Source organism: Phoxinus phoxinus (genome assembly GCF_949152265.1).
Source record: "Phoxinus phoxinus genome assembly, chromosome: 15".
Lineage (NCBI taxonomy): Eukaryota > Metazoa > Chordata > Actinopteri > Cypriniformes > Leuciscidae > Phoxinus > Phoxinus phoxinus.
This window is the reverse complement of record NC_136890.1, coordinates 32,094,758-32,155,705: the sequence shown is the minus strand read 5'-3', so window position 1 is coordinate 32,155,705 and position 60,948 is coordinate 32,094,758. Positions and strand designations below refer to the sequence as shown.

Below are 60,948 nucleotides of genomic sequence, written 5' to 3'. Positions count from 1 at the left end.
TCAGAATTTATCAAACTGGGTGTTTGCGAGGAAGTTCATGAAAAGTAAAATTAATAATGTAATTCAATTATAATAAAAAATATTTTAATTGTTTGCCTGCCTATGTGACCAATAGCCAACATCAGAGACTGTGAATGTGTTGTTACATTATTAAAATATTAACTTTATTAACAATCTCAGGGGGACTTCAAGTAAACATTTTAGGTGAAGGGGGTTTGGCGGACAGAAAAGTCTGTGCTGTGAGTGACAGTGTGAACAGTCGGATCAGTGAATTGAGTCCAGGAGTCGGTGAAGTTGGAATTCCACTTTGTTTAATTCTTACAGAAATCTGCAACAGTGTATTTCTGATGATTACCAATGTGCAAAATATAAACCCATGGAATTGACTCTTTCTGGAAAAAAAAAAAAATTCACATTCATGGATTGGCGTTAATGCAAAAGCTGTCGCGCCGGTGACACTGAAAGCGCTCTTGCGCAGAGGTCATCAGCTTTAGGAATTAACGCCCATCATCACGGCCCTAAACTCTTCATTATAGCATCAGCTGGCGAGTGTCAAGGGTATAGCTCACCGCAAACAATTCAAATTGTCATTATTTCCTCACTTGCTGTTGTAGTTTTACTTTTTCATTGAACTCTTTTCCATATAATAGTGATCACATCCATCAAGCTCCAAAAAAAGACAAAAGCAATACAATAAAACTTGCAGTCGCTATGAACTGTCATTATATGGAAAAGAGTTGCATGAAGATTCTCTGAATTCTGAGGGTGAGTAAATGTATTATCAGGTGAACTCTGGCTGAGAAGATCGGCTGATTGAGGGAATTAACAGAATTAACCTCCAAAAAAGTGGATAAAAAAATTGGGAAGGCAAGCTAAAGAGATTTTGATTGTGTTTTGTGCGTCATTTCTCAAATGTGTGTGTGTGGAAGGGGGATCTTCAGTGCAAAGGCAGCTCACACCCATCAACACTGATTACCCGGTATCCTGTGGTGTATCAATTGTCAGGATTGGACATACAATTCAAACAAAAACTTGATAATAAATAAGTGTTGAGAGCGCAAAAACGAAACAAAAAACAACAACATCTGGGGCCCGAATGCAGCATATCACATCTCTCTCCACATACAACTGTTCAGCATCACTAGGAGGACAAAAATAAGAAATACATTAGAAAGAAACCCCCCAAATGGCTACAACTGGGGAAAACAACACAACTTATATTTGGTGACTAATTTAGTGAGCCACTATTCAAGAATTCTATACAATTTCTCATCTTAAATGCTATACGTCTCATTCTTATATCATTCTAATATATTATCTCATTTGTCTCGCATGTATGTTACAAAAAAAAAAAAAAAAAAAAAAAAAAAGCATTAGTGAGAAGGTCTCAGAAGCAGACCGTGTCTAAACCAGCCGGCGTCCACACAGCAGATCAGAAAGACAAGAGCGCCCTCTAGTGGCCCGTGCTGACATCACTTCCTGTCACTATACAGTCAACATTAGAGAGGAGGTGAATGATTTCTATTTGAGAGAGTACTTTGGAGTAACTAACCAAGAATCTGGAAATTTGGTGCATTCAAACCCTAGAAAGTTTGAATGATGTGTGGCACCCAGAATCACTTGTGCAACCTCAAAAAAGAAAGGAAAAAAGCAGATTGTTGAAAGACAGAGATGAGAACTCAAAAACAAAGCGACTCGTCCCAGAAGCACCTTTCACCCTGCGGCGTTCCCAGGAACACCACTGATGATCTGATCCGTGTGAGATGACGAGGGAGGAACCCCTCCTCTCGCACGCCGGCCGCTGGTTGGTGAAAACCTTCCCTCTATGCAGCAGGTACAGGACAAGTGTCATCGCAAATGAAGACGAGCTCTCAATCGTAACCCGCCTCCGCAAAAAGTCTCTTCTGCAAACGCCAACTGAAAGTGCTAAGCCTCCTCTCCTCCCTGGACGACTCTCTGTGCGTTCCACATCGTTCCATATATACATGATTCCCTTTCGGGTGGGAAAGAAGCGACCTCACCCACACAGCAGTCTCTGGAGCTTCTGCGTCTCGTCCTGTGGGTCCTCAGCAGTCGTCCGTGTGCAGGTCTGGGATCAGTTGGAGCTGGCCGTGATGGGTTTGTCCAGCTCCATCTCCAGAGCCGATGGGGGAACCTGCAGGTTGCTGAAACACGACCTACACACACGACTGGGCTCGAACAACTGCTGGCTTGGCACCGGGATCTTCTGATCGCAACAGCTGGCACAGAACACATTCCCACAATTCCTGCAGGGGGCGGTAGAGGTCGGGACAGAGAGAGAGAGAGAGAGTTTCGAAAGAAAAAAGATTAGAATAGAATTAGTACCTTTATAAATCACTTTTAGAATTTAAGATAGTATTGCCTAGAATATATAAGACGTGTTTTTTATTTTCTTTAAGAGAGGATTTGAATGCACTACATTTTTAAAAGAAAAAAAAGCACTATAATTTAAATTAATAACAATAATGAGGATATGAATGCATTCAAACTGAATGCACTACATTTTGGAATATTATAAAAATAAGAATTATTCTGATTGATATTATTTAATTGAGAGATCACTAAGAAAGCTTCTCAAATAAATACATAGTGATAGCCCTAATTTAAACACATTGTACTATTAACATTGTACAATATATATTAAAAAGTTCTGGATCACGACAGTGTTAAAGTGTTATGTGGGAAGGGTTTCCTCAGGTCTGGACGAAATGAAGTCCAGACACATGCAGATTTACTGCAAGAAAACATGAATTACGGTAATCACAAAGGAGTGAGAAGAGGTGCATCTTCAGCGCCACACTGTGTGTTATACAGAATCATGCAGCCCTTCAGGTATCACCATCATACTCAAACACACATGCACGACTGCATGGCCAGAGAGAACATGAAAGGAGAGACTTCACATAAAATCAATCACAATTTCCATCCATGAATCTCCATGACTTCCAGTTTACCTGAGCCACTTTCTGGCTCTTTAAAGTAAAGTTTGATGTAGTCTATAGAAATACTGCAGGTATAGTCACAAATCATCATGGTACTGGCACCAGGAACACAAGCACATTAACATATGACCTCGTTTACATGCCAAAGCCTGTGCAGTTACTGTATTAACTCATTTTACATGCAAAGAGACTAAACTAATCATTTTTCAAATATGGAAATATAATCTCAGAGGGCTAAAAAACAGTGAGGGTGGAAAACGGTTATAGAAAAACTGGATTTGGTGCAGGAAAACCTCAACTAACATTAGACAGGGATTTCAAGTGTCCATATTTAACACTTTTACAGCATTTTATTTAAAAGATTAGATTTATTTACACTACTGGTCTGGAAAGAAGTGTCTTCTGCTCACCAAGGCTGCATTTATTTGATCTAAAGCAAAAACAGATAAAGCAAAAACAGTAATTTTGTGAAATATTATTACAATTTAAAAATAACGGTTTCCTGTGTGAATATATTAATAAAGTGTAATTTATTCCTGTGATCAAAGCTGAATTTTCAGCATCATTACTCCAGTCTTCAGTGTCACATGATCCTTCAGAAATCAGTATAATATGATGATTTGATGCTAAAGAACTACAATCCACGACTCTTTGATTAATAGAAAATTAAAAAAGAGCATTTACTTTTTTTTATTATTATAGACGTCTTTGCTGATTCATTTTATGCATTTCTTTAATAAAAAAAAAAAAAAACTACCAACTACACTCTTTTGAACATTAGTGTATGAATAGAAGACATGAAAATGAAAAGGCAAAACCCCTCTGTTCTCTCTTAGACTGGCTCTCTAGATCCTGTGAAATTACTACGGTACAGTTCCTCCCTGCACATTTCCCCCTAAACAATAACAGAGACGGCCCACTTCAACCCTATGAAGAGACGGAGGAGAGGAGGGTTAGGTCACTCTGAAGCGGTGCAGGGTTAACAGGACGTACAAGAGCCTGAGAATGACAGAGAGAGAGGGCAATTCTCACCAAACCTCTTCCATACGCTCCTTGCCTCTGTGGTACAGGAGGAGAAATGAACTTCAAATCCTAGTAGTGTAAAGCCTAGTGAGATGTCTAACTAGAAAGCATTTGTAGGAATCACTGGCCTGACACAAGTAAGGCTGTAAGGCCAAATCTAAGGATACTTTAACAGAATCCCAGAATGCATTGTGGCAAAAATCTTTCAAAATGGCAAAGAAATATAAAAGACTGCAAATAATACTTCATGCATTGCTGAAAATAACTCATAATCCACTCACATTATTGGGTGATAGTCCATTTTAATTAGTTGGAACTCTACTACTATAAATTGAAGTATTTGTATATTTGTTTAATAAGTTTATGATCTTTTGCTCTCTACTCTTTTGCAATCTATCATTCACTTCACTATTTGGTGTGCCTGTTGCAGGATGTTGCTGCCTAGGTATAGCTTTCCAAATCAGTCACTTGCTATGAGCTTCTATTTCAGTCAGAATGCTGCCTATGTAGACAGTAGGCTTTCAGTAGCAGCTTTCTGCTGCTAAAAACCGAAACTATGCTTGATATTTGCACAACTTCATTAGGAAACCATATTGCTGTTTACTCATCGGGCAGTTTGTACTAGTCCTCACAGTTGGGCAGCTTGTTTAATCTGCTGTGTTTACAAGTGCTGCTGTAATGAGTTAGGACTAGGAGTCATGAAACATTTCTGTTTACTGGACGACCAGAGGAATTTTAGAGAGGAAAAAACAAGGTTTTCGAGAGACGACAAGAAGAAAGTGAGTCAACACTAATGCATCTGACCCTAAAAAAGGTACATGTACAAGGTACAAAAGCCAGAGAGAAATAGTAACAGAAAGAAGGCTGTAGAGATGTGTTCTTTGAGTGAGGGGTTTGTGATGTTGTCGAACCTGCAGTGGTGCTTTCTAGTGGCCAGCCAGAATCCTCTCTCACAGCCGTAGCACTGAGCAGCCAGATGGTCCGGGTACCACCGGGTCACCTGCAACAAACACTGAGCTCTAAATAAAGGGACCAACTGCCTAATAAACACCTAAAAAATTGCATAAGACGGCATTCACAATGCATTTAAACAAAGTAATGTGATGTATTTTCAAAATATTTAGATGAAAATCAAAATTTCTTTAGACCAACATGCAATGAGGAATCAGTTTTAATAAGTAAATTGGGACAAATTTAATGTCATATTTTCCTTGAAGTCAGCAGAAATATTATTATCATAAATTATAAACTCTCAAATAATTATTTATATGCACTACTGTTCAAAAGTTTGGAGGCAGTAAGGAATTTTTCATTCAGCAAGGAAGCATTAATTTGATCAAAAGTGACAGTAAAGACAGTATAATGTTACAAGATATTTTTAATTCACATGAATGCTGTTCTTTTTATTCATCAAATAATCCAGAAAATTATATTGATAATAATCAATTTGTCTTGAGCAGCAATTCAGCATATTGAATGAAGGATCATGTGAACACTGGAGTAATGATGCTGAAAATTCAGCTTTGATCACAGGAATAAATTACATTTTTAAACATTGAAATATATGCAGTTATTTTAAACTAATAATATAAACTAATTCATTTTGATAAAAATGAATGAAGCCTTGGTGAGCAGAAAAGACTACTTTCGAAAACATTGAAAAAACTTACCGACCTTATATTCTTTCTCCATACACCGGTGCAACAAATCCAAAGTCTTTCTAGTACAATAACAGTCATATAAACAAAACAAAGATTAAAGGTAGGGTAGGCAATGTTTTTCATAAACACTTTTTGTTATACTGGTTGAAACTCTCTTCACATCCTGATAGCAATCAATAATGGAAGTTGTCTAAATATTAAAACATGTACATATATATTATTTTCTGTGGAAGTCTCAGGACCAAAAAAATGTTAGTCCAATCTTTGTATTCGGTTCTAATGCAATGATACGATGTCCTACCTGCCTGTCAACCTATGTATTTGCATACTTCAGCGCACCTCACACGTCATCAGCGCGGCTATGCAACGAGCTTATGTTAAGTTCACGCCATGTCACTGTAATTACAAGATGGCAACCCGTTACGTTCTACTCTGAGCTGATCACATCTTCAGACTCGGATTTGTGTGTTTCTATGGCAATACTATCAATGGCGAAATTAATCTGCAGCAGTCAGGTGGTGCAAGTCAGAGCTTTGCAAATTGTTTATGTTTATTATTATTATTGTAATGTTATGTGCTTTGAGACATGAGGTAGTTTAACGTGTAACACTTTGCAGACTCTGCTCTGGCTGTGCTCATTCATGTGTTTTGGAGGAGGCGTAGCTTTGGAGCGTACTGAAGGGAGGGTGGGATCTTATGCTTTTAAAGCTAGCTTGCTATTGCTAGCCTCTCTGAAATTGCCTACCCTACCTTTAAAATAAACACAGTCACCCTAGTTTAATTCTGTACCTCAGTGTCCTGCTTGTCCACCTGCTCCCAGCTGGCCTCAGAAAAGAGTTCAGTGCTGCAGCGGGACAGACAGTTGTGCTCCAGGTTGAAGTCAGAGTCTGTGATTGAGGTCTGACAAGAGAGATGGGGGAAAAAACGTCTCTTAAGATAAACCTTCAAACATGGCTGAAAAACACAAACCCAAACCATGTGAGGGGAATTAAACAGCAGTGTGCACAGCTCACCACTTCATCTCCTATGTCTCCGTTGAGTCGCAGCATCCCAGCAGCCTGATGGCTCTCCAGACGGCTCCAGAGCTCCTGTACCTGCCTCTTCAGAGCGTCCACCTCCAGCTGGTGACCCGCTTCGATCTGCCGCAGCCTTTGCTGCACGGCGTCCGTGTGCAGGGTCAACCCGTCATCGTCGAGATGGTTTCGTGCTGAAGGGGGCTCTGGAGGGCTGAGGCTCGGCCGGCCCAGAAACCCTAAGTGCAGGCAGCGATGGTGGGAGCAGGCGCCCCGTGCGTTAAGGGTCAGCGAGCCACAGCTGGCGAGTGACACCTGTCGGCTAAGCGTGGCCCGTTCCCCGTTTGTGCGTGGCATGGGGGGCTCAGGGTCAGGGGAGTCTCCGTTACACACAGAGTGGAGGAGGTCAGTGGAGGGTGGAAAGGCACTGAGAGACGGCCGTTTAGGGGTGTTGTTTAAAGTCCTGGGAGCGCCTTGCGGGTTGGCTGCTGTGCGGAGACCCTGTTTGAGGCACGACGATTCAGCGAGGGCTTTGAGAGGAGGCGGAATAATTAAGGGTGCCAGACTCTCCTGCACAACGCCCAAGTCCTCCGTGAGCGTCTCTGTGGAGCTCTCCAAAAGAGAAAGACGTTGCTCAAGGACTTCTCGTCCTGGTGGTTTCTCGACTCCATGGCCGTTACTCAGAGTCCTGAGGCCATTGGGAGGGAAATTAGTCGTGCTACAAGAAGGGTTGTGTTCTTGTACCATGCATTTCTCGAGGGTTACTTCCTCCGAGTCTTGGCTTCCCGAGGTGTCCTGGCTGAGAGCAGAAGATGCTTCAGAATTACCATCTTCTGAACAATGTCCATTGACATTACCATCTGCAAGGCTTTTAGCTTTGTTCTCCTGAGCATCATCAACAATACCACTGTTACTCTCTTCTGAATGTGCAATATCATCACTCTTGATGATATCATCACTCTTAGTGTGGTCTGTCTTTGCTTCTCTACGGCTATCTGATGCAGACTCGTCTTTTGTAGCTTCCTGGAGAATGTTTTCAATTTGCCCCATAGCCACACCCACTGTCAGCTCCGCCTCATCAACCCCCTCCATCATTGGCAATCTGACATCCCCAGGCCGCTCCCCATTCTCTGTTCCCCCACTGGGCAATGTTCCCATAATCCCCACCACGGTCTGTCCGTTGACCCTCTCGTCTGGATCTGGAGATGCAGCACCTTCAGCCCCTGTCCCAATGTTGATCTCCAGAGATCTGCGATGGTCCTGCCATTTCTCATTCAAACTGGGGTCGCTGGAACGTCGATTGGAGGTAAGAGGGTTTCCAACTTCACAAGCGCTAGGCAAGTTTTCAAACGAGCGGGTCTTAGGACGCCTGTGGGCACAAAACAAAAACAAGCTCATCAAGTCAACGTGAAACACCATTTACATGTACTAAAATGCGTATATCCAACCTTGGACTGCAGATGTAAATTAGCCTGTGGCTAACTCTGCTACAATGCATCAAATGGTAACATTTACGTTGGAAATTGTACATGGTGCTTAATAAAGAAAAGAAAAAACCTTACTATACTATATGTACTATATAGCAGAAAACTGCTTGATTGTTATATCGCCGAAGATTTTTAAATATTATAGCCCAGCAATATATTCAAAGTTGTATATATAGTACATCCTACTTTACCTGCGTACATACAGTATATTCATGTAAAGCAATATGTACTATATAGCAAATCTCGGCTGCATGATTGTTTATATCGTTGCAAAAATGTAAACTGTATTATCGCACGGCTCACTATATATTAAGTTTGGATATATATTATATCCGACTTTATCTGCATAGTACCATACACACTCATATAAGGTGATGTATACTATATAGCAAATCTCAACTGCTTGATTGCTTGTATCATTGCAAAATGTATATTTATATTATCACCCAGCTCTAATCTCCAAAAATGCAACTATAAGGCTTAAACATTAACATCATGATTAGCTGTATAAATAAATTTGACTTGATGTGATTTACATCCCATTTTATTTCTGTAATGCAAAGTATTTCCGAGTGTAAGGCATTTTGCTATCAGTTAACATTAACCAATTACCTGCCCAGGGGCTGGTCCTCAGGGTTGGCACCAGGTGTGGGGTATGGGGCACAGGAGTCATCTGAAGGGGTTGTGGGTGAAGAGCTGGGTAGGTAAACTGCTGTCCATAACAAGAGATTGCGTACGTGACACACAGGATGAAGCACCTAAAAGAAACAGAAGAGATATCATAAAAAGTGATGCTTGATGTTATGATCAAGCTCAGCATTAGTTCTGGCAGGTCGCGTCAGTCATGCTCGCATCAGCTGATCCACATCTACCTATAGGAATACGACGCCTATCACAGCGTCCCTATATATAAAGTCCATTCAGTATTATCAGCAGCTTTATCGCGTTGCTCAGAAGCTAATTACCCTCCTCCCTCCCCAGCTCCTCCTTTTGTCTACAGTCAGACTGTCATTTATCTTGCTTTATGTTGTCACATTAATACATTTGTATTGGTACTGTTGCACTCCCTGCTCTTATCAATGCTAGGCTGCATGGATGGGCAGGGAAATCTTGCCCAGAACGGAACCACACCGCCAATCCAAACTGTATGCTAGTTGTTAATCATCTTTGACGATAGTGGTCCTGACAGAATTTTTAAATGGGAGAATCTCACATAAAAATATCAAGGTCATATTTCACGCCAAAAAAATCAAAAATCAAAAGAAAAGAAAATATTTGTATCTTTATTTGAATTCCAATGAAATTCACCGGATGTTTTTAGTTCAATTGATCCAATCAAAGCAAAAAAAAAAGGAACCCAAGACAGCATTTTTTATCAACTGTAAACCAATATACCACTGAAATTGAAAGTTTGAGGTACAAAAACTAAAATTGTTGTTAAGGCTATTTACATAAAAATTGGTTATCATCATCACATTGACGCACGAACAGTGTTGTTATAGTTAACTAAAACAAAAGCAATTTAAAAAAAAGTACATTAACTGAAATAAAATAATCAGTGACTAAATAAAATTAGAAGTAAACATTTTTTCAGTGTAATTTGAAGTACTTAAATAATTAAAAGTGAAATACTCAACACCACAAGTGGAACCAAAGTACTGTACAGAAAAAAATATAAAATAAAATAAAAACTAAAACATAAAAACAGTGCAAACATATGACATACACACAGCTTACAAAGCATTTTCAAATGCTAAAGAAAACAAATACGTTTTAAGCGCACTCTGAAAAACACCCAATGAAGGAGAAGGTTTTACAGACAGAGGAAGGTCATTCCAGAGCCTAGGAGCTGCAACAGAGAATGGCCGATCACCTTTACATTTTAAACGAGATTGCGGAACCATGAGGTGCAATTGATCACAGAGATCTACTGGATTGACAGCGACTGATTAAATCGGTAACATACTCTGGTGTGCCATGCAGAGCCTTAAAAACATACAACAACGCTTTGTAATGAATTCTGTATCGTATGGGTAACCAATGTAGTTTGATTAACACAGGAGTAATATGCTCGCTCTTCTTAGTACCCGTTAAAAAGCTGGCAGCCGAGTTCTGAACAAGCTGCAAACGAGAGAGAGAGAGCCCTGACTCACACCCTTCTCCATATCTACAAAAGAGAGGATAGACTTCAATTTTGATATTGATCTAAGATGGAAAAAAAAAATCTTAACAACAGCACTGATTTGCCAGTCAAATTTAAGCTCAGAGTCAAAAACGACACCAAGGTTTCTCACGCTAGACAGTTTTTTCCGAGGAAACAACCCCAGGCAGTCATCCTCCACACACCCCTTATTTCCAAATAAAATCATCGTTTAACCTCAGTCAAACATTCATGCAGGGACTGAATGACACATTTATGCCCATGTTTCAGTGGTAAACAAATACATTTGAGAATCATCCGCATACAGATGATACTGAATCCCAAATTTCTCAAAAATAGAGCATATAAAGGGAAAATAAAATTGGTCCCAGTATAGAGCCCTGCGGAACCCCACACTCAAGAGGGGCAACAGTAGAAGAATAATCCCCTAAACTGACAGAAAAAGTCCTATCTTTCAAATAGGAAGATAACCATTTCAGGGCTAAGCCCTGAAAACCAACCTGATCCCTAAGACGATCAATGAGAATATAATGATCAACTGTATCAAATGCCACGGTCAGATCTAACAAAAGTAGAACAACACGGTTTCCAGAATCAACGCCTCTGTAAGATTGTAATTTGGACATAATCCAAGATATTTGAAAGAAACAAAGACATTTGCTTTTCACTCCCTCTTCTCTAAAGGCACAGCGGTGCTGATAGTCATCTAGACCTGTAGGCCAGAGGTTTTGGACAATGGGGGGAGTTGTGATTATCTGATTGGTCAGTTTAAATATCTGGGTGATATTCACATGGTCGGGGAAAATGATAAAAGAAGATTGTAACTGTTGTTCCGTCTCTTTTCGGATGCTGGCCTGCTCTTGAGCCAAAGGCCGTCTCTCTCTCTCTCTCTCTCTCTCTCTCTATTTATCAGCACTCTATCTATGCTGGGTACAATTAATGGTCTAAGTTATTATCATATGCATCTATTTTGTAACCATTTCAAGAGTATAACCTTTACCATATTTTGACTTGCATCTAATTTGTAACTATTTTAAGTGTAAGCATAACTTTATTTTGTCACATTGAACCTTTTTAATTAATTAATGGAGTCAGATTAAAACGAGATGATTGCATATGTGAATGCATCTTATTTAACTAAATTACTTTGCGAAGCTAAAAAGATGGCAACACGTGCGTCCTTCACCGGCTGGCCGGAAATCAGCTGGACCTGGTTTTATTGCTAATAAAATACCAATTAATAAAAAGTAAATGTATTTTTTATTTTATTATCTACTAAAAAAAAAAATCTACTAAAAAGTCAGGACACTGTTTTTGTTGTGGCAGTGTGAACTATTCCTAAGAAACAGGAAATGAAAGGAAACGACAGCTCCGGGTCTCTTGAGTATTGGAGAGGAATGCAAGCATGCGTTCTGAAGCCAGAGTAAACCCTTTCCTTCATGTTTACTCCCTACACAAAGGTCAAAATAAACTATTACAAAACAGATAATAAACTATTAAATAAACTATTACAAAACAGAGGAATTAATTATTAGGTAAAGGCAGCCGAGGGCTGTTAGGAAGAAAAAAAAAAGAAAGAAAAGAAAACCTTGCTATGAATAGAATCAGTGAAGTACAGACATGACTAGCAATTGGCTGACATATGGGCTATGCCAAATAATGGGCAGATTTTTGTTTTCATATTATTGATAATATTTGTACCCACTTTGCTTAACAGAAGTCTGAATTTCAGAGCAAACGTTTCCTTCATTAAATAAAAGTTGTATAAAATAAATGTTTAACATTTCTGCATTTTTTCAACTTTCCTAATTACCGGTATATTATACACTACTGTCCAAAAGATTTACAGACATTTATAATGTTACAAAAGTTTTCTATTTTGTTTACATAAAAATATTAAAATAGAAAAATAAAATGTATAACTGTTTTCAACATTGTAAACAGTAAGCAATCAATTTTGAGCAGCTACATATTAGAATGATTTCTGAAATATCATGTGACTGAAGAGTGGAGTAATGACGCAGAAAATTTAGCTTTGCATCACAGAAATTAATTTTATTTTAAAATATATTAAAATAGAAAACATTTACTTTATACTGTAATATTTTCACAATATTACTGTTTTTACTGTATTTTTGATCAAATAAATACAGCCTTGGTGAGCAGAAGCGACTTATTTAAAAAAAACATTACACGTGACACCAAACTTCTGAAAGTTAGTGTATGTGGGAAGCTGACATGTCCAGTGATGTGACATGCTATACTCCATATGAAACCAATTTAAATTAAACAAATTATTTTATAACTCAATGCAAGATTTGAGCAACTACATGGAAAATTCGCACTTTAAAAATGTACTTATCACACCGCAAGACTATTTCAAACCTTTAAATAATAGTAAAGTCATCAAAATCTATTATATCTGCTCTTTAGATTTTGGCATCAGCTATTGAAAACCTCGTTTCAGTCGACCACTACACAAGAGATGAGTAAATCTTTATAAAAGAGTCATGAGTAAAAGAGAGAAGAAGAGGTGACGTACGGTTTCTGAATGAGAGGAGTACAGCATGTTTCCGAAGGAGCGGTTGGCGGCTCTGAGGAGAGACCACACTGAGCAGGTTCTTTCCTGGATGTGTCGGTCTTCTCTCTCCTTCCCGCTGTTACACAGGAACGTCCCGAACAGACACGAGTACGTGTGCTGCACAAGCTTCACCTGAACACACAAAGCCGAAAATAACAAATAGTTAAATCGAAGTACAAGAAACATAAAGGTTTGCAGCAACTTTGACCCACCAGAAAGGCTTCGTTGAACTCAAAGGAACATGGGAATTGTCTTTGGAGCTGGTGCACACAGTCTAACCACTGCAGGAAGACAGGACATCTCTCGTTTAAGTCTTCCGCGTTCTCTCCGTGACCACAGCGGTCTGCGAACTTGTGACCGAAGTCCAACCACTCGGTCTCAACCAGCACCTGAAAACCCTGAAAATGGACAGGAGAGTTGTTTCTGATTATATGATATCAACAGTTTTCACAATGAAGAGTCCAAATATAAGCACTAATCACATTTGGAATTATGGGACCGAATTCAAAAACATTCTTAAAGGTGGGGTATGTGATTTGCAAAACGGCTGGCAGATTTTGAAAATACACAACTCAAATGGTCCTACCTACTTTCCTTTGACTCCACCCATTCAAAGAACATGGACATGGAGGGGGGAGGGGGGGATGGTACGACCGATTGATTGACGCACTTACTGTCCAATGATTCTAGGTGGTCTTGGAAATGATTGGCTGGAGTTTTTCGAGTCCTGCCCGTTCCACAGATGATTAAATTGCTTAATTTTTATTTCAGTGCTTCTAACTCAGTGGCTGTAAGTGGGTTAGGAATAGGATTTTAAGTGATTTTGAAAAAATGGCCAAAAAAAAGAATTACATACCCCACCTTTAAGAATAAAATTCTTTTTAACTGACGTTTTCTTCTTATTTTCTAAGAGAAAAGATAAGAATATTTTGTATTCCCAAAAACTTTTCTAAAGAAGTATTCATATTCATTCATTCTGTTTAGCTGTGCATTTAATGAATGAGCACTGTGCCACTGTTTGTACTGTATTTAATTTAATTTCTTATTTTAAACTGTTTTAATTATTATTATTTCTTTTGAGTTTCTGGAATGTCTTCTATGTAAAGCACTTTGAATTACCATTGTGTTTGACATGTGCTGTATAAATAAACTTGCCTTGCTATATTCCTGAAAAGAATGTTCTTAAAAAATCTTTGGAAATAACTTCTTAAAGTTAAGATGACCCACAACCTGTCTTTAATATCCAAAGGTAAGATGTTTAATGAATTTATTGGGTTGTTTCAAATAATAAGCATTACATTTACATTTAATCATTTAGCAGATGCTTTTATCCAAAGTGACTTACAAATTAGGAAATCAATAGAAGCAATCGAATTACAACATAACTAGCTACATAATACATATAATACATATTACTAGTAGCAAGAATGTGGACGAGTACTGAAGTGACACGGTAAATCATGGAAAGAGTGATCACTAAAGGATTCACAAAACACTCTTAAGAATAAAACTCTGCCATTTTCTGCTGGAAGGAAAACTGCTATTAACTGCTACACGACAGCCATCGGCACTGATCCTCAACAAACTCGTTTCCACACTGGCGTGATGACTCCGACTTCCAACCAGATGGAACTGGATAATATTCTGAATGTTTTGATCCTATCTGACTTCTTACCTGTAATGCTGCCTGAATCATAATCATACACTGTTCGTTTATTGGCCAGATGAGAACTGAGCGACTCAAGGTTTTTTTCTCCTTTCTGTGAGTGATGGAGTTTTGGTTCCTCGCCACTGTTTCCTTGGCTTTTGGCTTGCTTAGTTGGGGGACATTTAATATTCAACAATATTATTGATCTGCCTTACTTAAGGTGGACGATGACGCAATTTTCTTCTAGAAACAAACTTTATTGTATTATTTTCATGTTATCTCTGTGAAGCTGCTTTGATACAATCTGTATTGTAAAAAGCGCTATATAAATAAAGGTGACTTGACTTGACTAGAGTGATATACATGATGTGTTCACTCAAGCTAGAACAGAACATGCATGACGCATTTACTCTAGATAAATTGCAAGAAAGACGTGAGTGCAGATGAATGGGAAAGACCACTGCACCTTGAGACAGGCTATTTTAAAATAACTTTTTTAACTTAACATGGCGTATTAAACACACCACACTGAGTGATACTCCTGTCAAGCCAGTCGCACCGAAAATACAGGCTTTGAGGAGTTTTTTATTCAACGAGTCTTCAGCAATACCCACCTTTCAATCAAATAGCACCAAAGCCTGTAATTTTCTTCTAAAGAATATATCTGAGAACTTCTTGAGAACTCAATTTCATGAGTTCATGAGAAATGTTGCAATTTCAAGAAATGTTGAAATTCGTGAAATTGCAACATTTCTTACAAACTTCTTAGAATTTTACAGTATATTCATTATTTTCTTAAGAAGGTTCTCGTGAATCCATCCCCTGGTCTTTTTTTTTTTTTTTTAACACCTTCAAAGCACAACATGTATTCAACATCAGAAAATTAGATATGAATGTTTAAAATACAGTTATGCCTCCAGTGCTTAAGATGACTCATGCACCTCCTGAGATACAGATCCACGGACTCCAGTTTTCTATCAAGTTTTCCATTTACTCTTGCCATATAGACAGCCTGCTATTCTCAGTTATTTGGGGGGGAAAAATCAAATGTGGCTTGATAGCAGCACCACTCTAACTTAAAAAAACCCAAAGAGTCAGTACAACATGAATTCTGATGACCTGAAATCACAAAAACCCAGGGATTTACTACAGCAGAAGAACGACTCTCCATTGTTTCATCCGTGAATCCATGTTAATCACAGGCTTCAAGCTCAGGAAACATTACAAATATTTTTACATTTCCTCTAAGCCATTGTCAATGTAAACATGTCCTTGTGAGCATTTCAAACCACAGGATTTAAAATAAGCCCTAGTGGATTTTTCCAGCATGTGATATAGCTTACAAATTCCTCTCGTAATAATTCAGAGTTTTAATGTTCTTCTCAGTTTGTGTTCATTACAGCAGAGCTCACCTCAATGGTGCGGTAGTACGGGTCCAGCAGGAGTTTGGCCAGCGCCGCTATCTGAGGGGTGCGATCCCAGCCGTCTGAGCAGTGCACCATTACGGGCCTGTGGTCGCGGTCCACGGCGTTCACTACGAGCAGAGACGCCTTGAGCAGGAGGGACAGATGCTGCAGCCACTTTGTGCTCTCCAGAGCAGATAGCCAGCTAAAAACACAACAAAACTCACCATTACACACTTCTAATCATTAGGGTGCTGAAAAGTGTTCAAGTGAAAAAAAGAAAGAAAAAAAAGATCAGTACCGTTTACCTATATATGGTTATAGTATACTAGGTTTCTTGCACAAAAAAGTTGAATAATATTTAGAATTAAAAAAAGCAGTTTTCCTTTCTTTAACTTTAAGACTTATAATTTGACATGCAATGCAATATGGCTGACAAACATGTGTGTATAACACAGGTGGCATATTTTCCCATATTACGTTGCTGAATACTTAGTGATGACGTAATACTAGAGTCTATAGGGCTCAACCATAAGGAATTCAGTTCAGATTTTTACTTGCCCAGCCAAAATTTTCACTGGCTTCACCACAAAAAAGTAATAAATAAATAAGTTATTGTTTTCATTGTGTTTGAAGTAGGGCTGTAGTGTAAACGATTAATCGCATCCAAAATAAAAGTTTGTGTTTACATAATATATGTGTGTATTGTGTACAATTATTTTGTATCCCGGTATATAAATACACACACATGCATGTATATATATTAAGAAAAATGTGTTATTTATATATAAAATAGTTCTATTTATATATAATATAAATTATATAAAAATAAATATGCAGTATATAAATGCAAATATTTCTCAAATATATACATACATGCATGTATGCATATTTATAAATACAAAATAATTATACACCATACACACGTATATTATGTAAACACAAACTTTTATTTTGGATGCGATTAATCGCGATTAATCGTTTACAGCCCTAGTTTGAAGTTTGAACAATGCAACCTTAATAAATAGGGTTATGACACCAATTTTCAGATTCTTGATTTCAATATTGATAACACAGCAAAACCTACTAGCCTAACATACATTTCCAGTATTATTAACGATAAGTAAAGAATCAGTAATAAATTAGAACAAATAATCAAATTATGAGCAATAGCACAAATAACCAGTGCTTTTCAGGTTTTCCAGGTAGGTCTAACAGGTACATAAATTTAATAAAGTAATCAGATTTAAAAAACTCTCCAAGATGGGCATTTTGAAAATGTCGTGTGGATTTGTTCATTTAAGTGCAAGAAGATGTGAAAGAGAATTCAAATCAGTATTTGCATCCTGTAGAGTTTTTTTTCTTTAGAGAAATTAATACTTTTATTTATCAAGGATGCATTAAATTGAACAAAAGAGTAAAGATATTTATAATGTTACAAAATATTTATATTTCAAATAAATGCGTTTCTTATTCAGTTCTATTTCTATTCATCAAAGAAGTATAAACAGCGTTTAAATCTTAATGGAAAACAATGACTAAAAAAAAATGACTAAAAAAACTTCTGTTTTCAGAAGTGTGGGAAGCAGTCAATAATCATTGTAAAAGTTTTTCAACATGCTCAAACACAGCCAAAGCAAACTGACATTAGTCAGTATCCCGAGGAGATATTCAAAAAATCGTTCCCACAAGGAACATGAATCAAAATCACCTTTAATAGGAGATCAGCTTTGTATGTACATTACTACCTCATGCAGAGACATTTACAATCAGAATAATCAAAGCAAGGAATTGGATTTTTTTCCCCTCTCAACAATTCATGTCTGTTGCCTAGAAACACAGCTCTTGGTAAGAGTTTATCATACTGACTAAAAAGAGAAAGAGAGAGAATGACAGAAAAAGAGTCACTTGGAAGACTCGCTGTTGACTTTACAACAAATGGACACGTGGAAAAGGCGCGGATGGAAAAGGAAGCAAACACGAGCCAGCGCTGGAAATCACAGGCAGATATGCTGCCAGGGAAATAACAATAGACGGGAAGAAAGTGGACCTCATGAGGAAACTAAAGCACTTCTGCATTTGTACCAAACCAATTAGCTGAAATAAAACATTTGATTCAAAGCAGAGAAGCATTTTGTTGACCAGTGTTATTTTAGTTATATACTACTATAGTATTACTTTTGGCTTTTATTTTTATATTTTCAGTTTCAAATTTAGTTTAAGTTTGAGTGATTTTGTTATTGTTTTCATTAGTTTTTTTAAGTAAATATTTTAGCTTTAGTGATTTTGTTATTGTTTTCATTAGTTTTTTAAGTAAATATTTTAGCTTTAGTAATTTTAGTACTTCAACTTTAACTTATTTTATTTCAGTTAGTTGTCAAGGCAACATTTCTAATTTTCATTTACGTTAATACATTTACGTTTATCATCTTTTTCTGCTCTATTTCAGTATTTAATTAGTTTAGTTTAGTTTTTTTTTTTTTTTTTACAATAACAACACTGATGTTGAATACATGATTAGTTAGTCCGATATAAAATAATTCTTTGTAGATAACTGGCAGGAGTTACAGGTTTATGATGTCACAGTGGACAGAAATAATGATAAACTTATATCATAAAACCTCGCACTCAAAGTAGGTCTGTCTTGAAAAGTTTATATGTTAAAAATATCAATATCACTATTTTGATTTTCATTACGTTTTTCCTCCCGACAAAGATTAAGAGGGTAATTTTTAGTAGGCCTTAGATTTTGAGATAGATTAATTAATTGGAACATTTTGACAGTACTGAAGAAAAAAAACATATATATCCCTAAAAGGTCTAAATAGATAAATAAACAAAGGGACACACTGCAACCACAGCAGATGTTCCCTGGAAGACTTACTTGGCTGGATCGGGCATTTGTGTGCAGAGGAAGCGCAGAGCCTGGAAACTCTTGCGGATGGAATGGATGTTGGCCATACCCATGAACACCACCTCACAGTTAGGGTAGTACTCTACAGGGGAGAGCAACACACCATTAATGAGGACGGTATCTTGTTTTATTGTGCTTGTTAAAAGAGCATCTATGAGACAGTACCTGGGCATTCACACCCTCCACCTTTGGCTCTGTTGGCTACGGCAGCAGCGTATGACCTGGCGTCCAGGATCAGAAGCTTTCGAGGTTGGATGGCTAGTGTCTCCACCTCTGAGCTGTTAGTCATGGATGAGTCTATAGAAAGAGACGAGTTTTGATGTAAAATAAACATGTATGCATAATACATGCATAAGTCACACAATAATCAATGTACGAACAAAGAAATTTAAGATGTTAGTTCATTGGAAATTCCTCTGGAATACTTCATTCCAATTGGTTAACAGCAGCATATGTTATGGTGCTATGATCACCCTTTATCAGCCAATCAAATTTGACAGCCGAAATCATCTGCTTTATAATTTGAATTAGGCCAAGTGTCTATGGCTTAAATAAGAACAGTATTCAGTTCTGACCGAAGTCCACATCTGAGAGGTCAGCTCCGTTAGTGTACTCCCGGGACAAGGAGCCATTGGAGACACCTTTACAGGTGCTGCTGTCCACGGCACAGGCTCGGGCGATGGACTGCACCAGGTGCTCATCATCTGCATTCCTCCAGCCCCACCAGCTGACCTCAGGCTGCCCACAGCGAGCGATCACTGCCCCTGTGCTCTGGTGCCTGGGAACGAGAGGTGAAAGACCTGGACTATTAACCTAGGCAGTGCTGTCATTGTTAAAGGTATACTTCACCGATTAGCATTAAGCTTTGTATCAGTAGAAACCCGGTTGTATTTTGGAATGACCGTGCTTCCCTCCCTCATGTCCCCCTGAGGCGAGAGATTTCTGTATTGTGTGTCTGGAAAAAAAACTCAGATGACGCAAAAATCGTAATTTAGCGTCATCATCTGAGGCTTTAGATCAGGGATAGGCAACTCCGGTCCTGGAGGGCCACTGTCCTGCAGAGTTTATCTCCAACCCTAATTAAACACACCTGAACTAGGCAATCAATGTTTTCAGGATTACTAGAATAGATACAGGCAGGTGAGTTGTTATCAGGGCTGAAGCTAAACTCTGCAGGACAGTGGCCCTCCAGGACCGGAGTTGCCTATGCCTGCTTTAGATGATAGGAGTAGGAGCTAGTTCTGCACATTTTCAACCCGCCCTTAGGTTTTTTTCACAAAACGGATATAAATCCGATCAGTATTTAAATAGGTTTTTATTAACTAAATCAGCACGGAGACTCACGATAAAACGGCGTCTTTTCAGTTTCAGGTCAACTTGTAGTAGCCTAGTTTGTATAATTTCTTCCAACACTGCCCTCTGTAACCGGTAGGCCAGGCCTCGTAGGGCAGCGAAGCAAGTGCATTCTGGGAGTTGTTGTCTTTCATCCACATGAGACAAAAATAAATGTCTTTTCTCAGTCAAGAAGGCACCAACTTCTAAAATAATTTCTAATTTCTACTACATAAATGACCCAATTTAAATACACATTCATCTTCCAGCGGTGAAATATCCCTTTAACCAAAACTAAAAATTAGGGCTGTCCGTTAAACGCGTTATTAACGGCGTTAACGCAAACCCATGTTAACGGCGTAAAAATTTTTATCGCGAGATTAACGCCTAGCAAACTTTGTTGGTTTTTTTCACATGCTTTTGCAGCAACTATAACGTTATTAAAACTACAACGCCACACCGGATCTAGCTAGACCAGAAACAAAACAGAACAACAGCACGCCGCACACACTTGTTTGGGCTTGTGAGCCGCCGAAGAGTGGACGAGAAGCGCAGCGCCGAGCCGCGTCTAGGACAACTGAGCGCGTCTAGCACATCGGACGCGCACTTTCTCCGTTTATGGCCAGCAATAAAAACGCAGAATGGCGCCGCCGGTGTGTGTACATTCATAGAGAATAATGTGTTCGGATTTTAAATACGCGGCGCTGCGCTTCTCGTCCGGCGTGCGACTGCGATCCTCTTTAACGTTACGTTTTGAGTGGATGAATGATGAGCGCGAGACGCCGAAATGGATGCCAATAAGATTCTGAATGGAAAGTTTACTTTTAAAAAGTTGCCAAATGGGTTAGTTGACAAGAACAAAGTGATCTGTGTGTTTTGTCGTTGTGAACTGAGCTATCATCGCAGCACGTCCAGTCTAAATACCACTTGATGGCCAAGCACACACACACACACACACACAGCTGATGCGATCTCAGCACACTCGTCACTATCAGTAACGTTACCTCGTCAGTATTTCTGTCTCCCTTTTATTGATGGACAGAGTTACATTGTGTGAGACATTATTTGCTCCAAGTGAGAATGTCAGTGTGGAATTGAACAGTATATGCCAATCTTGTTTTCAATAAAAAACATTTGCACAAAGCAAGCTGATCCACTTTTCCATGTTGATAAGAGCATTAAAATAAAAAAAATAAAAAAATAATGGGACAAAAAGAAATCAAGAGACATTTAGAATAGATAAAAATGTGCGATTAATCGCGAGTTAACTATGACATTAATGTGATTAATCGCGATTAAATATTTTAATCGTTTGACAGCCCTACTAAAAATATAAAGATTTGTCACTAGGTTTAGGAGCAGTTTTCATTCTCCATGCTTACGAACAGATGTGGCTGACTGACCTATAAACCACGGCCGGAAACCTCTTCCAGGAGCGGAAGGCCGCCACGTTCTCCAGCTCCTTATCAGTAATCCAGGCTGGCACCAGCAGCATTTGAGGGTAGCTGGAACACAACCTGGTAGTGCCAGGGGGCAAGTAGAGGGCACTGTGATCAGATCAGGGCATCACACTGACTGATGCCTGTCTAAAGTCATCTAATCTTGTGCGCGGCTCCTGAACAGACCCACTGAGCGCAGCAGGACAGGGTTGAGTGTCCAGGACTGCTTAGATGTTTTTAAACTCAGAGTGTAATGAGTTTGAAAGAGAAACACTCACTTGTACTTGTTGTTGATCTCAGATACTCTCCAGGCGTTCTGAGTGTCGAAGCCCATCCGCTCCACCTCGTTATGGAAGCGGGACGTCACATGATCACCTGAAAGATAGAGGCAAGTGAGAGGTTGAGATGAATTCTGAAGGTAAGGAGGAAGAGGATTTCAAAGGAAGAACTAGTTACAGGACTGGACAAATTTAGTGATGTTCTTTGTTTATCTTTTAAAGATATTCAAGTGTATCTTGTTTGTGGACTCACTAGGTGTTAAAATAAAATATAGAGATAAAACTATTTGTGAGACATCTAAGCACACAGGTTAAATAGTACCTGGCCGACAGAGATCTCCATGCTGCTCCTTCTCTCCTGTGTACAGATCCACACACCACGCGTGGAAGGCAAAAGAAAACAGCTCCTCTATCCGGGACGGTGGACGGACCACCGCGCTCAGCCTCTTCAGCCACTCCTGACACTGCTCAAATGTTGAAAACTGACACCTGTCAAAACACACATTAGATCTACTGCATCAGAGGGACACAGGGAAACAGAGTCAAAGAGAGGCAGAAAGACAGACTGGGCTGACCTGGATTATTGGTTGTAAAAATTGTATTACATTTTTAACAGTCACAATAATAGTCAAAGACATTCTGCTTAAAAATAACACTAACAATGATACGTTTTCATAGAAAACGAGAATAGATAAACAGATCATGATTCTCCCACGAATGTAAATATACATCTAAACAAAATAACATGCAATTTACTACAGGTGAATGAACACCAGTGGGCGGGGCCTGTGATGCGCTGAAGTATAACTATTCATCGATGTCTGGCTCTGGAGGCAGGCTTATGCAAATGTGTTTGCCAGTGTGACATCACAGGTCACCCAATATCAAAACAAGCTGTTTTTTGTGGTGGTTGATTAAATTTGTTTATAATTATAAAACCTGCAGAATGTTTTAATTGTACAAAGATCTCTTCTATGTTAAAAGATCAAGGCAAATGTCATCACCCCTTTAATGATTATTCGTGCAGCTCAGATAGATAGAGAGGGATGGGTGGATGGATGGGTGGGTGGGTGGATGGATGGGTGGGTGGGTGGGTGGATGGATGGATGGATGGATGGATGGATGGATGGATGGATGGATGGATGGATGGATGGATGGATGGATGGATGGATGGATGGATGGATGGATGGATGGATGGATGGATGGATGGATGGATGGATGGATGGATGGATGGATGGATGGATGGATGGATGGATGGATAGACTCACCTGACGACCTTGCAGTCTTTGCAGGTAATGTGCAGTTGAAACATTTCCCGACATTCTACACTTTCTATCAGCTGCAGGGGAACCTGAAAGAGAGAGAGAGACAGAATAGACATTCAGACATTATTTTTCCATTACTGGCACTGTGAGTCTCAGCACACCACACGGAGCGACTAAACCGGAAGTCACCATTAACCCAACCAATGCTAATGATTAAATCAACCTGCTGAATCAACCACACTGAAAGTTTAGACGGGCTTAGAGTTTACAAACACGGTTAGTGATTAGCGTCTGCAGCTTATCTCAGACAATCTCATTCTTTGTTCTGCAGCTCAAGTGTTGAACGGCCTGCATGCCAATCAGCTTCAATCAAGTATGTGTGTTTACGTGTGTGGACAGCATTGCAACTGTGCGTTTAAAAACGCAGTTCCCCTTTAAGCTCTGGAACTTGCGCGTGATCACACGTTTATTGCATGCAAGTCACATCTGACCACGGCTCTCAAAACTGCAGCTCGCAACATCATGCATACAAACAGACCGTTCTGTGGTTACTTACTGACACCTCACACGAACAATTCTGTTCACAGAGAAAGAAAAAGAGAGGGAAGACAGAATCACGAGGTGGACGTGTACACTGCGAGTTTTGGCTCATCTGTGATACACACATTCCTGGGCTGCGGTTAAATTCCACTGAACTAATCTGACCACACTCAAACATTCCTAGGGCGCTTGTTAAAGGGTCAGAGAACACTAAAACACATTTGTGAGATATGAACTGATCCATATTATGGATGGCAAACTAGTCATTAAGGAGGTTAACTACTAAGATTATTTTTTTTTTCTCCAAAAAGGTCTCTCTAAATTGAACCCCTAAATACAGTAGCACCAGAACTACAGCCATTAAAACTGTGTTGGTAACAAAGTCAGGCATGTGATCAGCTATGGCCAAAAAAACGGATTCATGATATATTGGCTGCGTCTGAAAGCTGAAAAATGCTGCCTCTGCAGGCAGGATACAGTGCACATCCGAATCTAGTGATCGTGTCACATCCTGTCTCCTTCATACCTTCATCTGATCAGTTTTTGAAGGCAGCACAGATGTATCCTTTGCTGCCTTTGATACCCCATAATCTTGTTCCATTCTATAACAGTTGAGCTAAAAAAATAAATATCATATTAAAGTTGCGTTTGGTGGTCGGATTGTGTGCAAATGTAAGTTTTTGACCAACTTTTTCCACTTTTGATGTCATTTCAAGTGATAAATTATTGCATACTAATTCAATATTTGTTTGGTTATAACCAAAGCTCGCTCTATTTTGTTGTAGATCATTAAACCATTTTGATGCCTCAGAAGTCTAAATCACTTCCGAAATCACTTTCGTGAAGTACCTTCGTGTGCAAACCTTCTTGAATATATAAATATATACCAGCATTTGGTAGTTTGTTTGTAGTAATTTTTTTATAATATTTTTATCGTTTAACAGTCACATAAAACAGTTTATTTTCCTCCTCAGATTAACGCAATTCATGTTGGTCGTCATACCTAGCTTGGAAAATATGGAAACATGCATAAATACTGTATAAATACAGAAAATCATCCTATTACTATCAGACTTCGAAAACTTTGCTCTAAGCAATGTTCCTGTTATTACACACAATTCATAAGGCATGCCAAGTTCAACTTTAAAAAACATGTCTCAAGAATCCTGCACTCTGAAAAAAAAAAAAACATTTCTCAAGACTCCTGCACTCTGGGGGGGAAAAAGACACTTTAACAGTAACAACAGTAATCACATTCTCTCAATCTCCTTCCTCTTTCAAGTCCCAACACTGTACAACAGCTTAGTTGCCTCACTGGTCTGTAGTCACACACTTACAGTGTCAAACACACACATCACTCTCTCTTCTCACGCACAACACACTCCCTCTTTCACAGGCACACAGAGTGCGTCACACTCATTTACTCTGGTGAATAAGTGACTGTCACAGATATCAACTGATGAATCAGCACTGAGCTGATCACCCACAAGCCACAAACAAACACAGACTAATCGCATTTAAACAATTCAAATTTAACAGTATCTGAGTGAGGTCCAGTGTTAATTTTGATAATTATTTTGTCTCTCAGTTGTAGCGCACTTACAATTAAAACTCTGCAGGAAAGAGTCCAGAACAGAAAACATTTAAGGGATAATGTGCAGCCAGACCGCCATTATTGCAAAATGAACCGCAACAAAGATCAGGACCCTAATGCAAAACAGTTTGGAGTGGAGTGTATGCAAAAAATTATTGAAATTATATTAGTGGGACATAAATTACACACTTAATCTTCAATATAAGCACTTAAAAAAAAAAAAAGTAAAAAAAAAAAAAAAGTGGCTATACATTTCTGCTTTTAAACCACCCAGTACACAGTCCCCATAGTCTGCCATTGTAAGTGCATTACTGTAAATGTAATTTGCATGCATTTTTACAATCTTTTGACAGAATGCCAGATAATATTCTGCATTCAACCCAAAATATTCCTTCTCCCATCTTGTGGACCATTCCAGCAGTCGTTCAGGAACAGGCAGCTCTGTGTGCTACACTGGAATGAGGAGGTTTCTGAATCATGACTGCTGGTCTATGAGGGGTATAGCAGAGCAGATTATTAGTATGTAACCAAAACCTTAATATAGTGCCATGTTGAAAGCATGGGGGTGGACAATCCCAATCAAAAAGCCACCGCAACCATGGCAACAGACCCAGGAAGAAACTGTGAAAGAGAACAGCTAATAAAGACAGATCTGCTCAATACACATACAGGGTGATGGCAGCCACTAGCCAGTGTTAAGAGCGCCTGATGTAACTGTGGCTCTCTGTCCCTAAATACCCTTCACAACATCTGTAGGCTCTAAATATAGCAGCATGGCATGCACCACATAAAAGTATCTTTCAGTGACCACTGGGCTGGCTAGATTATACGCCATACATCCACTTCAGCACAACAGACCACAATAGAGTTTCACTCAGGAAACTCTGAGCTGAGGGAGAAAGAATAAAAGTCACATTGCAAAAAAAAGAAAGAAAAAAAGGCATATAATATATTTCCGCATACTAATATGACCCAGATTGAATTGAGTCGATTTTGGTGTGATTTTCGCTATTCACACTGTAAAATATACACTAAACATGTTGCATGAGGAGAAAAATATATATACGTGGGCCACATTCAAGTTCCGAAGTCAGGTGTACTTTTAAAACCAGCTGAATTAAAAGAAGACCAAATGAGAAAATGCCTGAAATGCAAACATTGCTCAGTTTAGTTTGATTTGGTTAAAATGCAATATATCTGTTTATTCCACTTCAACTGCTTAGAAATGTAAACTGTTCATTGCTGCTCGTTTCATTATCTCTGCCAAGTAGGTTTTAGTATATTCTGTGAAGAACAAAGAGCTCATACATTTGTGTTTAACAAACTTTGGCAACAACAGCTCAGTAAAAGTTAAAAACTCATATCCTTAGCTACAGACTATTAAAACCTATATTGGCAGTTCAAGTAGATCTGGTTAATATAAAGCACATTTGTAAAGAGTTGAAAAAATAAATAAATAAATAAATAAATCACACACTCACATTAACAACCGACTCTTTAAACTTGATGTGCAGGCGGTAGCTGGACATGGCGATGACGGCATCTTCCGCTCTGCCCACGTACTCCGTAAACTCTCCATGCAGCTCTGGGAAGGGCACCTACAGCAGATGATAATATCAGAAACATATATCCAACATGTTCAAAGAAGACCAGTGCAATTATTTAGGCATTTCCAAATTAACACTATCAGCAGAAAAATACCATTCATGAGTCTTCCTGTCAGGGGTGCTGGAAACAAAGGCTGCTTTGAAACCTAGTGAGCTCTCTCGCTTTCTACTGTCTACATATCATCAAAACAGAAATTGTACCTCATAATTAAATGATGTGTGACACGTATCGTTTTATATCTTGTATAAAAATCTTCACAGTGCTTGATGCAATGCATTCTAAGAGATGCAAGTAATGCAGTCTTCGGTTTTGAACAAAACAAGATCATTTTGCTGCCTACTATTTTGGGAAAGGCTACACACGGCAAGCACATTTATGATGCCTAAAAATGTTGCCTAGGTAGACAGCTCAGTAGTTTTTGAAAGCGGGCTTAAAGGTGAAGAATGTGCAGTAGTGTCTGCGATACGTTGCGCCTCCCCAAACTCAATCACAGCTCTTACGGGTACTTGTGAAGGCATGTCTCAACAGGTATGTGAGAAAAAAGTAGGCTATTTTCAATAAAAGGTCCAATATATTAGGTATACTTTTATCTGTGTTGCTATGCATCATAAGCAAGCAATTGAGTAGGCTAATAACACTCTGTCCAGAGTAACCGCGAACGTCTCGCTTATAACAAACCCACCCAATGTATCTGCACCGGGGGCATTTTTTTAAGCACATGCAAAAAATATTTGAGGCTATTGAGGCACATCAAAGTAAACCTTATAAATTGGAACATTTGTCTTTCTGGATGAGTGCATGATAATGATGTAGTGAATCCATTGTAGCGCATTGATTCGCAATGCCCCGTTTGCTTTTGCGTGTTCATGATCCGTTTAATCTTTGAAGATCTAAATGCAGCAAAATTTGTCTTGCACTCCTGTAACCAAAACAAAATGTGTTTTTCCCATGTAATGCATCAGCCAAGGACCCACAGTGGATAAACACCCTCTGGCTCCGCCTGCTACAGTAGCCACGCCCCCAAACTCTCGCTATAGGTTGAACTGGAAAGAGATTGACGGACCTGAGCGGACCGCTCTCAATGTTCTGATGGTCCCTGAGGGGCTCAATGTTTACACTTTTGGGGGAGATAAATCCATGAATGGCATACTAATAGTAGTCAATGAACAACAAACTGGGTGGGAGAATGTTTTTTTTTGTTTTTGAATTTCCCCTCTTGGTCAGAATCAAATAATAGTTACATTAACGGTCCCACTACACCCTAATAAACATAATTCATCTTGGCAGTGGTCTTGATCCCCCGCTTACCTGAAGATCATCTTCCTCCAGGATGGGGGGCTTGCGAGGGAAGATCTGATTGGCCTGGATGCACTCCAGACTCTGCTGCCCCTCCTCCTCCTGTCAAGCAGAATATGGATAAGAAATGAACCGCATTACACTCTGTTGTGAATTACCATCAAGAATAATGCAGCTAAAAAGTGAAAAATAAATATATATACATATAATTTATATTATATACTTCAGATATATCTGGCAGGGAAATGTGCCACATGCCATTAAAAATCTATGCAATATAATGCACAGAATAACAATGGTTCTAAAAAAGGAGACATTTTCTTTATGCAAAATACAATTTATATACATTATTTTTAAAAATATATAATAATATAATAAATTACAAACCCATATAAATGATACATTTACATTTATTATTTTTTTCTGATGTGAGACGGACAGGTTTTCATTATTCACTCCACTTCACATAATTTATGTTCTGCTGCACCAATACAAGAGTGTGTGAGAGCGTCTTTATCAAAGGCTAAATATTTGACATCACGCATTATAAATGTACAAACTCCTTTTCCAGCTTTATCACTCCCGGGGGCCAAAAGCCAAACTGTTATACGGATAAAACATTGTTCATGACTAAACCTCTGATTAAATGAGTGATTATCTAAGCTACACTGGGGACAGAGTGATCACAGCATTACCTAAACCAATACCATTTTTGGCTGGGCTTCAGAGCAGCAAAACATTTGAAATGGCAAACGGAGAGTTTGCCAGGACTTCCTGCTCTGAGGTCACTTCAGCTATTTCTGATACAACAGGCACTCCTGTAACCGATACAGTAGCCGGCTTTACTTAAGACTCTCAACGAGTAGAGTTATAGTAAATCATGGCTACTACTATCACTCACACAGACACTTTAACATGCAATGCCAGTGAAAGGTTTGGACACATCTGCTTACTTAGAATAATAATAGTCATCAAAACGAACTAACACAAATGAAATTATGGGAATTATGTAGAAACCAAAAACATTAAACAAATAAAAACGGCAAATTTACATATTATTAAAGTTGTGTGCTGCGTTCAGCACAAGCTTCATGATTCATGACAGCGATGTGCAGGGCTAAAGTCATTCCATTCACTTCTGTATGCAGGAATGAGAGGCTACGGCCCGCGGTGGCCTTGAGAGTTCAGATTGGCAGAGAATGTTTGGACTCAGTTTCCACAAATAGGAGAGACTCTGTGAGAGAGGGCAGCTGTGTCGCCATGTTGTCTAGCTCAAACACGGGAGTCCTCAAGACGGAGTGATCTGGTTGTGCCATAAAACGCTGCCTAGTCAAAGACTGGATGAGATAATGCACAGAGGAGGTGTGGTTTTGTATAAACCATGTACCCTCTTTCTATCTGTTTAATGTTCTCTAATCTATCTATCTATCTATCTATCTATCTATCTATCTATCTATCTATCTATCTATCTATCTATCTATCTATCTATCTATCTGTGTGTATTTGCTGGATCAGCAGCATTGGCGTCTGTGTGTAATGCTGACAATGGCCCTCAGCACGGCTCAGTAAACACACTAGAGGGGCCGGGGCGGCTCATTGTGGGCACAGGGAAAGAACCAGACAGAGAATTACAGGGCACAAACGGGCAGAATAGCAAACAAACAATAATGTGCATAACTCATTAAGAATGTGTAAACAAACACATCAATCAGAATTCGCACATAGACCGAAGGCATTTGTTAAACTGTCCTGACACCAAGCAAACAAGAAAATGAGGTACACTTTTCTGAACACAGACATATACAGATTAAAACACAAACATCACAGTGAATGATGTCTCTGCTCTGGTTTCTCTCAACATGAAAGGTTCATAATAAAGATTATATTCCAGTTACATTGATTTTACCTTGTTGTTAGTTATGACATGCTAGCCTGGTCCCAGAGTCTCGTACATTTAATTCGTACAGAGAGTCTGGCCACTCTCCATTGACAAGCGTTAACTTCCTCGTAGGCGGGTACTCTGTTAAAGTTTAAAACTATTGGATCTGCCCAGAGCCACTCTGGATCTGCCATAACCAATCGCTAACGTTTAGTCGTGACGAAACTTCAACTCAAACTAGCGTACGAGCTCAACGTCATCGTTCTCAGCCACTCCCTCTGTTCGCTGATTGGACCGGTACAAAATTGGCCGGAGAAAACACGCGAATATACTGCAAACCCAGACGACATAATGAAGGAAAATTTTAATTGAGCGGAAGTACATAGGAGGGCGGAGCCAGGCTAATGACATGCATCAAAGTGGATAAAATCCCTTAAAAATAAATCACTGTAAAATCACTATTACATTCAGAACTCGTGTGACTTGTGCGTCAATAAAATGGCTGCAAGAGCAATATGATATAAAACACAAATGTTCATTCTGTGGAAATTGCAGTTAATTGCAAGAGACAACTTCTCACGTTGAGCACACAAATGCGTTTTCTAAATATTTATCAGAAAAACACTGAAACTCAAAGGGGGCTGACAAGCGTCTCACGTCATCACGCATTCAGAAAATTTAAAGGGACCGCGATCCCTGAACAGTCATGAAGAAACACACTAAGAACAAAGTGCTGCGTTTATAATCAACAGTGTATAGAACTACGCTTAACAACAAAGGTGAATTATGTATGTCACATTCACTACAATTCATTCATAATAAAAACTGTAGGCTGTTTACAGTTGCCAAGCAACTAATAGAATGTGTATTAATATTAAAATCAATTGCTGGTCACAGATGATGCGTATATCATCTCTCTTAATGCATCTAACAGCTGTGAACGCATGTTATCCCATCAGAATTTAAAGCCGGAACTGTTTTATAATGAGCAGAACACACTGATGACACTAGCACACATCTATCCATTCATCCAGTCTGTCTGTCTAAAGAGGGCATTGATCTGCACTGAGACAGCAGTCAGGACGGGACTTTGACACTGTCTGAGTGGCGTTCATTTCAGCTGATTAAAAGCCTGAGAAATCAATGAGCAGTTTCCGATTCAGCGTTTGAACCAGTGCCTGGGAGTCACGCGCTGGGAAAGAGAGAGATGTTGGTGGTGTTTGTTTACCATAGCCCCGGTGAAGGAGTGCGGGTGCAACACTGTCGTGACTTCAACCACTCGTCAGCTCTTTCTCGCAGACTTCAGTCTGAGTGAAGAAAAAAAAAAAAAATTATCGTAAAGATTTACTTTTTACTTTTAATTTGTTTACCACTTTCCAAAATAACAATGTCATGTAATAATTAGTTTAGTAATTACTTAGCAATAATGGATTTGGTTAAAATTATTGTTTATCTGTTTGGGAAATACACATACAAACAGTCAAAATGCAATATAAACTAGGCTATATTAACCAAGCCATAATTCAAAAGACACACAATTGGATCTTACCAAACTCTTAAAAACAACGAGGTGAGGTTTGTTTTGGACGATCCCACGCTGGTACCGTCACTCAGTGTTATGACATTGAAACCTATGGAAAGAGGAGAAAAAAGACTTTAATGTCTATTCCAAACAAACATTGCATAACATCTCTGACAATACAGCTTTTTACACTTTTTACACCAGGTACTCTGTGGGCAAAGGTGCAGTGAAGCTTGCATTACACAGCCATTTATGTACATGAGTCAATATACTCATCAGGAACAGAAGGTTTATTGCAGATTATTTCAGGCATAATCACAACTGATAAATTCAAAGGCTTTTCAAATGATATAGTGCATCACTTATTTACCTGCAAAAAACATTTTTAATTTATTATAGGAGATCACCAGCATATGGATGAGGAGATCAAAACTACACAGTACACAGACATAAAAAAGCTACAAAACGTATTATTTCAATAAACTGTAACTAATTTCTGATACAGCAGATTAATACAGTATATTGCAGACCTAAATGGACAACTTAGAAAGGGTTTTGATATTTTGATAATAACTTTATTTTTTATTGGCAAGGTTGACATTTGCATGGAATTGCAAGTATCAAAGTTTGCTTGGAAGAAAACAAGCAAAACACTGCGACAAGCACAAACCCCCCAGTACTGTAGTTCATATACTGTACCTAAAATACACATGAAAAACACCATTATGTCATTTATTTCTCTTCTCTGGAGGCGCATCAACCGACAACACCAACCGGTTTTTACTATCCTTCCTATGAAAGCTATCTGTGAAGCTCTGCTAAAAGATGCATAAAGAATGAGCTGATGCTGTTCCACAGAAGACAACAAAACCTAAATTGTCATAGACTAAACAGAGCAGCAGTAAAGCGTGTCATGATTTCAGTGACCGGTCTGTCTCCTGAGAGTCATGTGAAGTGAGTTTAGTTGGTTCATGGCCAGAGGGCAACAGCATCCATTCGCAAAAACATTCAAACACACGCTTCCAGTGGAGGCCACATTGAAGCCGTCTGGAAACTACTGATAAAACATATCTCGAACAGGCAAACGCTCATGTTTACTACAGCTGAGGGGTCTGTCTTCAATCTGATTGGCCCTAATGACTGACTTGCAATGTGGGATCATATGAGTACATGCATTGCAAACTGTTCAATATGAAAAAGTCTGTTAGTTTTGTGCAGTGCCAAACCATTTTCATACTGGTCTGTATCCAATAAGCAACTTTCAGGCAGTGTTGGGTATTCAGAAACAACGGCTTTCTGGAGAATTCTCCACTTTCTTTTAGGTCACCTGACTGCAGGTGGACAGAAGAATCATTCAGTATTTTTCTTTGCATCTCAGGTGTCACTCTTACTGTCCCAAAGGTCAATCTGCATTGTGTGTTCTCATTCCTGAACCACCGTTGGGACTGATTCAGTTTCATTTTACTAAAACACCAACCGACGACTGCCTCATGCTACTCCTCCTCACTGTCCCTGGTCAAAGGGCACATTCATGGATGGCACATGTTTATATTTTGCTGTCATTATTTTCACTAGAAACAATCATTCCAATTTCTAAGAATGTGTTATAAGTGAACATAAACACATTTATCATTTGACTGGAACTGGAAAAAAATTTACGAAAAAAACTTTTTTTTTGTTGCCATCTATAAAATAATAGCATTTTTTAGTGCCATTATTTTGCGGCACACAGCCGTTTTATCAAACTTTAATAAAGTATGATTTAATTTACAGTGGTGCTGGAGATTCAGCAACGGTGGGAAATAAACAAAGCTTGCAAGACAAATATAAAATAGCTCCAATCAGTATTTGGACACTTATTAGTTCATCCAAAAATGTTGTTCCAATCCTGTAAAACTTTCGTTCATCATTGGAACACAAATTAAGATTTTTTTTGTTTGTTTGTTTTTTTAATCTGAGCGCTGGATCACTCCTCCATAAGCTTCTATTAATTTAAACTTGCCGGCCCAGAAAGTTAAAATAGTCCAAGTGGATCATAAAAATTATAACAAACAAAGGCTTGAAATATCTCACTTTGCATGTAATGAGTCTAAATAATATATTAGCTTCACCTTTTAAGTTGAATTACTGAAATAAATGAACGTTGGCACGATATTCTCATTTTTCGAGTTTCACCTGTACATCGAGCTGTCACTGAGTTCTGACACATCACATCACATGAGTTCTGACACATCACTGTCCTTCCACTGAATACCTTTCACAACTGTCTTGATAACGTCGGGTGTGTAAAATCTTTGAAGTGATGCGCATGAGAGCAGAACGTTGATGAATATCTAGAGTGACGTAAAAGTAGGGTGACCAGATTTCTCACGGGACAGGAAAAAGAACAAAGAATCAAATCACAAACATATAGGACAAATAAGAGCTAAATTCACTCAGTTTTCCAGGTACAGTAGGTTTATTTAACATGTCATGAATACATTTATTTAACATCATTTGTTGTTTGATTGATTAACATTAATGACACAGACATGTTCATTTTCCAGCTCCCCTAGAGTTTACCGTTTTCGAATCCATTCAGCCGATCTCCGGGTCTGGTGCTAGCACTTTTAGCATAGCTTAGCATAGATCATTGAATCTGATTAGACCGTTAGCATCTCTCTCAAAAAAATGACCAAAGAGTTTCAATATTTTTCTTCGGTAGTAACATCGTGTACTAAGACCGACAGAAAATAAAAAGTTGTGATTTTCTAGGCCAATATGATTAGGACCTATACTCTCATGCCGGCGTAATAATCAAGGAACATTGAATCCGATTAGACCGTTAGCATCTCTCTCTCAAAAAAAAAGACCAAAATGGCCTTAATTAATCGATAACAAATTGTGACAGATGGTAATATTGTTCTCCGAAATATACTATAACGAGATTGACTACCTTTGTAGCTATTCTATGCTTTTATACAATCACCCAGCAGAGACAATTTAGGAAAGAAGAAATACGAGAAAAAACATGCTTTTTTTCACAATAAGTCGGGAAACCTGGGAAAAAACGGGACGTCTGGTCACCCAAAGTCCTAAATGAATTCCTATATGACTGTTCAGACTGCGGTCGCATTGCAAAACATCGGTCCTGTGTCGGATTTAGGAGAACATAACACCCTGGACCACAAAACCAGTCACATGGGTAATTTTTTTTTTTAAATTGAGATTTATACATCACATGAAAGCTGAATAAATAAGCTTTCCATTGATGTATGGTTATGACAATATTTGGCCGAGATACAACTATTGAAAATCTGGAATCTGAGGGTGCAAAAAAATCGAAACATTGAGAAAATCTCCTTTAAAGTTGTGCATTTATGTTCACGATTGTGCCGCATTCACTCACAAAAATACATGTTTTATATATTTACAGTAGGAAATTTACTAAATATATTGGAATGTGATCTTTACCTAATATCCTAATGATTTTGGGTATAAAAGAAAAATCGATAATTTTGAACCATACATTGAATGTATTGTTGGCTATTGATATACCCGTGCGACTCGTGACTGGTTTTGTGATCCAGGAACACATATGGAAGTGGCACAAATTTGCATTTAAAAGATGAATTTCCATGTGATTTGTGCTGTTCACACTGACTGTCATGAGAAAAACAGATCCGAGTCACATGTGAGCAAAAAAATCGGATTTGTGCCACATTTACCTGAACGTAGCCTTAGTGGAACAAGTCCAAAGACCAAATCGGCAAAGACATTAAAAGACTTCAAAACTGATGAAGAAAAGTGAAAGCTTCTGCAGCTTACGGCATTTTTTCGGATGGCGTAATTGTCCAAATGCTTTATTTGTGGGTATGCAGTGCTCTAAACAAACAACAGACACAGATGTTTATTATTATGTCTCAGCATTGCTGGAGTTCATTCATAAACTCAACCACTCGCCCTCCTGCCACACTGGTTTACTATTGATCGCTCAAACAGGCTCAAGACACACAGTCAGTGACGTGCAAACACACAATCATTTGGGTTTTATCTACCGCCGAGTTAGGAAGTCATGCATTTGCACTTATTCAGCAGGTTGAGTTAACCTTTAACCAATGCATTTTATCCCAAAGTCACACCATGAGTCAGTCAGATTGACCACACATGAGAAACCCAACACCAAAACAAGAGCAGGACAGCCAAAGGATCATCTAGCAGTCCAACACCACGCGGGTCTGACAGAAACAAACACACCCAACACATGCCTCTCTACAGATGAAGATTCCCTTCAAAATACCTTAGTTACCGCAGTAAAACTGTGTCTACTGGGTATTGGATGCAACAGAAGTAAAAGTCCCATTCATTCTGCGGGAAAATATGGTCTCCCCATGCCAATTACAGTAAAACTGTCTACAGCACAAATATTATAAAGGCTTCATGCTCTGTTTGAATGAGACATCATCATCTATTAAATGAGTATTATTAATATGTTACAGAGAAACATAAAGCATAATTTTCATGACGCCATAGTAATCATAGTCTCCACCTAACGTTAAATACCATAATTATTAGAGGTATTGTTCCAAGTGTGAAGTCATGATAATTACAGGATCTCCTCCAAAAAGCGAAGCTTTCAGAACTTGTACTGTAGTAACAACAACTGTAGTATATGTTATTATGCTGATAACATGGCAGTTATTGTTACAAAAGTAACAAAAATGAACTGAAAATAATGCCTTATGATGCTTTGTTTTTTATAATAGTCATTATACCATGGCACCCATTAGTTATCGCCTCACTACTACAGTAAATGGTGTGTATAATTTGCTTTTCCTTGGCAATCGTGGCAGTTTTATAGCAATACCAATTGCATAAAGCTGGTTACCATGGTGAACTGTTGTAAGGCGCTCGCGCTCGATCTGTCAGTCAGTCGCGCGGCGGCTGTTTCACTGACTGGAGCTCGAGCGAAGTAACCGACAAAAACTGAGCTAAAAGGCCGCATTTCTACCCCAGTCAGGGGTCAAATGTATATCAAACCAACTAAATAGCACAACCGTCTAAACCACGGTGATTTTTTTACAGCTCATGTGAAGCATTTATTAAATGTATCCTCAGCCGAGGCCCGTTTCGGCATCTGTTGTTGTTGTTGTCGAGAGCAGAGGGCGGACCCCTCAGATAAGGCCTCAAAACACGGCGAAAAACACCCGCATCTCGGGTTAAAACGACACAGCTCACTCACCTGAGGGCAGCCTGCGAGGCAGAGCGGGTATACGCTTTCTTCCGAGTCGCAGGAGATGAGATTAACGATGAAGAAATCGACAAATTGCACCTCGTAGCCATTTGCAGAGTCGGCCCGTCCCACTGTGGAATCCCGTCGTCATCGCAGCCTCCCAGACGTCATGACGTCACGGCGCAAATTGCGTCACCACGTTCGTACGAGCGGTGGGGGAGGGGCGGATATGTAAACAAGCTTCGAAGTGGATGCTGCTTATGAATAAATAAATAATTACACGGACAATGGAGACGGGAATTTGCCACAAAAACAATGCTTGTATTAGTTAGGAATGTGTGAACCGCCCCATGTTAAACTAACTTTAAATGTAAGTGAATTAAGAAAACAAGTTGATTTGAATGTAAAAGGGAAGACTGGCTAGTTATCACTTTTTTTTTAAGCACAGTAAATATTTTTCATGTTTATTTTGAGTCAATTCCTGCATACCTACAACATTTAGGCTATCAGTCAGATACTATTTGCACCTCAGTATTTTAGGCGGCCAACATTATAAAACAGTAGGCATGTGCAATAATAACATATTGAGTGAAAATTATATTAAATAAATACTGCCTTATTGGGACAATAAAGCCCTTCACCTGCCCCTAACCTTACCTGATAAACACTTCATTATTAAATAACCATTAGGCACTTTAATTCCACTTTTCTCATATTTTCAAATTGGTTCAAATTCATGAAATGACAAGTAGGCCATTAATGCAACTGGACTTGTTTGTAATGTGTCTGTAATTTAAAGTTACTAATTGGCAATGTAAAGCCTTTTACCGTGAACATATGAGGTGTAAAAAAACACACAGACAAGAAAGGTTTATACAATGATGTACTGTATTCAATAATGACTTGGTACATATGTGATTAAAAGACACATGACATTTGACATTTATTTGTCCTCTCTTTAACAACCAAAGCTTTAAGTGCTCTGCCATAAGGTCATGGGAAATGTGCGCAAACGTTGGAAAGAGGAAAAAAATGCGCAAAAAACAACCAAACACAGAGTTTTGCCTCCCGCTTGTGTCGAATTCAATCTCATACTCACCACAGAGTCTCATTTACACGCAGTACAAACTCCAAACACACACATTAAATCATAAGCATTTTCAAGTCTGACAGTTTTTTAATTCTTCAGTGAGGCGGTTTTAATTTTTTACTATTCAAATAAAGAAAAGGCCAGTGTTTCCTAGGGCTCTGGGATAATTCAAATACAAACACACTCAAGCACCACAGATATTAAAGTAATCTTGTTTTGGCCGAGTTACTTATGACCACTAATTGTATTATACTGGTTATGGCACTTTCCACAAACAGGGTACAAAACAGGGCCGGAAATGCTTAACGAAATGAAGCCTTTTTTTCCTTTTCAGCAATTAGTTGTGTTTATAATCATCCTCAGGAGGCGTTTAATGTTCTATATATTTTATGTGGTCCTGTTGTCAAAATATGGGACATAAAGTATGAATACAAATATATATTTTTTTGCATTGGGGTCAAATCATGTGACAACAGTGATGGAAAACAAACTGTTTTTTGGTCTTGAGTAAAAGTTTTTTTCAATAGTAGACTTTCAATGGTCAAACTTATGAAATTTATTGCATGAGAAGGTCAAGACCTCTGCGATGAGACAGAGCATTTTAAGGGATGTTTTTTTAAAACAACCTAATTTTCATGCTTGGTTAAATTTACAGTATATGTAATGATAATTTGTCGCTTAATCATCCTCAAGCAAAAGAAAAAAAGCACTGTACTGCATTTGTGGAAAGTGCCTAATACAGTATCATCCATTATAACCTGCAAGAAGTGAAACTAAGTGTAAGTGCTGATTTCTTGGGGGGGAAAACCCACTCAAACATTCCCGATCCTTGCAAATAAAACAAGGCATGCAAAATACAAATGTTAAAAGAAACATACAGAAAATGAAAGCAGTTTAGAATGGTCAAAACATCTGTCGTCAACAGGAAATTTTTATTACATGAACAATAACATGAGAGAGAAAAAAGTAGTCGTTGAGGTTTCATTTCACGAGTTCAGATGAGATGCATTCAGATTTTCTGTTTCGTTCAGAAGTTGGTGTCTGGTTGCTTGCTATTAATAACAAGAGTATGCATTAAAAGTACATGAGATTTTTCTTTTTTCCAATTGATCAGATGTACAAATCACATGATCAGTCAACTGAAAAGCGAACGGCGGTTAGGAACAGTAAACGTTGTCCAGTGGTGCGACCGACCTGACAGGTTTTGTAAAGCTTAGAGAAGCAAGTCTACCCTGAGAAGTTTCTAGAACATGGGCAAGCTTGCCAGACCACCCCTGGCTCTATGTGTTTGGTTAATATAACTGTACACTCTATTAAATATCATCAGCACGCTAGTGTCAAGGACCTAAGATATATCCTTTTTTTCGGTAAATGTGTAATATCTATATATATTTACATATGTTTTAAGATCTGACCCTCAGTAATATTAAGACATGTGCAAGTGTTTTCTAACAACCTCAACAAGACATGAAGGCAAAGAACACAAATTGCTGTAATTTCTCACATTTTTCTAAGTGCTGCGTGTATTTTTCTCGTGTAGTTGTAAATATCGGGTATAAAACATGATACAGTAGGAAAGGAACGTCAATGTTTTATAATATAATAAATAAAAAACAGTATTTCAATCAACAGCAGCAAAAACGCACCAATGAAGAACATCTGGATTGATCAAACATGAGGATTCATCTGCGCTTTGATGAATTATTATGCGGTTGCGTGCATGTTTTAGTGTTCACAAAGCTACAGAAAACAAACAGGCCGTCCATTGAGGGAAAGAGTGTTTGTTTTGCTTTGGTCATTGTGTTCAGACCTCAAATGCATTCAGTGTGTCTGCTTTCGATTTAGTGTTACTCGGTATTAGACCTGAAACAGACTCGAAGCAAGCATGTGAATGCCAGTATTTCTATCAACACGAGCGATTCACTGATATAACACAGAACATTTGATGAGCCCCACTGACTCCTTTAGTCATACTATAGAAGTCAATGGGGTCCAACAATTGTTTGGTTACTGTATTCTTCAAAATATCTTCTTTTGTGTTCAACAGATCAAAGAAACTCATAGAGGTTTGGAAGAACGTAAGGGTGAGTAAATGATGACAGAGGCTGCGTCCCAATTCGCATACTATCCGTCCTAAACAGTATTCGAAAAGTAGAATTAGTACGTCCCAAATCGTAGTATGTTGAAATAAGTGTTTCAAAGATGCCCGGATGGTCTACTATTTCCGGTCAGAATCCGAAGTGCAGATCGATGAACTCTCTAACGGCTAATATTGCCCATAACCCATCGCGCGTTGGCCAAGGATTCGGTTAGAACTACAAACACGAGTGAAAAGTGTTACAAAAACTACAGACATGGAGGACGCGCGAGTCCGGCGTTATGTAGAGAGGTTTAGATAAAGGGGTTTGAGTGATTAATTATCAGTATCTAACCTGACGAAAATGTATTTATTCAATGTTGTCTACATTATATTGCATCTGCAGCAGCATTGTGAACTTTTGTAAAGACACGTTTAGCCATTAACCTGTTAGCCTTCACCAGAGCGAGGACGCACTGAAGCGTTTTTTTTATATAGTTCAAAGTTACTATCAGATTTAGTTACTATCAGATTTAATGATGCATTTAACTTTTAAATGCATCATTATATTCAAATTCCAAACACATGAGGAGAGTCTCCGCACGAAAGACCCGCGACTGGCAGATGAACGTGCGACTACATTTATCTCCGAAACGGTAGCAAATTAAATTAGATTGAATGGAGGATTTTAACTGTGACGAGATGATTGACAGGGCAGTTTACTGACAGGATGCACGCGACAGATCTGTCCGTTAAAGATGACGAAGTAAAGCTTGACCTACTTTTTTGCTACACACTCAAAAGTAGATACTTTTTCTTCACAAAAAGAGTACATACTTTTAAGTCGTAGTATAAGTAGGCGAATTGGGACCCAGCTAGAATTTTAGTTTTTGGGTGAACTATCCCTTTAATGCACTCTCTTCTAAGCAACCTGAACATGTAAAATGATTGACAGGCCGAGAGCGTTTGATTGGCTAACAACCACAGACCGCTTGACTCTGCTTTATCGTTTACAGAGTATTGTTCTGTCACAGAGACAGGTGTGATTTCTCAAGACACCCATTTCTGTGATATCTGTCAGGTAGTCATAAAATACTGTGTGTGCTATTCCAAAATAAAATAAAAAACTCACATACTTTGTCTGTATTCTTGCAATGTGCTGAAGAATGTGCATTCACAGCTTGAGAAGAGCGTGTTTCCGGCCTTTGAATAATAATAATTATTATTATTATGAAGTAAAATTTCCATGAATCTCCTGCAGTAGAAAGAGCACCCGGAAATAAGTATCAAAATCACTGGAATACAGCAATTGAGACCAAGTGCTCATGGGATGATAAAGAAACCATTAAAGCGCGCTAAATCTGATCTCCAGTATGCCATAATTTGAGTTGAAGTGCATTTATTTTAAACTCCCTGCTAAAATGCCTTAATTATAAAATGACCTGAACGAAAGTGGATAAGCATACAGTCATTCTCCACAGGAAGTGACATCAGAAGGACACTCCCGTCCCTCATGTAGGAGGATCACGTTATTCCGCTCGGAGGGAGACCCACGACTCTCATGCGGGAGGAAACACAGACGGATAGATGGATGAAGAGTGATAAAAACGAGTACGGCATGTTGGTCACCACCCGAGACCACGACTGGATCAGTTTAAAACATATGCATGCTAACAAACCCCGTCCCACCCCAGCAGTCTCTCCGCCAGGCTCCTTTCAAACCTATCTTACATTTATATCCAAAGCGTTAGAGGTCACAGGAAGTGTGTTTGAGTGAGACCAGCTCGTCGGGACAGTGAGGGACAGGTGTGATCAATTATTGAGGATGTGCACTGCAAAAACACATTTCATAACTTAGCGTTTTTCTCTTGTTTTCCAGTACAAATGAGAGGCTACTTGAAGCAAAATGACTGAAGATATTATGTTTTTAAATCCTCAAAATTAAGTTTGTGCTTAAAACAGAATAAAAAAACATTTATCTTGCAATTCGGACTTTTTTCCTCGTATAAACTTGCAATTGTGAGGTAAAAAAGTCAGAATTGTGAGATAAAAAGTTGCAGTTACCTTTAATTTTTTTTTAATCCATGGCGGAAATTAAATTCAAGAATTCGTTCAAATAATATTTCTTACCCCACTGACATATATTTCCTATTGTTTTAAGCACAAACTCATTTAATTTTGAGCAATTGTTCGGTAAACAACTTCTCACTTCACTGTTTCTGAAGTAAATCTATTTTGTTTGGATATTTGTGCTGGAAAACAAGAGTAGGAAAAGCATTTTTTTTGCAGTGTGTGAACTGTGCACAAGAGCCCTGGTGTAAAACCTCAAAGTATCCAACCCAAAAAAAAGAACAAAATTACACGTTCACAAAATCAAAAATGCATCTACCGTCGTACCGACTTTTTTTAAAAACATTTCCTTTTTTCTTGTTTTTTGCCGTTTTTCTCTTTTTATAGTATCGCTCAAGTATATCACAGGTTACTATCTAGAGAGGAAATAGAGGGTAAATTATGTTCCATGCTACATCTTGTTCAGAGAAGGCTATTGCAGACGATTTCTACAACACACACACAATCACACGTTGTACGCTTGTATAACAAAAGTTCCAAAACATGTCACCAAGAAACTAAATACATATGCAATGTTCACTATTTAGAGTCATTTAGGACTATCCCTCGGTCGAAGTGAAGCTGTCCCACGTCACTTGACTTCGTGTCCCGTCTTACAGACAAAAGTTGAAAAATTGCTATTCAAAAATTAGCAAATTTGGTCGTTGTCTCTCTCTTTTGTTGTTTTTAAATAAGTAGTGCTTTTTTGATGGCTTAAGACAGAGGTCTTTTATTTGAATAATCTCACCCAGTGGCAATCTACAAGACGTCAGTGTGCATTTCATGACACCGCTACGTTTCCTCTCCTCCGCTGTTTAAAACAACACCAGCTAGTGCTGTGACGTAGAATTCAAAGTTACTTTATCAAAATAGCTAAAACGTGTTTATAAATATATCTGACGCCGGCCAGGTTTTTTCGGCTCGTGCGACGGTCTTCTTCCAGACTCTAGAACTCCCACTCGAGCGTTTCCTCGCGGTTGGCGGCTCGCTCCAGCCGATGGATGATGTTGTTGAGGTTGGCCATCTTCTCGTTGCGTCTCTGAGTGCTTTTGTTGAGTTTGGGGTTGAGCGAGGGCGACTCCAGGCTGTAGTTGGTCGGGGCGGGAAGGGAGGGCAGTGATGGAGAGATGGGGGCGGACGAGGACGGGACGGGGGACACAGACATCATGAGGCCGGGTGAGGACGCGGCCGAGGGCGAGTTGAGGGACACCTCCAGGCTGCTCCGGGACGGTTCGGACGACGCTTTGAAGCTGACGGGATCCTCGGGCGACTCGTTCCTCTGAGGACCCTGACTGAGGCCCGCCTCCTCGTCCCCTCGGCCCGGGTCGCTCTTCAGCGGAGAGAACTGGACGCCCACAGAGAAACACTTGGCCTGCCTCACACGCAGCTCCTCGTCCTCGTCCTCCTGTTTGAAGCTGAAGCGTCGCGGGCCGGCGCTGAGAGGACGACTGTGAACGCCCGAGAGCTGATTCCTGTCGTCCCGGTCCGATGCGGGGCTGTGGGACGCCAGGGGGGAGTAGTTGTTGTGTTCGGCGTCCGTGTCGTTGTCTTGGAGACCCTCCATCAGGACCTCTCGTCGCATACGGGACCTGTGGGGGGATGATGGTGAAACAAGCTCAGGACAAAGATACATTGGTAACACTTTACAATAAGGTTCATTAGTTAAAGCTGCAGTCGGCAAGATTGTTCTGATCATATTCACTGAATCCGACACTATGCTGTGACAGAACAACATAAATCAGCCGGTTTTAGAAAAAAAACACGCTTCTACCTCCACCTGGAGTCTGCTATTTGTTTTGCAAAAATCCACTGCTCCCGGTTCTCGACTGTCAATCACAGTTCGTGCACACGCCCCCTTGCGCACGTTACAATATCACATGCACACGCCTGAAGTTCGCGGGTGTGTTGGATTGTACAAAGCGTGATGGCGGAGAGAAAATGTGCACACACACTGACGAGCTCGCGAACTCGAGGGTGCTCGCGGTAGTGGGGGAGGGGCATGAGAGTTGCAAACATTCAAAACTTTGGCTAAGTCCCCTCAATCTGCCAGACTTGCCGACTGCAGCTTTAACATGAACAATACTACTTCAGCATTTATTAATCTTAGTTAATATTAATGTCAACATTTACTAATACGTTATTAAAATTAAAGGTTGTATTTGTTAACATTAGTTAATGCACTGTGAACTAACATGAACAAACAATAAAGAGTTGTATTTTTATTAACTAACATTAACAGATTAATAAATACTGTAACAAATGTTTTGCTCATTGTTAGATTAATGTTATCTAATGAACCTTATTGTAAGGTTTTACCGATACATTTACTGTACTATGCACAGTGTAGCTGTGAGCTATATTGTTGTCACATGATCTAACCAGTGTTGTTATTGTTAAATAAACTATTAAAATGGAAATAAAATAAAATATTAATATTAAATGAAAAAAAAACCTGAAAGTTATATTAATAAATAGGCATGTCCAGATCCGATCACGTGACTCGGGTTTCAGACTCGATCGGAATCGGACGTGACCTCCCGATCAGGACTCGGATATATATGTATATATATTCTCATTATTTTTTAACACATCTATAGTTATGCGGTGGCACAGAGTTAGACCCTTTTGACTCCACACAGAAACAGCAACACTTTGTTGACATCACCAAAAGTGAAGAATTTATGTTATTTATTACTTGATTGTTCAAGCTACCTCACAGAAGTGCTCTGTTTGTTAACAGAGTTGTTGAATGTTAAAATAAGGTGAATTAAATAAAAAATAAGGAAAATCCTGTTTCTGTTTTTCCGCTCTTCTTTATTCTTGTTTTATGTATTATTGAAGTATCGGATCGGGACTCGGTATCGGTAGATATTCAAAATCAATTAACTCGGAGGCAAAAAAACCTGATCGGGACATCCCTATTAATAAATACTAATAGTTTATAAACAATACACTAACTAACTACTGGATCTAACTACAATTGCATGTGTAATTCAGTGCATTCAGTTATCATATGAAAAATAAAATAAAAAATAGTTTGCTGCTGGTGTGACTTTGCATTGTGGGTTGGGGATCTCTGGTTGGGGATATGCCACTGTTAATAATATAGTGCCTCAAATGTCCAGCAGGTGGAGCCAACCCCCCATTTACAGCTTCAAAAAGTTTGAACACAACTTTGACATCTCTTTTTTTGCTGACTTTTTACTAGGCAAGCAGGAGAAAGCATCAGACTGGCACCTGTAGTTGTGGAACCAGTTGATGACGGTGTTGGTTTTGAGGTTGAGTTGGGCGGCCAGCATCTCGATGGTGTGCTGAGAGGGGTACGGCTCCTGGAGATACGCTTTCCTCAGAGCCTCCTTCTCCTCCGCCGCCAGCACCACTCGAGGTTTCTTGGCTTGGCTGAACGGGCAGAGCTCCAGCGGGGTCAGACCTGGACTGATGCAGTCAGAATGAGCTCCGGGGGAATCGCTGTCTGAGCCGGGACTCAGCAGACCGTATCGCCTCTTCAGATACGCTGGAGAGAAGAAGAGAGAGAGAGAGAGAGAGAGAGAGAGAGAGAGAGAGAGAGAGAGAGAGAGAGAGAGAGAGAGAGAGAGAGAGAGAGAGAGAGATGATTTCACTTCTCTAACTTTGGTTAGTGTGTAATGTTACTGTTTGATCATAAACAACATCTGCAAAGTTACAACGCTCAAAGTTCAAAGCAAAGGAAGATATTTGCTTTTAAAGAAAAGGACTACAACAAATGACTGGTAGGGACTACACGACATTCCTCCCAGGTTAGTGACATCACCAACCCTAAAATCTACATAAACCCCACCCCCGGGAACGCGATTTATAGATTATCATAACAGAATATGCTAATTAATGACTAGAAGATAACTATAGTAACCTAAATGCATCAACTAACCATTCAGAAATGTCCTGTTGCTTTCTACATGTTGTCACTTCTTCTTGAGTCTCTCCATCATTGTCTGACTCCGGTTTGAACATAAAAGTGTTTGAAATTTTCAGTGCATGTGTGTGTGTGAGGTAAAAGAACACAAGCTCTTGAAGCTCCGCCCCCTCTGCCGGGAGCAGCAGCTCATTTGCATTTAAAGGGACAGACACAAAAACGGCACATTTTTTGCTCACCCTCAAAAAGTGACAATTTTAACATGCGATATAAAAATATCTGAGGGGTATTTTGAGCTAAAACTTGACATACACACTCTAGGGGCCTCAGAGACTTATTTTACATCTTGTGAAAAGCGCATTATACCACCCCTTTAAGCAGTTAGTTACTTGAGATGACTTTACTGCATGTTTTACAGTAAGTGGGTCATACACATGCTTAGTAAGTATTTCTGTCTTGATAAAACACTGACAGTCAATCAGAATCCATCCTGCTTCAAAGAGCTTGAGCATTTAAAGTAGCAAACATTTGTTTCGGGAAAACAAGACTTACTATCTTTAGTAATTTTGCTTCTCAAGTAAATACATCTTGATTTAAGAATGTTTTGATATTTGTAGTGGAGAACCAGATAAAAAGAAAAAGTTTTTTTTGTTTTTTATACAGTGCACATAATAAAATTGATTGTGACCTGATGCAAAATCACAGAAGAACTGAATAGATGTTTGTTCTTTATTACCTTTCTTCTCCATTTTCTTGACGTCTCTGAGTTTGTCCACGTTGTGCGGGTCGTTGAGCCACAGCTGCATGCGGACGAACGGCTCTCGACCCTTCAGACTGAGCTTATGCCAGGGCTTCGGTCTGGACAGCAGATCAGACACTGAACCCTGGGTCAATCCCAGAATGCTCTCTCCAAACAGACGCTGACCTGCATAAACACATATACTGTTACTAATCTGACCTAGAGTCTTTATAATTCTCCCTCGACATGAATCAAAGTGTCTGTTTCAATGAATAGATTCAAAACTTTGTTTTTAACTACCTGTCATGGGTGTATATAAAGTCCCCCTGTGGTGAAAATACAGCTTTTAATGCTGTTTATGTGTCTATGTGGTGTTTTTAATCTGCTTTAAGACAAACCGTGTGTAAATTCATAAGTCGACAGCATTGCTGAGTATTTTCAACTTAAAACTGCAGTGAACCAAAGACAGTCTCAAAAACACGGTTTGAAATTTCTGGTGTTTCTGACGTGACGTCACAAACTACCTTGTAACCAATCAGATCAACGTGTGATTGTCAACCAGTGGATCTCTGAGCTGAGTGAGTGAGTGGAGGCGGGGCTCATTTGCATATTTATAGAACCTCGTATACTAAATGACATTAAAGATATTTTAAGGCGTGTCGAATTTTATTCAAGGAAAAAACATTTAAATATGTAATTTAGATGATGAATATGTCAAAGATGAGTTTAAAGGGATAATATAATTGACTAGGAGGACTTTTAGAGAACGTGACTATGTTAGAAATCATAAAAATACAAAATAAAAAGGAATACTTTATCCACAATCTGTTTTGTGAGTTGTAATGCTGCCTGGAATTAAACCACACCATGTTTGTTTGTTGGTTGGCCAGAGAACTGGTCTCCCGACCGAGCCTGGTTTCTCCTAATGCTGGGCACACACCAAAAGATAATCAGGCTGATCTCCCCCCTTCCAACAATCCTAGCTATGTCCCGATTATCTTGATGGTTCTACAGATTATCCTATCAGATTTTCCCTTGGTGTGAAGTGTGTTAAGGCAGTCCGAACCTGCGCAGAACGTCGGAGCCGCCCCGATTGCGATTCGTAAATATTCTAATAGTTATATTTTCTGTGAAAATCGTTCCAAACACTATCATCACAATTTCTTCCCGCCATTCTTATTCTGAAGTCTCGCGAGATTTTGTGAGATTTCCTGTGTTCACAGTCGAGACTCTGGTTGAAAATCTGTTTGTGTGTGGTGTGCTGTCTTTGGCACACCACACAATATAGGAGCAAAACGGTTAAATCTAGGATTTTTTGTCCTCATGTTTGTGGTCTATCACATTTTGAAAATCTTATAAGATGCAAAAAATCTCTTGGTGTGTAGTGTACCCAGCATTAGGTGTTTTTCTCCATTTTGTCACCTGATGGATGTCACATTTTGTTGCTTCTGGCTTGCTTATTTGGGCCCACTTAATATTGAACAATATTATTGATGTGACTGTACTGAACCGAACTGAGCTGGACGATGACATCACTGTTTTCTGCAGAGCTGCTTTATTGCCGAATTGAACTCATTTAATAATTGATGATCTTTATAACGGAAATGCCTTCATGTGAACAATTCTTTTTAAAGCTGCTTTACAGCCAAATTGAACTATGTTTGAATTATCATTTTCCTGTTATCACGTAAAGCTGCTTTGAAACAATCTGTATTGTATAAAGTGCTATAAAAATAAAGGCGACGACTTTAATTAAGCAAGGATGCATTCAATTGATCAACAGTGACAGTAAAGACATTTATATTGTTACAAAATATTCATATTTCAAATACATGTTCTGTTGAAATTTCTATTCTTCAAAGAATCTGGAAAGCATAAAGTTTCCAAAAAAAAAGAAGAGTTTTCAGCATTGATAATATTCAGAAATGTTTCTTGAGCAGCAAATCCTCATATTATACTGATTCCTGAAGGATCATGTGACACTGAAGACTGGAGTTATGATGCTGAAAATTCAGCTTTGATCACAGGAATAAATTACACTTTATAATATATTCACATAGAAAAAAAGTTATTTTAAATTGTAATAATATTTCACTGTTTTTACTGTATTAAATAAATGCAGCCGCCTTAATGAGCATAAAAGACTTCCTTCAAAAACATAAACAACGTTTGAACAGTGTACCTCACGCTAAAGTGCTCATCGTCTGTGTACTAACATGCTGTGATTCACGAAGTGCCGTGTGTATTGTGCTGTGAATCACCTAAGTTGTTGTCCGTCAGAACTTCCTTCACTCTCTTGGTGATGGCGTATGTGTCGAGCTCCGGAGACATGGCCACCAGCTCCTGGATGCCCAGCGGTGTGTGTGTGTGTGTGTGCTGGGGGACGCTCACACACGGGCTGCTCTTCCCTCCGTGAGGCTGCTGGTTCTCCTTACTGCTCTCCAGCGCCAGACTCACGGGCTCCAGGCTCATGTTGGGCTGAGCGTCTTCAGGACTCGCAGGAGGGGACGGGGACGAGCGGGTCGTCACAGGGCTCTTATCTGAGAACCGACAGACAAAGATCATCTGTGACCCTGGATCACAAAACCAGTCTCGAGTCGCACGGGGATATCTGTGGCAATAGCCAACAATCCATAGTGGGTCAAAATTATAAATTTTTCTGTTATGCCAAAAATCATTAGGATATTAAGTGAAGATCATGTTCCATGAAGATATTTAGTAAATGTCCTACCGTAAATATATAAAACATGTATTTTTGTGAGTGAATGCAGCACAATCGTGAACATAAATGCACAACTTTAAAGGAGATTTTCTCAATGTTTACATTTTTTTTGCACCCTTAGATTCCAGATGTTCAATAGTTGTATCTCTGCCAAATATTGTTCTATCCTAACAAACCACACATGAATGGAAAGCTTATTTATTCAGCTTTCAGATGATGTATTAATCTCAATTTCAAAAAATTGAGCCATGTGACTGGTTTTGTGGTCCAGGGTCACATTGATCATGAGAGTAGTTGATGGCAGAATTAAATTTTTTGGGTGAATTGTCCTTTTTGCATTAAAGAACTCCTATAAAGCCCCCACTGGCGGTGTGTATGTTGGGTTGTGTGTGTGTGTGTGTGTGTGTGTGTGTGTGTGTGTGTGTGTGTGTGTGTGTGTAGTACTGACCCTGGTTGAGGCTGTGGTTGGGCAGCTGGTTGAGTCCGTGACCCAGCTGATCCAGGAGCCAGAGCTGCATGCGTATGAACGGCTCGCGTCCCTTCTGAGTGAGTTTACTCCAGGGTTTGGGCCTGGATAACATGTCACTCACACTGCCCTGAGACAAACCCAACACCTGCGAGAGACACAGAGACAGAGGCTGAGACATTCAAAATAAGCCTGAAGTAATGTCACACATGGACAGAAACCTCATTGCTTTTCACTATCAACTCTCCTAGTGACCACTAGATGGCAGCAAAAGACAACACACGAGCTTCAGACAGCAGGACATTACTAAACTCAAAAGTTTGGGGTCGTAAGATTTGTTTTTAAAGAAGTACTTTCATTCAGAATAGATGCAATGATCAAAAGTGACAGTAAATACATTTATAATATTACAAAAGATTTTTATTTCAAATAAATGCTGTTCTTTTGAAAATATATTTTACGATATATTCAAATAGAAAACCATTATTTTAAATTGTAATGATATTTTACAATATTTACTGTTTTTACTGTATTTTTTAATTAATAAATGCAGCCTTGGTGAGCAGAAGAGACTCTTTAAAAAAACATTAAATCTTACTGACCTTAAACTTTTGAATGGTAGTGTATAAAGGGGACGTAACTTTTTTTTCCGTTTGAAATGATACAATTATAGACCTAGAGTTTAAAATGAAGATAAAGTACTAAATGAAGACAAAAAGTACTTGATTTCATAAGTAAAAAAAAAAAAAAAAAAAAAAAAAACTATTCTAAATGCAATGTTCATATTATTTTGCATGGGTTGAAGTACAAGACGGAGTATCAGTGTATTGCAATCGCATGCAAACCCGGTTGAGGTCACCAACAAGAAGAAATAGAAACATCAGTTCAAATTCTTCTTCTTCAAAAAATAAAAAATAAAAGAACCGCAAGGCAAGCACTGTGATCTCATTTCTTCTTTTAAACAATATGCACAGATTAATCATTCACAATAAGACCAGAAACATGTAGTAAGAAAGTAAACACAGGTGAAAATCGTGCAAAAGTTCATTTATTTCAGTAATTCAACTTAAAAGGTGAAACTAATATATTATATAGACTCATTACATGCAAAGTGAGATATTTCAAGCCTTTATTTGTTATAATTTTGATGATTATGGCTTACAGAATTCAAATTTAGAATATTGTGAAAAGGTTTTCAAGCCATAATAATCAAAATTATAACAAATAAAGGCTTGAAATATCTCACTTTGCATGTAATGAGTCTATATAATATATGAGTTTCACCTTTTAAGTTGAATTACTGAAATAAATAAACCTTTGCACCATATTCTCATGTATCGAGGTTCACCTGTATAGTTTTGATTTCATATGGCAAAAAAAATCTTTAAGATGTGAATGTTTAGATGTAGATCAGACTTCTGCTGTTTCCACACAATAAGATTACATCTGTGTGTAAAAAAACAATAATTCCATGCATGCGTTTGATCTCGACTCATTATAATCTCTCCAGCTGTGCAGTTTCAGGATCCCACCTTCTCTCCGAAGATCCTCTGGCAGATCCCGTTCTTGGCCAGCTTCTCCTTCACCTGCCGGGTGAGCTCCAGGGTGTCCACCTCTCGGTACATGTACATCTCGTACTGCTCGGGGGTCAGCGGCGGGACGGTGGGCTTCAGGGTTCGAGGGATGTACGAGGGGAAGTACGACACCCGTCCCGCTCCACAGGGCGTCTCGCCGCCGACCGACACGTCCGGCTCCACTTTAATCTCCACCTGCCGACTCAACGCGGGTTCGTCCTCCGGCGCGGACGCTTCCTCGCCGTTCACAGGACAGTCTCCGTTCTCCATCCGAGGCCAGGGACGGGGCATCGACGTGGAGGAAGAGGAGGAGAGCGAGGGAGAGACGGAGGTGAAAGGGTGAGAGGTGCCGCTCATTCCCATTACCACGGCGCTGCGCTCGACGGACCAGTGCTGGTCGAAATACGAGCCGGCTTCCCCGATCTCAGACTTGACTTTCCGGATGATGTTTTGGACGAAGGCGGCGGGCGACAGGACGCTGAGAGGCGTCTGAGGACTTCCGCTGGGGTTGGACACACACACCGGCACTGATACGCCCTCTTCTTGTTTGATGAAGGGCGACGTGGGGGGCGGCTGAGGTTTGGTGGGATCCTGCGGGACGAGACGCTCAGCGCTGGACCCCCGGCCGCACACCTCCATCTCCAGCAGGGCCTGTTGCTGCGCCTGCATCTCCCGACGGGCCTGTTCCAAGATGCTCTTGATGGTCTCGTCAGAACCGCTGCTTCCTCCAGAGCTGTTCCGGCCCGATGAACAGCCCAGAGACGACTTACACTCGCCTGTCCGACACACAGATCAGAACACACACATTACAGGCCAGACTGCTTTTACCTTGCCAAACTAGCACTAGAGCGTGAACATAGACCAATAATTATGATTTTATTCAAATACATTATATTATTAAAAACATTTTATTTTATTATAATGTAAATATATTTTAATAAATAATATAATGTATTCAAATAATTTCAACATACAGGTGAAACTCGAAAAATTTGAATATCGTGCAAAAGTTTTTTTTTGATTTATTTCAGTATTTCAACTTAAAAGGTGAAACTAATATATTATATAGACTCATTACATGCAAAGTGAGATATTTCAAGCCTTTATTTGTCATAATTTTGATGATTATGACTTACATCCCAAATTCAAAATTAGAATATTGTGAAAAGGTTTTCATAAGCTGTAAGCCATAATCAAAATTATAACAAATAAAGGCTTGAAATATCTCACTTTGCATGTAATGAGTCTATATAATATATTAGTTTCACCTTTTAAGTTGAATTACTGAAATAAATTAACTTTTGCACCATATTCTAATTTTTCGAGTTTCACCTGTATTTAATTATAATAAAAACTTAATCTGAATATAATAGTAATTATTATTATTTACTGTAATATGCATAACAGCAAGACACACAGAAACAGCCACTAGCACTAGAATATACAGTCAAGACAAAAATTATTCAGACCCCAGATATCATTTTTGATATTTGTTTACTAGTGGGTTCAGGACACTATAGTTCATTTATGTAAGTGAGCACTGCAAACCCGAATACCGTAAGTTGGCAGAACTCAAAACATTTAAGGCAATCAAACCCGTAATCTTGTCGTTGCTTCAACCACATAAGTACTTTTCTCTTGACAAACATTCTTTAATAAAGAAAATGAATGTACTCGAAAAGCAAAATTGCATAAGATATTTGGAGAATATATTTACAGGGAATACATCTTTAAAATTATTAAGATTATTTGAAGTACATACATCACTAAATTCTGTTTTATTACTGAAAAATATATGAAAACTTCAGATGCAAAAACCTCTAAGTCCGTCTGACATTTTTCTTTTAAATGGCCATTTTAAATTTTACTCTTAATAGGGACATTTTTTAAAATAAGGCATTTTAATAACTGACTAATAACCTTTTCATTGCCACTAGTGTGAAATCACTGAACCTAAACATAGGAGCCTGATAAAAATGCTCATTTAAAAGAAAAAATGTCAGACGGACTTGGAGGTTTTAGCATCTGAAGTCTTCATATGCTTATGCATCCTTTTTTGGTCTATTATAAATAGCATTATTATTATTTAAAATATTTCAGAATTAAATATAGTAGACAGTGCACGATGACACACCCTGCATTAGTATGCGAGTTTCATTGCAATGGAACCCATGATCTTGACGTTGAATGCAAAATATAAATAAAATATTTTTCTTATTCTATATTTTTATTAATCTAACATCCTTCAATAAACAAGATAAATGTAAGATTAGAAGCAAAATTTCATAAGATAACTTATTTTCAGGGAACACATTTTTTTTATTAATTATTTATATAAAAAAGTAATTATTATACATTTATCTTGTATGTACCTCACTAAATGTTGTTATAGTTAGGCTTATAAAATATGTTTAAGCATATTTTTATGATTACTATTTTTGTTCTATTTATATTCATTACACATTTTTAAAGTTTAAATCAGGATATGTTCTCAAGTGAGACAATTTTGTTTCTCAAGTCCCGGTAAATGTATCTTATTTTAGATTTTTTTTTTGCGCAGTGCAGAAGTAATTCTGGAGCATGAGTAGATGATTCCAACAAACATACACACATCAGGTCTCCCGTTATGCAGAACAATCATACGCGCAGATCCATTTCCATACTGCTGTGTGTTATTGTGTGCGGTTCATAAACTGCCTGTGGATTTGGTGTCTCTGTACCGTACCCACCTCTCTGTGACTGGATCTCCTTCTTGGCCTGCTCTAGAATATTCTTGATGGCATCATCTGACCCAGTTTCAGGAGTTCGGATGCGAGGAGTGATGCTCCCTGAGAGAGATAGAGAGATAGAGAGAGGGAGAGAGAGAGAGAGAGGAGAGAGAGAGAGAGAGAGAGAGAGAGAGAGAGGTGAGTGGGCCGGCTGATCAGAGAGCAGATCCAAAGCCTTGCGTTTGATTGCTAGATCAATGGCCGCCTTTGAGAAGCTGGCATCAAGTGAGGGTGCGCTAACACGAGAAAGCTTTACTTTCAAAACTGAGGAAGAAAACAGCGCTGTGAGAGCATCACAACAAACACGAGTGCGGAAGTTGTGCACGGAAACAGCGATGTACAGGAAACTGGACTGCCTCTCTCTGAGGGTCTGGAGCGGTTCTGTGGGGTTTAGAGGATGAGAGCGCTTCCGGATGACAGACGGGCCCATAGGATCGGTCAAAGGCTTGAAACAGTTCACAACACATTCATCCTCCATAATGTGGAATCAAATTAGAAGCACACAGCAGGTGCACAATATTAGTTGTGATCTCTCTTGACACCTGTCAGGAACATTTCAGGATCATATTCAGCGCGCACGCACGCACGCGTGTTTTAAGCTATTTGAATTACGAGGACTCATGAAATGTCCTCATAAACCACGTGTACGTTGTAATACCAGTGTAATACACATGTCATTATACACATTTGTGTCCTCATAAATCACATAAACAAGCGCACGCACACACACACACACACACACACACACACACACACACACACACACACAGCCGTTTTAATGGCCGTGAAGATGATATTATTAATGATATCATTGTAGTATTTTTTGTCTTGCCTTTATAGTGATTTAAAAGCATTGCATTATTGTATTAACTGTAACCCAAACTTAACCCTTACTTTAAAATGTGATTGGTTAGTAGGAATTTTGTGTTAGGACCAATAAGAATGCAGTTCCAAGAAGATCTTCTACATGAAAAATTCACCAAATGTATCAAACAAAAATATTTCCATGTTTTTTTTAAAACCAAAGAAAGTTATATATAAAAAAGGTTAAGCTGTATTGTCATGTAAATGTCAGCATTATTACTAGATATTTTATACATATATATATATATAGGTTGGTATAGCTAATGTGTTTGTAATGTAATAATTGATGTAATTGTGATGTGATGTCAATAAGGCGACTGCATGTTTAAACTGTCCCACCGTAACGAGTGTGTCCTCTCGGGTCGGCTGGGTTCACTCACCTCGCTGGCGGACCTGGATGGTGCGTAACGCCAGGATGTTCTGCTCATCTGACAGGAACTGCTTCATCTTGATGAAAGGCTCTTTGCCTTTGACGGTGAGTTTCCTCCAGGGTTTGGGTCGGGCCAGGATCTCGCTGACCGAGCCCTGCGAGAGGCCCAGCACGTAGTGACCGAACACACGCTGACCGATGTTGTGTTTCAGCAACTGCTCTTTCACCTGAAAAGCGATCTCTGCAGTGTCCACCTGGTCGTCGTCTCCTCCCCCTGAGCTGCCGCTCTCCGATTGGTCGCTTGGCATGCCTGTCTCCATTGCGACTGGCATAGAGGCGTTCTGATTGGCTGACATGAGGGCCGCTTTGGCAGCGTAGAGGGCGGTGGGGAACGCCATGATGGAGGAGCCGTCTTTCTTGAAGAGGGGAGACAGGAGCTGCTTCTGCAGGAGTTGATCTCCGGGATGTTTCTCGCCCGAGAAGGGCGACACTGAGAAGGGGCGGGGCAGTTCGTGGGTGGAGGGGGGCGTGTCAGTGGGCGGGCCCGGGCTGGAGGAAGTGCGCCCATCTATGGGCAGTGTTCCCGGAGGAGAGGAATACGACCCCGCCGGGCGACTCACGCTCTTGCTGGAGTCCTCAGCATGACCCGCATCTTAGACAGAGAGACGAAATACATGTTCATTTGGAAAAACTGATGGTTATCTCTCTCAAATCTGACTGGATGAGCTATATAAACACAACTACTAAATAAATAAAGTACTAAATATAAATAATTATTCATTATTTTATTTAATGACCATATTTTATTAGAATAACTTTATTTAATAACACTGATAAAAAAATCAAAAAAATATATAAAATGCATATAATTGTATATTTAATAAATAATGTATGCATATATATATATATATAATAAAATTCAATAAAAGCCATTTATACAGTTTAGAATTACAAAAAATATTGTCACTAATATAATAATCACTAATTTTAATTGATGATTAATTTAATATTAACAAACATATATAAATCTATACACATTATATATATATATATATATATATACACACACACATTATTAGTAATTATTTAATTTAATAACATTATTAAATAAAAACACAAACAATATATATAAGTTTAGAATGATACAATTTAGCTTTATTATACAACATATTTTACCACATAAAATGTGTAGCTGTATTTTATTTTAGTATCACTCAGATACTATTAGTTTTTTTTATATTTAAAAAATAATAATTTTAGTTTAAAATGTTTTATTGTGTTTGTCATTTGTATTAGTTTTATTAGTCAAAATAATTTTTTATTTCAGTAGATCAAATTAAACTACCGTAAATGAAAAAGAGAAATGTTGCTTTAATAACCAGCCATAAAACAAGGTTTATAAAAATAATTTCAGTAATATTTTTTGAATATTTTATTTCAGTTAAAGTTTATAATAACCCTTCTACAAGGTACTTCATCAAAGACAGAAGGGAAAAGCTCACCGCTGGTGTGTAAAACTCTGACTTTATCCACAAGAAATTTGTGAGAGGGTAGAAAGGCTTCTTTGTCCAGCAGCAGCGCCTCAGCGGTTTTGGCCGATTCCTACACACACACACACACACACACACACACACAGGCAGTTAAACTCTCATGATCGATGCAGATCTACATTATGGATGACGCTAGTGAGGCGTTTACACACAGATCACTGTGGCGTTTCCTCATTGACAACTGTTGTTCATGGGGAAGTTTATTTGTCTTTTAGTTGAGAGGGTCCGTAACGTTGTGTCAATAAAATGCAATGCTGTTAAAAATCCTAAAGCTCTCTGCAGGAATAACACTTGTTTCACTCACCTGGGATGAACTACCATTGGCTGATGCCAGTTTCATGGCTTTCAGGATGCTGCAGGACACACACACACACACACACACACGTTAACATCATCATCCTGATACATCATGGCTATAGTGTGTGTTCCTGGAAAGCTCACCTGAGTTCTGTTTTGATCTCTTCATAATCCATCTGGGACTGTAGTTTGGCCTCCAGGGTCTACAGACACAAATCAAGATGTTAATTATGGGTCATTGTTAAATCAATACAGACATGAGAGACAACAGACGGAGAAACAACCAATATGTTGTAGTCTGGTTTCTTGTCAAATTTATAAGAAACACACATCGATTTAAAATTGCATGAAAAATTGCAAAATTTTGCATCATCTTTTATGTTCACAGAGACTGCGTTTATTTGATATATTATTACAATTTCAAAGAACAGTTTTTTTTATGTGAATACATTTTAAAATGTAATTTATTCCTGTGATCAAAGCTGAATTTTCAGCATCATTACTTCAGTCTTCAGTGTCACATGATCCTTCAGAAATCATTCTACATTTCTGATTATTATCAATGTTGAAAACAGTTGTGCTGCTTCATATTTTTGTGGAAACCGATACATTTTATTTGTCAGCATTCCTGAATGAACCGAAAGTTCAAAAGAACAGCATTTATTTGAAATATAAATATGCTGTAACATTATAAATGTATTTTTTGTCACTTTTGATGCTTAGTGAATATTATTATTATTCTTTTTTTAACTTTTGAATGGCAGTTTACAGAAATAGCACAAAGCATAAGGTTAGTTAGATTTGTCTCTATTGATAGATGTTATATGATCTATTATTTGGATTGTATTGGGTGTAATGTGTTTATATCTGTATTTGCCTTTCTTTTTATTTGCACATTGTCTTACTGTACAGCACTTTGGTTCTCTGTTGCCTTTAAATGTGCTATAGAAATCAAATTTGACTTGACTTGTTTATTTACACAATCTTGGCACTATTTTACACACGTGATGGAATCTCTGGACGTTTGGATGTAATGTAAGTGCCTTAGCTAAAAGTATGGTACTGTAAATGTAAACATAGTAAAAATGGAGCTGAGAATACCATGCATATATGACTGAAATCTGAAATCAAACTGAAATCATAAACAAATTAGCCAAAAATATTTAATAAACAACATGCAAGAGGTGGAAAATGCTGAAGGAAATGCTTGTAGCATATGAGCCTCTTTAAACCTAATGCCTGGTTCAGATTACACGATTTTAGCCCGATTTTGGCACGATTCGTTTGACGTAGGGTGTCGTGGGGATTCGTAAACGGCAACGGGCGTCGGGATGCAAGATTCGATCGTTTCGTCTCGTATAGTGTGTTATAGTGGGCGACAACCTACGTCGCGTCTGCGATGCCTCACGACATCACGGCAAAAAGACTAGCGTGTTTGATTTTTTTCCAGTCCTCCACGACGAGAGTGAGCTAGTGAGCGAGAGTGTGTGTGTGTGAGCATGTGTGTGTGTGCGCTAGTGAGTGAGCAAGAGTGAGTGTGTGTGTGTGCGTGAGTGAGCATGTGTGCATTTGTGTGTGTGAGCGAGTGAGTGAGCGTGTGTGTGTGTGTGTGTGCGAGAGAGTGTGTGTGCGTGAGTGAGTGAGCATGTGTGCATTTGTGTGTGTGAGTGAGTGAGTGAGCGTGTGTGTGTGTGTGTGTGTGTGTGTGTGCGAGAGAGTGTGTGTGCGTGAGTGAGTGAGCATGTGTGCATTTGTGTGTGTGTGTGTGTGGTTGTGTGTGCACGTGAGAGTGAGTGTGTGTGTATGTGTGCGAGTGAATGTGTGTGTGTGAGACGGCACGCGATGGCTGGTCGGAAAGCAACGTGTAGTCTGACAAGAGTTTAGGAGTCAAAATCGCGTAATCTGACACAGTGGTTACAGAGTTACATAGAAACAATTAAGCTGGTGGTAAAAGTATAGTTTTAAACTATAATATACTGACCTCATATTACAGCAACATGAATGAAGTTTGATTTGCTCTCACCTCTATAGCTTCTGACTTATAGGCCAGCTGCCGCTCCAGCTCTGCCATCTGATTGGCCGAGGAGTCCTGGACTTCCTGTAAGGTGAACTGGAGTCTCTGGACGTTCTCGAGCAGTCTGAGGATCTCTCTGTCCTTGGAGAACAGCACCACCTCCAGCCGCGACAGCGAGCCCTCGTCCCGCTCCTCGCGCCCCCTCTCCTGAGACCACCGATGAAAGGAGGAGATCAGGGGGACATGACACTCTCTTTTCAACTTCAAAATACCATCCTGCGCTCTGGCTTGCTATAATCACAGCGCCTCAGAGAGCCACTAATGAGGTTCCAGTGGTGTGGGAGCAAGTGATCATTTCCTCACACTTCAGATCGGACATGTTAAGGTGGCAATTTGTGGCGAGGCGAGTCGTCCGGCTTTCATCTGAAAGCGAGACTCGGTCTTTACCTCCTTGGGTCGGTCTTCTGACGGGCCGGTCCCTTTAGAAGTGCTCTGAGCGCCGGCGAGCTGCTCCCTCAGCCTCTCCACCTCCCGCTGGGCAAAGTCTGCTCTCTGACATCAAACACAAGAGTTTGGACAACTTTAGAGAAGGCTGAACAACCAGCGTGTGTGCACCGAACCCCAAGAAGTTTTTAGACACTTGCAACCCTGTAAAGTTTGAAATTATAGTCAGAAAAATATAAACCGAACAGTTTAATTGAAACTGTGATACTCAAATTTCGAAGGCTTCTAAATGATCCTCATGATCAAAACTTTGCTTTGCACACAATCAACTACATGCCTTCTGTCGTCTTATACTTTTTTAGCAAGTAAAAGACGTTTTAGTGTAACTGTACAAACATCTTCTATCTTGTGGTTTGAAGTAAACATAAGAATAACTTTTATATTGTTAGTAATATTGCTAGATGAACACTTATGGACTGAAGCAACTGAGGTTTACTTGATTATCCATGCATCAGTTTTTTTGTTATTGAAAAATTCATGTTCAAACATGAGCATCAAATATGATCATCAGGCTTTTGAGGAAGGTTTATTTGTTCATCTATCAATCATCATTTTATTGCATTGCATTATGTTTTAAAACGACAGAGCTTTGATCATAACACTTTTGATCTTAGTAAAGACATATTATTGGGAGTTGACAGCTGATATTAATATGCATTATATGCAAGTATCTGCTATAGTGTTATAAAGATCTCACTGATTTACATCTTGTGTTTTGTCCATATAAATATCAGCATCTGCACCAAATTGCATATTTTTGCTCGGTTTTAACCTCTGATTAAAATTGCAATGTTTTCTCCTCCTCGAGTCTGAGCTCCATATCCTCACTATATCATAATATATAGGCCATAAAAGCCTAAAGCATTTAAGCATTTATAAAAGCATTTATTTGAAATAGAAATATTTTGTAACATTATAAATGTCTTTTTTTTGGTCACTTTTTTTGCTAAGTGAATATTAATTTATTTAAAAAAAAACTGAATGGCAGTTTACAGAAATAGCACAAAGCATTAGGTTAGTTAGATTTGTCTCTATTGATAGATGTTATATGATCTATTATTTGGATTGTATTGGGTGTAATGTGTTTATATCT

The 60,948-nt window shown here is 38.9% G+C and overlaps 2 protein-coding genes across 21 annotated transcripts in view; both read right to left on the bottom strand.

Moving 5' to 3' along the window:
• Nucleotides 1–294: 294 nt before the first annotated feature.
• mtmr3 (myotubularin related protein 3) lies at nt 295–36,970 on the bottom strand. Of its 20 annotated transcripts, none has more exons than XM_079636807.1 (23): nt 36,829–36,970; nt 31,635–31,716; nt 31,314–31,392; nt 28,219–28,308; nt 26,784–26,900; nt 23,725–23,745; nt 23,172–23,254; nt 22,226–22,392; nt 21,904–22,000; nt 21,590–21,703; nt 19,430–19,632; nt 19,020–19,151; nt 18,825–18,936; nt 15,950–16,145; nt 13,102–13,287; nt 12,851–13,021; nt 8,760–8,905; nt 6,661–8,029; nt 6,437–6,547; nt 5,661–5,702; nt 4,898–4,986; nt 3,996–4,022; nt 295–2,267 (listed from the first exon to the last, which is right to left on the bottom strand). In XM_079636807.1, the coding sequence occupies exons 3-23, from the start codon at nt 31,314–31,316 to the stop codon at nt 2,096–2,098; spliced, it is 3,648 nt and encodes a 1,215-aa protein (XP_079492933.1). In that variant the 5' UTR covers nt 31,317–31,392; nt 31,635–31,716; nt 36,829–36,970; the 3' UTR covers nt 295–2,095. The 20 variants fall into 20 exon arrangements, 16 of the variants coding, with proteins under 16 accessions (XP_079492933.1, XP_079492924.1, XP_079492936.1 ...); XM_079636798.1 differs by lacking the exon at nt 3,996–4,022 and adding an exon at nt 3,340–3,393; XR_013800394.1 differs by having other exon boundaries at nt 2,158–2,267; nt 5,657–5,702.
• A 5,452-nt stretch (nt 36,971–42,422) lies between these two features.
• Nucleotides 42,423–60,948, bottom strand: part of cux2b (cut-like homeobox 2b) — a 159,362-nt gene continuing 140,836 nt past the window's right edge. Inside the window, exons 10-22 of the mRNA XM_079636523.1 lie at nt 59,799–59,903; nt 59,361–59,558; nt 57,482–57,540; nt 57,345–57,393; nt 56,993–57,092; nt 55,501–56,142; nt 54,218–54,316; nt 51,447–52,264; nt 49,897–50,062; nt 48,988–49,266; nt 46,724–46,912; nt 45,333–45,609; nt 42,423–43,684 (exon numbers count right to left, since the gene is read on the bottom strand). Of these exons, the coding sequence (XP_079492649.1) occupies nt 43,042–43,684; nt 45,333–45,609; nt 46,724–46,912; nt 48,988–49,266; nt 49,897–50,062; nt 51,447–52,264; nt 54,218–54,316; nt 55,501–56,142; nt 56,993–57,092; nt 57,345–57,393; nt 57,482–57,540; nt 59,361–59,558; nt 59,799–59,903 (3,624 nt within the window). The 3' untranslated portion in view covers nt 42,423–43,041. The remainder of the gene's footprint in view (nt 43,685–45,332; nt 45,610–46,723; nt 46,913–48,987; nt 49,267–49,896; nt 50,063–51,446; nt 52,265–54,217; nt 54,317–55,500; nt 56,143–56,992; nt 57,093–57,344; nt 57,394–57,481; nt 57,541–59,360; nt 59,559–59,798; nt 59,904–60,948) is intronic.

Coding starts and splice junctions, on each gene's coding strand:
- mtmr3 (XM_079636798.1), bottom strand. Junction 8,906..12,850: donor ACTCCTCTCATTCAGAAACC/GTACGTCACCTC, acceptor TGTTTCTTTTAG/GTGCTTCATCCTGTGTGTCA. Junction 6,548..6,660: donor GAGACATAGGAGATGAAGTG/GTGAGCTGTGCA, acceptor CTCTCTTGTCAG/ACCTCAATCACAGACTCTGA.